Consider the following 72089-nt stretch of genomic DNA (forward strand, 5'->3'; position numbering starts at 1 on the left):
TCTCTGTGCTTCTGCTTCATAGATATTTGACATTAAAATATATGCATAAGTTTCTGATGGTCGCAAATGTACAACGTGATTAAATGCATGTTCAGCAAACTCTACATGGCTATGTGTTTGACATATGCCAAGCAAAGACAACCAAATAGAAGAGTCTGGCTTTACAGGCATCTTTTTCAAAACATTCCTCGCTCTTTTGAAGTCCCCTGCGCGACCTAAGAGGTCTAACAAGATGCCATAATGCTTTAAGTTTGGAAATATGCAGCAACCACTACATAATGAAGCAAAGTAATCTAGACCATCAGAAACAAGGCCAGCATGGCTACATGCAGTAAGAACAGTGGTCAAAAGTATCTCATCAGCTTCAATACCAACTAATCTTAACTTATCAAAGATGCAAAGGCTTTTTATGGAGTTACCACCCCACACATGACCAAAAATACACGATGTCCACGTCACATAATCCGGCTCTGAAAGAGTGCCAAAGAACACTTGACCATCGAGCATACTCGCACAATACCCATATGTATTGATAAGAGAGGCTGCAATAGTATGAACATTATCATATCCAGCACACATAATGCTGAAGTGAAGTTGTTTACATATATCCAAACATCCTGTTTCACCACATCCTTGCAAACTACAAGTAAAAGTAATCTCATCCATTGTAATGCCAAGTTTTTGCATCTCCACATACAACTGCAAGGCTTTATCTCCATGGCCTTGCTCGATGTATGCAGTTAGCATAGAATTCCATGTCGCGAGATCACGATTGTTAATCGCGCCAAACACAACCTCTGCCTCTAGCACAGCCCCACATTTTGCATACATATTGACAAGAGCAGTGGTAACAAAAGCACTCCACATATAAGACATCTTACAAGCATCTGCATGCAAGGTTTGTCCCATTATGAAAGATGCTGATCGCACAGTTTTTCGTTTTGAAATGAAAACTTTTTCTCTGTCTGCAAGAATTCCACATGCTTGAAGCAAGATCATAACTGTAAGATGATCTGGGGTTTCACCTTCTTCTTGCATTTGTCTATACAAGGAAAGGGTTTTTTCTGCTTGACCACGTTCGATGTATGCCGAGAGCATAGTGTTCCACGCAACTATATTCCGGTCCAATAGGCCAGCAAATGCAACTTCAGCTTCTTTAATTGCCCCACATTTAGTATACATACTGATAAGACTATTCCCAACAAAAGGGTTTCTTAGAAACCCCTTGTTACTAGCTTCATTGTGCAATTTCTTAGCTTGATCCAAGTCACCTATACTACCACATGCTTGGAACAAGCTAACAAAAGTGAAGTGATTTGGCTCGATGCCATCTTTTTGCATGTGCTGATAAAGTCTCAGAGCGTCATGGCCATGCCCAAGCTCTGCATAAGAAGAAATCATGGCACTCCAGGAGAACACAGTCCGTCTCGATAATGTAATCGATGCTTCAATCGCTTCTTCGATGGCACCACATTTGGCAAGTGCAACTACCAAATAATCACCTAGCAAACCTCTCAACTCTATACCATGTCTTGCAATGTGACTATATACTTGTTTGGCATAGAACAAAGATTTGCTATGGATGCAAGACTTAAGGAGAGACATATACCTCTCAGTAGACAGAGGCATGTGCAAACCCAATGATTCATCCATGTGTAAATACATTGCTTCATCCATGTGTTCTGATCCAGAGCTATACTTACTATATTGTTTTTTCTTATTTGTTCCAAAAGCATCATCAGAAGCCCTAAAATCTGCATTTCCCATATGCTTGAGCTCCTGTCCAAGGGCATCATCAGAAACCCTAGAATATCCATATTCCTGATGTCTGTGCTTCTCTTCCAATGCATCCTCAGAAACCCTGAGATACGCATATCCCGCACATGCCCGATTCTTTTCCCATGGTTCATGAGAGACCCCAAAACCTTCTGCAGATCCCTGAAGTTTGTGCTTCTTTCCAAATGCATCATCAGAAGCCCCAAAACCATTTGGGGAGGCAGAGAGGAGGTTGTCCGAGTGGGCACAAATCCAGCGCGATAGGAGCCTGCTGTTGTTAATATTAAAGTGTCTGCAGAAGAAAGGATGGGAGCAAAACACCATGCCCTAGGGGGAGGGGGCATAATCTCCACACCTCTGAGGAAGAAGAAGAAACAGAGAGTTCGAAGAAGAAGAAGAAGAAGAAGAAACAGAGTAAGAAGAAGGAGAAGAAGAAACAGAGAGTTCGAAGAAGAAGAAGAAGAAGAAGAAACAGAGTAAGAAGAAGGAGAAGAAGAAACAGAGTAAGAAGAAGAAGGTTTTTGGAAATTCACAAGAATACCCCTCTAATCAAATACTTAGAAGAGTTTTGGAAATTCACAAGAATACCCCTCTCATCATATGTACTTAAAGACTCTACTCGCCAAAACCAATGAATACCCTTCAAACCTCAGCAACATTGACCGATCGATCGAAAGAGTGTTTGTGAAAAAAATTCTTCTCTTCTTTACCAGTGATGATCACTCCACATTTCGGAGCATCTACCAGAATATGACCATCTGCTCCCTCCCCCACAAAATCATCTGCTCACCAACTTGCTTTGGTCAATATGTCAAACCGACAGCTCAGCCTACTCTCGAAGACATCCTGAGGTTGCTTTTTTGGTCGTGTCGAGCTTTGTGGTAGGATGCAAGCATTGTGTGGGTGTGTGTGTGAGAGAGAGAGAGAGAGAGAAAGAAAGAAAGATAGATTATATTATTGTCTTCGGAGGTCAAATATGACCTATGAGACCAAAAATATTACATTTCACGTGATACGTGTGAAGGTGAGTAGCGACTCTCAATGTTCAAGAACTTTACCCATGAATGTTGCAATCGAGAGTGCACATCATGGTTGTGAGAGAAATTCGTGCAAGAATTGGGCTCGATCGAAGAGAGGTGGAAAGCATGGTCGAATATGATCAAAGGCAGAGCATTGTATCAAAGTGTGATACTCAGACTCTCGAACTTGTTTAGGGCAAAGTGTGCATAGTCGGCCACTCTCATCACTTGTGCCCCAACGCCCCGTCTCACATCTCAATGCATGCGAGCTAAGTAGGAGAGAGAGAGAGAGAGAGAGAGAGAGAGAGAGAGAGAGAGATCACATGTGTTACATTCCATCGCTTTGAAAAATGACCTTATGGTTTTGTTGAGATATCAAGCTCAACTAGTTTAATCTAGTTAGTCAACACATGTAACTTAATAGTTACCTAGATCGAATCTAGTTAATGTGTTGACCTTAAGCCTTTAAATAGGACCTTGTACTTAAGTGGGATATTCTAGATCCTCCACTCTTAGTACATTTAATGTAGGACTTACACATAAGTACCTATGTTCTACCCACACATGTGCACCTTTGCACATGGGTTGTATATATACCTCATTGTGGGTATTTTTGTATGTTGATGACACTTTTCAATATAGTCAATCATCCCCCATTTATCTTCGTGTTCATAAGTGTAACTTCCTCTCTCTCTCTCTTCCTCTCACACACTCTCACGTGCATATCATACTAATCTTCCGCTACTTAACGTAACCATATAATTAGTCTCTAATTAACCATAGTTAATTACCTAATTACTTAACATGGTATCAGAGCGCGTGGTTTAGGAAATCCACTAAGCCCACCGCTTATTCGTGATTGTGTGTTCGAGATGCCGACGACAAATCCCGGCTATTCACTATCCGCTACCGTAGTGCCGCTACGAAGGACGTGTACGTGACCAAGAGAAGAAAAACAAAACAGAAGACACAACAATCAACATGAACACACAAATGGGAAGCTCACTCCCTAGCGAAAAGCTAGACCGAAGCAACTATTCATCTTGGGAGTACAAGATGAATCAATACCTTGTCGGCCAAGGGTATTGGAGCTACATCAACGGCGCACAAGAAAACAAACCCGAAACCACACAACTACCCAACGTGGGAGCAAGGCGCGAGTCGGGTAATATATTGCTTGGCAACATGTGTAAATGACCACATGCTTAGCCACATTCGTGACGCCAAGACGCCCAAAGAGGCGTGGGAAAATCTCAAGAAGATTTTCGCCGGGGACACATCCGCGCGCAAGCTTCAACTCCGACAAGAGTTGAACAACATACGACAAAAAGAAATGTCCGTGACAGACTACACCGCCAAGATCAAGAGCATTTGCGACTCTCTTGGCTCCATCAACGTCAACATCGACGAAGACGAGATGGTGCAAGTATGCTTGGGCGGCCTCGCACAACGATTCAACCTGTTGAGAACGGCAATCTTGGCAAGAGATACCCCTCCCTCGTTCTTCAACCTCTAATCAATGCTATTGGTCGAAGAAAACCACGTTCAATCAAAGACCAACACATCGGAAGGACAAATGCTCTTCTCCGATACGGATGGTGCCCATAGACAAGGTCGAAGCGGAACAAGTCAATTCGACCTATCCCACGAATGGAATTCACATTTTCGGCAAGGAAACGGAAGCCATCGAGGAACCTTCACAAGAAGGGGGAGCTTCCACGCCGAACAAGGTCGGCAAACGAAGCCACCTACGTGCAACTATTGCGGCAAAATCTGTCATCGCGAAGAGGAGTGCCGAAAAAGACGAAGTGAGTCGGCCTCAACAAGCCGGAAACTCACAAATTACGCCGCGAACGCGGAATACGCAGACTACGGCAGACTCTTCGTGATGAGGCATAGAGCGAACTCTATGATGGCCTCCAATTCCGCAAACTCCGCAAGCAACTCCAACTCCGAACACGCTGTCGTAGTGTATTCCGCACACTACGTGAAAACCATAAAATAATATATCCGAATTTAGATACATATAAATAAATAAATAATATATCAAAATAATTTATCACGTGCATAGGGCAAGATTCGAACTATGCACCTCCACGTAGATAAACCCCAACTTTACCATTGTAATAACTTATCTTTAGTGTTATAAATATAGATTTAATACATATAAGACCTTTATTTTCACATACCTTTATTAAAAGGTAAAAATCATGTATTCTTTAGAGTGTGAATATTTTATTTACACGTGACATTAAAAGTAACTCATGCACATCTAGCGTGCACGAGCCCTATATTTAGAAAATGACAAAGCATCACATGCACATTTAGTGTGCATGGACACTTTAGGTGAAAAAGCATGAAGCCATGCTTAGCCTCTTCCATCTTTATATAAGGAGGAGAAAAATATGTATATGGTTGTTGATTAATATACAAGTTTTTGATCAATCTAATATATTCATGGGATTCACGAATTTTGCCATCTAATTGCTCTTATAATCTAAATATTGTTTTAATTATACTAAACTCGCAGGATTCACGAGATTCTTATCTTATAACTCTTTATACCTATTCTTTACTAGCCTTATTTGTATTTTTCTTTCTCCTAGTCCAAAACCTCGGCGGTTCCCACCCGACTCACGCAACGATCTGAAGCCGAAGGGCTCGACATAGTTGGTGAACCCGACGTGAAGACCGGGTGGCAAGGAGATGGAAAATCAACCGGAGGCTAGCAACATGATGATGATGTTCGAGCGCATGCTACAAGAACAACGCGCGATGTCGGAGATAGCGGCATCAGTGGAGCGGCTCGTGCAACGAAACGGGCAATTCAACGGGAAAGACGTGTCGCGGTATCTTCGGGATTACAAGGCGGAGATGCTACGGTGCGGAATATCGGAAGGACTGCAAGTGACGTCCTTCAACCGGGTGGCGACCGACGGGCTTCAAGCAAGCATCCATGGGCTACGACAGCAAAATCCGACATGGGAGGCGTTTGAAGTAGAGCTAAAGAGGACGTTCGCCATCGAGGATTCCTCCAAGGCGACGCGAAGGGGATTCGAAGACTGGGTGGAGACGCCGGACAAGGGATTGAAGGTCGTTGATGTGTTTTCGGCATTCGAAAGCCGGTTCGGGAGGTTGTCCGCGAGAGATCAAGCTATCCTCGTACCGGACAAGGTGATCATGTTCTTGCGAGCCGTGGACGTCCGGGACCGGAAAGATCTCGGAGTGCTCTTGGAGGACACGACCACGGAGAGCGGCCTCACCGAAACATGGGAAAGCGTGCGGGATATCGTCGCGCGATACACGAAGAGGGGGCAATGGCTTGCCGACGAGGAAAAGAGGGTTTCGGAACCGATTCCGAAACCGAGAACCGGGTTGGAAGACCATCAACTGAGGGCTCGAGAGACTACAACCGAGAAGGGGATTGATGCATCTACGGTGGAGCAACTATTGAAGGAGATGGAGAATCTGAAGATCGCGATGGTGAAGAAGTCGGATGACCGCCCCACAAGCTCCAAGTATACGGACCGACGGTGCATATGGTGCGATAGCGCCGAACACGATCGGAGGGATTGCGACGAGCATAAGGAGGCGCTACGGCGGGATCTCATCTACTACGAGGGAAACCGGATTCATTCGATGGACTCTCGGAAGCCACTCTGACCGAACTTCCGGAAAGGCGGCATGAAGAAGGTGCTCGAGGAGGAATTGGCGGCAAGAAGCAACTATGCGACAACCGCAGGAATATGTGTCGGGGAGTCATCGAGAGCAAAGACGTCTTTTTGGCCGGAAGTTCTAGAAAACACCGAGAAAACCGACTCCAACGAGATCCGAAGCACCGCGGAAGGCGTCCGGGAAGCTACGGGATGGGAGTGCCCTGTCGACAAGAATAGCATATACGCCCTGTGTCAATTGCATAAGGTGTATGTGGACGAGAAACGACGACGCACGGAGGATGCGGCCGGGCCATCGAAGATACCGGAAAGTTGGAACTCCGGAGGTAAGGGAAAAGAAAAGGTGACTCCAGCATTCAAGCTCGCCTCGGACATAGAACAACAAACCGACTTGAAAAGAGTGTTCGAGGAAAGAATCTTGGATAGCCGGGTAGATTTCTCGCTTCAGGAGCTACTCGGAATAGCAAAGAAGGAGTTCCACGATCTTCTCGTGGATCTCGTGAAGCGAAAAAGACAAAGTACGGAGGAAAATGCTCCAAGGGTGAATGTGAACACCGTTTTAATGAACGACACCGAAGTGGAGGACGAAATTCCGAACTCCCACTATACAAGGCCACATTGGGCACGCGCGACTACGGAGACTCCGGTCCGAATCGGCAACATCAAAGAAACCGTGCTAGCATTGATTGATCATGGATCGGAGATCAACTTGATGTCCAAGGAGTTCTACCGGAAGGGGAAGTGGCCTATTAACACCAACCATGGATGGAAGATTCGGGCGGCCACCAAAGCAACGGAAGATCTATTTGCGGCTTGTCCGGATGTGACGGTCAAGATCGGGGATGTCGAGATTGACCAAAATTTCTTCGTGCAAGATGAGGTTTCACATTCCGTCATCCTCGGCCAACCCTTTATCACGGCATCACGGATGGAGACGAAGGTGCTCGATAGCGGTGCGGCTTTTGCGCGAATTCGGAGCCAAAACGGTGGGAAATCCGTCCAATTCCTAACGGTGCCGGCAAATCACGAAAGGAACAAGAGGGAACTCTTGTCCCAAGTGAGAATGGATTTTTAAAGCGGACTGTTGCAGAGTGGGGAAGTGATAGTCCGAGAAGCCCTGATACCCCACACAGGAAGAAAACTCTCGGAGCAAAACATGTACGAATCGGTCCGGATGGGGCATCTACGTACACGACCGTAACCGGAGGATTGAAGAAAGGATACCGACAAGTGGAGGATAAGTTGCGGTCGGCATCAATAATAAAAGAAGATAAAGAAATCGTGGGGATAGTTGAGGAAGTGTTCTATGGGAGCACGCTACAACGACTTGGAGAGCTTGCGGAAGATAAAAGCCAAGGGAACCGGGTAGTCCCGGTGGAATCGGTCGAGATGTACGAGATCATTGCGAAAATGGAGCCGGATACGCTCCGTAAAGAAGAAGCAATGGTAAGTACGAAATACAAGACTGTGGAGAAGAAGGTGAAACCGGCCGTGGGACCACTACCCGCTGATAGCGAACAAAAGAGGAAAGAAGTCTCGGGAGATCCGACACTTCGGAAGACCGTGGATATCGGACATGCTTTCACGGATGAGACCCGGAAGAAACTTCGGATCGGTGGAGGTGGGTTCCTATTATAGAAAGAAGAAGAACGGTTTCGCGAGATGTTGGAGCAACACGGCAAAGCGTTTGCATTTACATCAAGGGAGATAGGGTGCGTCGATCCGAGAATAGTGGAGCCGATGGTGATCTTCACGATTGACCATGTACCGTGGAACCTGAAGCCGATTCCGGTGCCACGAGCGCATATTCCGAAAGTCATTGACTTGCTCAAAGAGAAGGTGGCGATGGGGATTCTAGAGCCATCAACTGCTCCGTACTCAAATCGATGGTTTACGGTTCCGAAGAAGAATGGGTCACTCCGATTTATCCAAGACTTGCAACCGGTGAATAAGGTCACAATCCGGAACTCGGGAGTCGGTCCGGTAGTGGACGAATTTGCGGAAGCTTTTGCCGGTCGTGCGATATACTCCATCGGAGACCTATACTCGGGGTATGACCAATTCCAACTAGCCGTGGAGAGCCGAGACATCACAACCATGCGAACACCGATAGGATTAGTCCGAATGTGCACACTACCACAAGGAGCGACAAACTCGGTTGCTCATATGATGAACGCAATGAACAAGGTGCTTCGAGACTGCATTCCGGAGATAACAATGCCGTTCCTCGATGACATTCCGATGAAAGGATGCGCGGTCGAAGAAAAAGATGAGACTATGGATGATCGGGGATGCCGAAAGTTCGTGGTCGACCATATTCATGCTTGCGAGAAAGTGTTGCGAAAGCTAGAAGATGTGCACCTAACACTTTCCGGGGAGAAATCGGCATTTGGGCAAGAAGAAATATTGGTGGTCGGACATCTATGTGGGCCCTACGGCCGAAGACCGTCACCAACAAAGATCGATGCGATTCAAGCTATGGAGGAAGTATGCGAGTCAACATCCGAAGTCCGAAGGTTTCTCGGTGCATGTGCATTCTATCACATATGGATTCCGCACTATGCACATATAGCGGACCCGCTCTACCACTTGTTGCGGAAAGGTAAGAAATTCGAATGGAAACCGGAACACACCAAAGCCATGAAGAAATTGAAGAAGACACTTCGGAGGGCGGAAGCACTTAAGAAGCCGAGCTACGACCGACCGATCATAGTAACGGTTGATACAAGTCCAACCGGTATCGGGTGGGTCATCAATCAAGCCGACTCGGATGGTTCGCGGTATCCGATCCGATTCGGAGCAAAGGTTCTCAACGAAAGGCAACGTGGATATGCACAAGTCAAAAGAGAACTGTGGGGAGTCGTGTCGGCGATAAAATCGGATCGGGATTATTTGATCGGAGCCGAAGTGGTGATCGAGACGGATTGTCTTCCGATATTCGGGATGATGCGGTGTTGTACGATACCAGATGTAGCTATGCTAAGGTGGGTTGCATATGTCAAGTCGCTTAATCCGGAGGTTCGACACATCTCGAGGAAGGAAAACGCGGTAGCGGATATGTTATCAAGGGCTCGGTTCGGAGATGACATAACCGAATCGGATAATGAAGAAGTTTCCGAAGACTACTTCGCGTCGGAGCACATATGCCGAGTGAACGTAATCCGAGAATTTCGGGAAGAAGAATATGAGGGAGAAAGTTTGATGATCGGGAAGATGTTACAAGAGGCCGAGGACTCGACAAACGATAAAGGAAGAAGAGCCGAGATCCGAAGGAAGAAGAGGCAAGTCCAAAAGTTCTTCTTGGAAAACGGATTAATATGGAGGGCGCGAAAAAAACCGGATGGTATACCACTTCGAGTAGTCGGGACAAAAGAGCAACGAAACCGGATAATGTCCGAGTTTCACGAATCCGATTGGGCTGGACACCGAGGAACATGGGCAACATTTGTGAAGATCAAGCAAAAATATTGGTGGAAGAAAATGTACAAAGATATCGCGGAGTTTACGGAAAGCTGCGAGAAATGTCAAGTCTACTCCGGGGTTTGACATCGAGATGAGTTACATCCGACATTCTCACCGACAATCAACTTCAAGTGGATGGTCGACATAGTGGCCATGCCGACCGGGATCGGACAAAAGAAATACTTGGTATTAGCTCGGGAAGATCTCACGAATCAAGTAGAAGGTCGAGCGCTTCAGAGGAAAACGTGTTCCGCGGTATGCCAATTTCTTTTGGAGGAAGTATTTTGCAGGTACGGGTGCGTAGGCCAAGTGATTGGACACCGGGGAGAACTCGACTCGGACAAAGCTAGGGGATTCTTCGCCAAACACGGAGTTCGGTTATCGCTGACAACGGCATACAATCCGGAGGCCAACGGGAAAATCGAACGAGGACATAGTCCGATCGTAAAAGCACTTGCGAAGGCATGCGATGGAAAGGCGAAGGACTGGCCGCAGATGCTTCCGTATGCACTATGGGCGGATCGGACGACGCATAGCTCCATAACCGGTTACATGCCGGCATAACTCATGACCGGACAAGCACCGGTAATGCCGACGGAAACCGCGATCGCAACATGGACAGTGCTACCGTGGAAGGAAGAGATGAGCCGGGAAGAACTACTAGCGGTCCGGATACGACAACTAGAGGGAAGACCGGCAGACATAGCGGAAGCAATACGCCGACAACAAGAAGCACGATTAAGGAACAAAAGCCGGTTCGACACAAAGCACCGACTACGACCGAGGAGGATTGAAGAAGGAGACTGGGTGATCGTCTATGACAGTAGTTTGGACCATCAACATACAACGATGCGGAAATTCGCGAAAAGGTGGTTCGGGCCATACGAGGTTCGGAAAGTCTTCGACAACGGAACGTACCGACTGTCCGAGTTGGATGGAACAATACTACGAGTGCCTATAGCCGGGAAGCGGGTGAAGATTTTCAAGAAGCGGACCGACGACAAACCCTATGTGATCCAAGCCAAGGCCGACTACGAGGAGCAATCAGACGAAGACCACGGGGATGCGGGAAGCGAAGAACGTGAATTACAACTCATAGTCGACATAAGGGGAGAATCGGAGGAAGCTTTGGGTGAAGACGGATATGGGGAATCGAGAACTTTGGCACATACCGGAGGATGTGCGGGTTCGGAGGGGGCGAGTGTCGTAGTGTATTCCGCACACTACGTGAAAACCATAAAATAATATATCCGAATTTAGATACATATAAATAAATAAATAATATATCAAAATAATTTATCACGTGCATAGGGCAAGATTCAAACTACGCACCTCCACGTAGATAAACCCCAACTTTACCATTGTAATAACTTATCTTTAGTGTTATAAATATAGATTTAATACGTATAAGACCTTTATTTTCACATACCTTTATTAAAAGGTAAAAATCATGTATTCTTTAGAGTGTGAATATTTTATTTACACGTGACATTAAAAGTGACTCATGCACATCTAGCGTGCACGAGCCCTATATTTAGAAAATGACAAAGCATCACATGCACATTTAGTGTGCATGGACACTTTAGGTGAAAAAGCATGAAGCCATGCTTAGCCTCTTCCATCTTTATATAAGGAAGAGAAAAATATGTATATGGTTGTTGATTAATATACAAGTTTTTGATCAATCTAATATATTCGTGGGATTCACGAATTTTGCCATCTAATTGCTCTTATAATCTAAATATTGTTTTAATTATACTAAACTCGCAGGATTCACGAGATTCTTATCTTATAACTCTTTATACCTATTCTTTACTAGCCTTATTTGTATTTTTCTTTCTCCTAGTCCAAAACCTCGGCGGTTCCCACCCGACTCACGCAACGATCTGAAGCCGAAGGGCTCGACAACGCGTGGTTCGTAAACTCCGGCGCCTCGCACCACATGACGTCGCACCAAGAGTGGTTTCGCGACTTGCGAACGCCGGATCAACCCGGCTACATAGAGATCGCAGACGACACTCCGCATCCCATTTGGCACATCGACGATGTCCCATTCGGGAAAGAAGGCGAGCAAACCTGCATCAAGAATGTCTTGCACGTGCCCACAATAACAAAGAATTTGGTCTCGGTCGGCCAAATCGAGGAGCAAGGCATGCAAGTCCGCTTCAACAATGAAGGTTGCTTCATCGAGAAAGACGGCCGACTCATAGCCAAGGGACGGAGAGACAGTCGCTTGTTCATCCTCGACTCGAACGAGGTAAAATCGGCCATGTACGCCAAAGGTCTCAAAATCGAGACAAACATCGAGTTGTGGCACAAGCGAATCGGCCACGTAAACCTCCAACGGCTTCGCGGAATGCAATCAAAGGGAGTCGTAATCGGACTTCCAGCCTTCGAATCGAAACGAGTTGACCGAGTGTGCGAAGCATGCCAACTCGGCAAACAACATTGACTCCCATTCCCGAAGGAGAGCTTCGCAAGCAAAGGCCTCCTTGACATAATCCACTCGGACGTATGGGGACCGGCCCAAACGCCGACGCTCGGCAAATGCCGCTACTACGTCACCTTCATCGACGACCACTCGCGCTACGCGTGGATATACCCGATGAAGAAGAAGAGCGAAGTGCTCTCCCACTTTCAAAGGCTCAAAAGCCAAGTGGAGAAAGAAACCAGTCGGCACATTCGATGCCTACGATCGGACGGAGGAAAGGAGTACTTCTTCGACGAGTTCACCTCCTACCTCCAAGGTGAAGGCATTCGTAGAGAATTCTCATGCCCACACACTCCCCAACAAAACGGAGTAGCCGAGAGAAAGAATCGGCAAATTCTCGAGGTAGCACGCGCCATGATGCATGAGAAGCACATGCCGAATTTCTATTGGGCTGAAGCGGCATCCACGGTCGTCTATCTCATGAACCGGTGCACCACCAATGGAGTCCACGAGCTTACTCCATACGAGATCTTCGTTGGAAGGAAGCCCATCCTCTCGCACCTCAAGGTGTTCGGAAGCATTGCGAATGTACGCATCCCGAACGAAAGTCGAGAGAAACCCGACACAAAGTCGGAAGAATGTATCCTCATAGGATACTTGTCTGCGAAAAAGGCGTACAAGTGCTTCAACCCTTCGACCCGAGTGGTGCGGATAAGTCGCGACGTCGTTTTCGACGAATCGGCATCTTGGTATAAGCCCGATGCGACTCCATCTGACCCGATCGAGGAAGAGTTGAATGCCAACTCGAACGATGAAACTCGGCCAAGTCCTCCACCGAAGGACAATCCAAGCTCTACCGAGCTAATTGGCCCACAAGAGCCTCCACGTGATGAAAACACGTTGCGGCCAAGTCCGACATTCGACAAAGGCAAAGGTAAGATGCCCGAATACGAAGTCGAGGTCCACCCCGACGACCGGGATTCGGATGATTCGGCTTGCTCACTAGACAGTGAGTTCGGTGTACCCATCATGAGGACACCCGGAGTAAAGAAGGCGCTCACATTGACAAACGAGAAACTCCGCCGCTCATCACGAGCGAAGACCCAAGTCACTCGTTACGCCTACAACGAGTATATGGCCCATCACTATGCCCTCACGATGAAGGTAGTGGCCGAACAAGAGCCCGAGGATCCAAGCCTTCGTCACAGGCTTAAGGGGAGAACAAAGCCGCGGAGAACCGCGCAACGAAGCCGCAAATACGCGAAGAAAGCCGCGCAACTAAGCCGTGGAGAGCCGCGCAACGAAGCCGCGAGACGCGAAGAAAGCACGCAACACCGCGAAGAAAGCTGCAAGCCGCACCGATGCCGACGAAGCCGAAGGAAGCTAAACCGGACGTTGGACACCTCACACTTGAGCTTGAGGGGGTGTGTTGAGATATCAAGCTCAACTAGTTTAATCTAGTTAGTCAACACATGTAACTTAGTAGTTACCTAGATCGAATCTAGTTAATGTGTTGACCTTAAGCCTTTAAATAGGACCTTGTACTTAAGTGGGATATTCTAGATCCTCCACTCCTTAGTACATTTAATGTAGGACTTACACATAAGTACCTATGTTCTACCCACATATGTGCACCTTTGCACATGGGTTGTATATATACCTCATTGTGGGTATTTTTGTATGTTGATGACACTTTTCAATATAGTCAATCATCCCCCATTTATCTTCGTGTTCATAAGTGTAACTTCCTCTCTCTCTCTCTCTCTCTCTCTCTCTCTCTCTTCCTCTCACACACTCTCACGTGCATATCATACTAATCTTCCGCTGCTTAACGTAACCATATAATTAGTCTCTAATTAACCCTAGTTAATTACCTAATTACTTAATAGGTTTCCATTGGGTAACCTTAGCAACTGAGCTACATCCATCTCCGCTTTTGATACTATGTTACAATGGGCATATACTCGTTGATAAAGGCCCTCACCTCAATTCGTCATAAAACACCTTAGCTTGGATGTGTTATAAGGTGGGGGTAGCTCAGTTTGTAAGGTTGCCCAATGGAGACCAGGGAGGTCATGGGTTCAACCTTACATTCCACAATGACATCTAGGAAATTAAGAGATATTTGAATTATAGAGAAGGTTCCATTTTACCATCTAGTAAATTAAGAGATATTTGAATTATAGAGAAGGTTCCATTTTACCATCTAGTAAATTAAGAGATATTTGAATTATAGAGAAGTGTGAGAGATAAGCTAATTAAAAGAGAGGGAGAGAGAAGCTAATAGTGTAGCAACTTACCACTAAGGTAAGCAAATTAAGAGAGAGAGGGGGGGGGGGGGGGGGGGGGGGGGGGGCAGTCATGAGTCTTTTACCTCCGGGGTAGGTAACCGAATAGACTCATGACTTTGCTTGGGTTTGTACACAAGCATGGAAGGCCAAGATACACATGTAGAAACCAAAGATACATCTTATTGATCAAATGAATTCACAAAGGTGCCCTTTGCATCTCAAGTTAATGACATGGAAGCATAGAGTTGCATGTGCAATTCACGAAGAAATTTAAGAAGCTTTTATTTTGTATCACCTCATCATCACGGGGTATGTACTCAAAAGGTGTAGGCCACAAGATCAAAGACAAGGTGCATACTTTCGGTCCATCCTCCAAGTCAAGATGGAAGGGTTTACCATACACACGTTGCAACTCAACGGTTTTGTTAATGACACCTTTCCAAAAAAACCACTCTTCTCCCTAGACCCATGTTGGGAATTGGAGGCTCTTGTTGTGACACCTCCAACACTTTGGGGACACGAGATTCCTATTGTTGTCACCAATTACCCTGACTCTTGAAGAGGTACATTGGGAGAGAATAAAAGGAAATCGAGAGATGCATATGGAATGTGGACCTTGGTGGCATTCATGTCATCCAAAACCAATGCACGATAAGATTGTGATGTGTGTGACAGTGTGCAAGTAAACTCACTTTAACCCATCAACCAGAAACTTTCAAGGCATTATCAAGAGAGTAACATTTTGATGTGAGACATGGAAGCAACAAAAAGTGGGCACAATCCATTGTCTACTTGCTATTGGTGGTAATAGTAGTTTGGCTTGATCACTAGTGAGAAGAATTGCCAACACAAAAGACGTACATATTTAGTATCTAGGGAGGCTAATACCTAAATGTGTTTGTGAGACCTCTTCAACAACCTAAAGAGATGATGTTTGGGTCTGTTAATTACAAATTAATAACGAGTTATGTAAGCACTTAATATACGATAAAAACACAAGTAATATATATATATATATATATCCACAAGCATGTGTTTCGTTCCTTAATGTGAGTTCCTCCAAAAAGGATAAACTTTCCATCATGAAGTTATCATCGTCCATCGACATCGACCATCAAAAGGATTTTTTCTTTTTCCTGAAAATATCATTTCATTAGTTATAAACAATTGTTACAAGAATGTTGACCTACTGTCAAGCTTCCCATGGTATGTAGAACTCTTCCTTGGGTGGTCCCCATCCCTAAAGGATAGATAGTATCAACATTCCACCACTCAATAACATAGTTATGTAATTGGTGGTGCTAAGCACCACATGGGTCTTGCATATTGTAGTGTGAGAAAAGGGCCCTTCTTCCAATGGGCGATAAATTCGAGGCGTTGCAACACTGCAACATTTGTCTCACCTTTAATTTCATCATACCGCCCTTTAAAGGTATGCACCATCTGCATCTAGATGTTCCGTACACTTTCCATTGGATTAACAGTAGTATTATCAAACACCTTAGAACATCTATCAATCCAAATAAACCACTCAAAAGGATCATTTTTATTATTTTATCATCATGAAGTTACCATTGTCCATCAACATCAACTATCTTCCATCTTCCATCCTCCATCCTCCAATCATCCATCAACCATCATCCATCGTCCATGATCCATCCACCAATCACCCATCATCCATCATCAATCAACCAATCATCCATCATCCATCAACCAATCATCCATCATCCATCATCCAATAATCCAATAATCCATCATCCATCATCCATCATCCATCATCCATCATCCATCATCCATCATCCAATCATCCATCAACCTATCATCCAATCATCCAATCATCCATCAACCAATCAACCAATCATCCATGATCCAATGATCCAATGATCCATGATCCATGATCCATGATCCATCAACCAATCATCCATCAATATCATCAATCAACCAATCATCCATGATCCAATGATCCAATGATCCATGATCCATGATCCATCAACCAATCATCCATCAATATCATCAATCATCAATCATCAATCATCTCCATATCGAATGCGCGGATGGACGGATCGACATGCGAAGCCCAACGAAGTTCTCGCATGTGCATCACACACGGTTAAGTCTATCGTGGCCCGCGAAGGAATGAATGCGTGTGACAGGGCTCTATCTCTAAGAGAATGCTATGCTGTTTTGAATTTGTATCTGTCTGTATTTCTGCTAAAACCCTAAAACCCTAACCCCCCCCCCCCCCCCCCCTTTCAGAAGCTTCCATGGACCACGCGCTCTCCCCCACTCGCCACTTACACACGTCTCTGCAGGTATGGTTGTCTTTATTTTCTTTGCTTTTCCGGGTTGGAGGTGTTTGGTGCTGTCAAAGAAACCATTTCCGATTGCCATTCTTTTGAGAGTTTTGTTAGAGGTGTTAAGTGTTCTCAGAGGAACAATATTCTCACGTTGCATTTTTATTTTAGGGTTTCAGTTAGTGGTTTTAATGTATTCAAAGAAAAAAATTCTGGATTGCATTTTTTATAGTTTAGTTAGATTAGTGTTCAATAAACAGCGACGGCTGAAGTTATAGGGTTAGTTTAGATGAATTGGCGCTCTCAAAGAAACAAGTTCAGATTGCGTTTGTCAGAACCTGGTTAGAAGTTTCAACGGTTTCAAAGAAATAAATTCAGATTGCATATTATGTGGTTTACGGTCAGAGATTTAAGTGCCGAAGACTAATGGACGAATATTTTAGGGTTTGGTTAAATTTTTTATTTTTTAAAGAAGCGTTATTGCTGAACTTCAGGATTTGGTTAGAGTTGTTAGCAATCTCAAAGAAACAAAATTCAGATAATCATTTTTCAGGTTTGATTAGAGGTTTTAGCGTTTTCAAAGAAACAAATACAGATTGTGTATTCTATGGTTTGGGATTAGGGATTTCAGTGTTGAAGAGTTATGACCGGATCTTTTAGGTTTTTGTTAGAGATGTTAGTGTTCAATGGAAAGTTGTGGCGGAACGTTTAGGGTTTGATTACAGATGTTAGCGTTCAAGAAAGAATTCAGACAGTGTCATGACAACTTTCTAGGGTTTGGTTAGAACTGTTATGTAGAAGATTTTAAAGTGTTCAACATGCATCGACGAGATTTTGGTTTGGGATGTAGATATGGTAAGAAGTTTCAAAGAACTCAGACTTTATCTTTTAAGTTTCTAATCTCTTCTTTCACATTTCAACGAGTTGAACAAAAGTTGTAAAGAACTCAAGACTGCAAATTTATGTGGCTTTTACGGTTGAGTTTTAGAGCAGTGACTGTATCTTTTTAGCCTCTACGACTTGACTAGTAGTGATAAATGAAGGTTTTAAAAGAAAAAATTCTCACTATCCTTAGGGTTTGGTTAGAGCTTTTGGCATGCGAGAAAGAAGTAATTCAGACTCTTTATCTTTTGAGCTCATAAGCTTTGGTTGGTCAGATCTGTCGTGATGCGCAAAGAAATAATATAAGGATTTCAGATTGTAACCTTGTTAGTGTTCAAGAAAGAATTTTTGACAGTATCTATTAAGGTATGTAATGCTCAGTGAGATTTGGAAATCAGAGTTCAGGATCTCAATTTTGGGGTTTGATTTGAGACCAATGTTCAAGGAAAAAAATACAGATTCCATCTTTTTTAGTTTCCATGGTTTGGTTGGAGCTGCAAGAGCGCTTGATAAAGATTTCGGAACATATATTTTGAACATTTATTAGCACATGTATTATGTCTCTGTTAAATCCATACGCAACAATATCCAGAATTTATGTTTTCTGGGGGTGCGGCTAGCATTGTATTTGTTAACTCTGTGATTCTTGGAACTTTTTCCAATTCATAACGTCCCAAGTATTAATGACAGGAGCTCAAAGGTCTACAACCGCAGCTTTACTCTGCAGCGGAGTACTGCGAGGCCTCATACCTCTTCACTGATCAAAAGAAAGTGTAAGGTCAAGTTTCATGTGGACATTGTTAGGGTTATCCTTTGTATATGTCAAAGGAGGGCTTCTTAGTCATTATTGGCAAGAGGAAATGTTTTGGGCAACTCATTGATCATCTCTCAAAAGAATAAAAATATGAGAGACAAACATCATCGTATTTTCCAATAATCCTATACCTACAACATATTATACTCTACAGATAAGAGATCACTAGAAGATCCATTAAAGAAGGTATTTTGATTTATTTAGGGTGCTGGAAAACATGAAAGATTATGCAGTGAAGGCTCTTGTGAATACAGTAGATCATTTGGGAACTGTTGCATACAACATGAATGAGGTCCTATATCTACAGATCAGTGAAATATCTTCTACTGGAGTCCGGGTTGCAAGTCTCGCACAGGTATGCATTGAAGCTTTTTCTTCACAACAAAGAAGGAAAAATTCAAGCTTATTATACTTGGTTATATACCAACTCTGTGGTGGCAAATAATTCATGCACGTAAGATGTTACAGGCATTTTGGAAAAATTTGGTTTGAAACTGATAAAACATCTCATTGGCATCTTGGAAGGATGACAATTAAACTTCATCAAATGATACTAAGCTTGAGTTGGATATTGTATGTAGAGGGTGCATACCTGTAAAAAATATAAAGATCTGGAAGTACTTTCTAATCAATGGTCTAACAGAGCTAATCAGAGATATCACAAGCACTATCTTCCACCAGGTAGAGCGTCCTCACTCATCATTGAAAAGTGTATATGGATGGCGATTCCAACATTTTGATAGTTATTGTCATTATGACACTAGATGCTATGCATAATTACAACGAAAAACAGAAAGGAAAAGTGGAAGAAAGGATCGATGAATCTGAGATTTCACGATCACATCCTGGTATACATTCCATTGAAATGGTTTTCATGCAGTGCCTTTGCATACAAAAGATGCTACAGAGCCTGAGATGTTTTCATTTGTGAAATGGATTTGTGTTTGGTTTATATGTTTTAAACATCCTTGGTAGTCATACAAGAGGCTGGAAAAACCTTGTTGTGGTATTTAACAGCTGAACATCCCATTTCTCCGAAAATTGCTACTCCAATACCACGAAGTACTAATAGGTGAGATTAGTTTTTTTCGAAGGACGTTGTACTAGTTTGGGTGGTTCTATCTAGGATGAATATCTTGAACTGTTTTTTTTCTTTCTATTACCCGAATGCAATTATTGTAAAGCAGGGTTCCATCTTTGAGCATTGCATCTGAAAGCCCCGTTTCAGGTGAATGAGCTTAGCCACAGTGTTTTATATTTATTTTCTTTTTTCTCATAATTTAAACCATTTGGTTCATCAATATAAAATATCCATTCGCATCCCCAATTGATTTGTCAGGCCCATCAAGTATAGGCAGACCATCAAAGTTTGCAACTGAGTGTAATAATCACATCCAAGTATGCTCTCTCTCTCTCTCTCTCTCTCTCTCTCTCTGTACACTACTAGAACTCTTTTAGCTTAAGTTATTTTTACTTTACTTTTATTTTAGTTTTGATGATTGGATAAATACCAACTGTCTCATGGGCCAATTTTGGCCTTAGAAGATGTTAATATATCTTTCTTTCGTTCTTTCTTTCTTTCTGTCTCTCTCTCTCTCTCCCCTCGACATGAGACAGGATATTGGGGCACAGGCGAGAAGACTCATGGACTGTGCATATTTTTCCCTGAACAAGTTCAGGAGTCTTGAGTGTCACACTTTGATACAATGTTATAATTTTGACTACATTTGAGTATTCTTTCCATGCATTGTCAGTCGGATATACTCCTTTCACAATTCCTCTAATAGTTACAATGTACACACTCTCAATTCTTGAGCATCATTATCATTACAATGTGCATTCTCAATTCCTCGTATGTGAAAATGTTTCACAGTTGACCCCATAGGTCATATTTTACCTTATCAGGACAATAATAAAATGTGTATGTGTGTGTCTATTATAGCCTCACATGCTTGTGGTCTCATAGGCCAATTTTCTCTTTTGAAGGTATAATATAACATTTTATTTCTCTCTCAAATTGCTTATGTAATTGCAATCCATGGATGTAGAATTTTCTGAGCTATTAAGAAACCTGAAATTAAGAAAAAGGTATATTGATTGATTCCTTCCAATTTTTGGAAAACAATTGAGGAATAACGTGGAGATTAAAACATCTATATATACTGTGTTGTAAAATAGATAAACAGATAAGAATTTTGAGACTATCTCTTATGGAGCTACATGTGACTCAAGGAAGGTAAAAATTGCTAATGCTTTGTTTCCATTGGTACTCGCCAGACCTCTTCCATGGTTGTTCCGAAGCCTACAGGAACTTCACACATTTCTTCGGATGAGACGTTCGGCTGTCATGAGCGAGGAAATACATCATCCCGACGCAGAGGTTTTCTTTCATCTCTACTCAGGAGAACACACAATTAACTTTCGATGCCATCTGTATGTGGAATAGAGTTTTGTATATTTCTAACCCAGAACCATTGGTGATGTTAAAAACTATCACATCTACAAGGATGTTATGTAGTATACTTACATGTGTTACAAATGTGTAAGTTTTGGATAATGATGTTGGCCCATCTTTACCAAGTGCACCATTTAGTGACCACTGATATTGCTTTGTCCCGAAGTTGATGTCGATACTCTCAAGGATCGACCATTCCTTCTTGAGAGTATTGACATCATGTGGTACCATTGAATGGGAGTGTTTAGTCCGCAGTCAAATGTAAAAATCATGTATGTTTGGAAAGATGCTGGGTGGGCCAAATAGAAGGTGCATTTCTACTTTTATTAAAAAATACACGAAAAACCATGTAAAAAGCAATATATATTTGGAAAGGTATGCGTCACTAGTTCATATTTCAAAAAATGGACGTGGAATAGGACAATGCTAGGCTTTGAGATTAGGCAAAGCAATGAATGCAATTTGTCAAAGTTCATCTTCATTGTGAAGATGTCATGTCATTCTAGGCAATTTTTACATCGACATCTAGTAAATGGTAATCCAAAAAGACCCACGTTTTGTGAAGGTGTGTTTCGATTCGGGAACAAGTTCTTCGATCGTGTATCCACGATTCCTCTTATCTTAATGGGAAGCGACCTTTACTTAGGCGGGGTTACTTAGATTACAAGGAAACGAGTGATGGTATGCATGATGATTATGTGTGAGTATCATTAGCATGTTAGTAAATAAGGCCTCAGAAGGGGGCTTGTTAATCAAGAACGATACTCGTTGGCATGTAAGTAAATAAGGCCTGAAAAAAGGGCTTGTTAATCAACAACGTGCATTGTTTATGAATGTTTGAGTTATATTCGATATGAGCATTTCGGCATTGTCGAGTTACATTGTTAAAGATGATATTTCATGAGTGTTTTGTAATTCTGTATTGCACCCCAAGCCTAGGTTTAATGTTCAATAACGTAACATGTGCACTTGTCTATGGCCTCTGGTTTATTTTCAACAGTTTGTCAACCTCTTTTTCGGTAGTCGAGGATTTCTTTTCTTTATTTTCATGAATTAGGTAAAGGGTCCCAAGAAAAGGAGTATTTGTTTACACAAAAAAGAAACTTTTGAATGCAAATCAAGTTATTTTATCATTCTATTGATTGCATTTTGATGCAATCGCCACATCCAATGCAAAACATGAACTGTTCGTGAAGGAAAGCTTAATAAGAAAACAAAGCATTTAATATTAATATGTTTCTTTTGGTGCAAAGTGATTTGATAAAAGCATATTTATTCTATCTTATTCTGAAAATAATAAATTGTTTGTTGAGGTTAGTAGTATTTGCTTTAAGTGGATTGAACAATCAAATACTTATGTATGTTAATTATGTTGCCAATGTATGATTTGTGTTGATATACTTCCATGTGAAATAAACATTTTGCAATACACGAAACAACTATGCCTAATCCATATGTTGTGAAATTTAAAATATAGGGCATGAATCAGGATGAAAGATGATACTCTATGAAGATTTGGGCAAATCCAAATGATATAAATTAGACATACTTCACACCCTAACAACTATGATCAAACTTGTATTTGGCACAACCTGCTTATTCAAATATTATTCTTGAATAGTACAGTCAAACAATCACACATGAATTTTCAGATTAAATTTGTGTTTGTGATGCAATTTGAGACAGGAGGAAGTAAACCTGCCATAATACTACTCAGTTGGCCTTCGTGGAAATAAACAGTACTAGTGCTTCAACCCATGCTAGGAGTTCTAGTTCCATGCTTACATACCTCCCAACTTTTTAGAGAACTTTACGAAAATAAACAGCTAAGAGAGAAAGTTCAATAAATGGAATTTAGCATGATCTTTGACAATCAAATACATTATGTGTGTGGGTTGGTTATTGACTCTTAACGTGTAGGAAGTTACTAATGAATGTTGCAATTGAGAGCGGCACATGGTGGTTGAGGGAGAAAAGTGTGTCGGAAATCGAGGCCAAGGTTATAAGTCATCGTCCTTATCCAATGTCATCGTGATCGAATAAGTCAAGGTTGTTTTTTTGGATTCATACTATGTAACTCAAGTACATGCACCTATTTTCAAACCTCAACTTATTATTGTCTTGCATGTTTATGCCTAGATCTAAACCTCTAGTTATAGGAAGAGATAAATGTATTCTCTACCAATTCCTTAACCTATAATTGGAACATCTGCATCACTTCTTATCATTACAATGCTACACTGGTGATTATATAAGATGCCTCACAAACATTCAAATTTGTCTTCACACACTAAGATCACAAAAGCATGCATGCATACATCAATTGTTGATGACATACCTTGATATCAAATAGTTGTTGAAAAATCAGAACTCGAAGTGCCCAAGTACCCTTCAAGTTGAAGATATGAAAGCTAATATAATTGTATAGTTCTTTTTAATCCTATATTGAAGTCATATAATTGAAGCTCTACATGGTTTTATTTCGAAGAGCAATGTCATTGAAATTGGATATCATTGGATCCATCAACAAGTTTAAGGAGGTGGACTACCTTGTATTATCGAATGCATCGAAATGTTTAACGATGATTCGTGCTTTGAAGTTCAAAACATTTTAAGTCAAGAATGAAAGAGTTAAATTGGAACTTGTACAGATAGGTTAATGGAAATTTGTTAACCAAGCTACTTAATGTTTAAAACTTCATTGTCGGACCTCAAAAGGATGGATTGATAGCATCCACTAGTTGATGAGATCTAATGTATTTTACAGCGATGATGATCACTCTACATAAAATATTATCACACCTTTACTGCCTATAGATGCAAAAGCCCTGCTATATGTATCCCCACACACAAAAAAATGCAACAAAATCATGTTAGAAAGCTCGGATAACATCCCAGAATCGTTAAATTCGTGAAGAATTCTCTAAAATGCCCCCCAAACAATGATGATTCGGGTACACGGATAATGGCAGCCTGGCTCGAGAGATGTGAAACTTAGCCATAGTTTCGCCAGAACTCGGGGATGATTTAACATAAAAAGACATTTGCATCACAATGTTTTTAAGGATAGGGTAACCATGGGGTGACAAGCAATAGAAATTGTGATAATTAGAGCGAATGCATGGATCGATAGACTCGGTGTCCGCGAGGCTGCGTGTGAAGAATTCGGATCATCCTTCTTCGATTCCGATGATTGAAGAGACGAGGTTCCGGGTTCATCGGTCACGTTTACGGCTACTTTCATTCCTTGTTGGCAATGGTTGTCTAGGCCGCACGCGAAGTAGTAGACCTTGGTCTCATTCAAGACCAGCTTGGTCTTGCCCCCCTTGTTGGTCCAATTGTAGATCCAATCCTTTCCATACCATATGTTGAAAGAGCAGTTCACAAATGTTGAGTAATTCAGCTCGAAGACGGTGTAGAGGCCCCGTTGGTAGTTAAATGCTGCGGGAAATCGATCCAAAAAATGGTGTGGTATTTGCTAGTTAGAAAATCCTTGAATTGGAGCTTAAACCAAGTTTAAACCAATCAAGCAATCATCAGAAAGACAGTGTTGGCAACTACTTGTTCAAGATCATTGTAACATTTCTTCAGAATTGTTCATAAAAATCAACACACTTAAGTTTATACAAAAATCTGTTAATATATAGTCTATTCCTTCAATCCTGCCTTATAAACGAATCAAGCAATTCCATGCATCCACATGATCCTGCAAGAAGGCTATAATGCTGGAACCACATAAGCTTCAGCTTAAGGTATTAATGATCTTCACATTAAGAATGCAGCTATGGAAGAATTATATATACACCTGAGCTTAAGGCATACATGATTGCCACATCAAGAATGCAGCTATGGAGACATGGTGTTAAATCTTCCTAATGAAGCTATGCAAAGCCACTAGCTATGGCGCAAAATATTCCTGCAAGGATAGGGTTTTGGCAACATATGTGTCTGCGTGTGCGCGCTATGTTTGTCTTCCCTATAGTGATTGGACAGTTTAAGGAAATGCCGATCCATATCTGGATCTATACATGGACTTCAGCAGCAAAGAAGAAATTCTGAAGGTGTATTTGGGGAGAAAGAAAAGAGAACATAACTGTGGTGCATTTTGGGGGAAAACATCGGGGCATTTTCAGTGGATTGAAAGGAAATGACTAATTGTGGATTCGATTGATTTACATAACGCAATCGATTATTCGAATGATTGATTGATTTTACTATTGATTGCCTAATTGGGCGATTGCTTTAAGTGGATGGATCAGATATGAATGCGTTTGGAAGGAGAATCTGATTAATTGTGAAAGCGATTGATTTAATGCAATCAAATTTTTGGAGTGAATGATTCATTTAACTATAATTGGGCGATTTGATTTAGGTGGATGGATCTATGAAAGCGATCGATCGATTGTTCAATATACTTAACTGATTTCGTCGTTGGTTCGGAAGGTGTGGGAGGCGGACCAATCGGAGTAATTGAGGCCAGGGACGGCTGAGGGGAGCTGCCAGCCGCGATTAGCGCCAACGATGTGATCGGTGGCCAGAATTTGGGGGGGCAGGGCGAAGCAGAAGCACAGGAACGCCATAGCAAATGCAGAAGGCAAAGCAACAGGAAGAGCAGGAGCTTCCATGGCAGGATACCTCTGTTTCTCTGTTTCTCTGTTTCTCTCTCTCTCTCTCAGAGAATTAATTCACCTGCTTCATTAATTAGCAATTTAATTCATCCCTTTCTTTATTTCTTTATTTCTTTATAATTTAATTATTTCCCGGGAGTTGTTTTTATTGAATTTAATTATTTTTATTCCAAAATCAAATTGAAAGATTCGACATGGAATCAATCTCCAACGGTTTCCTTCCTCTGTTCCACTTCGATTTGGTTTTTTCTTATTTAGAATAATCATTCAATCATATGCTTTTAATGTTTCTGTTTATATCTTTTAACTGAGCCTTTATGTGAGTGATTTAGTTTTTTCCTTCAGTTTATAATTAGTTGGTTTTATTGAATGATTTGACTGAAATTGTTTGAGTTAAATACCTCTCTCCAATTTAGGAAAGGTAGTTAAAAGAATAGTTAATGATTTGAGTAATCAACTAACTAGCTAATGAACTAATAAACGAACTAGCTAATTAACTAATAAACTAACTAGCTAATGAACTAATAAACTAACTTGCTAATTAACTCATAAACTTATAAAATAACTAGCAATTTAACTAATAAACTAATAAACTAATAAACTAACTTGCTAATTAACTCATAAATTAATAAACTAACTAGCTATTTAACTAATCAGCTAACTAGCTAATTAACTAATAAAAGAATCAACTCATAAACTAATCAACCATCAACCACAACTAATCAACTAATTAACTAACTAATTAAATAACAACCCCCCCCCCCGTACGCGTCGACATAATTGTTTCCAAGAGCCCAATATTGTTTTCCATTCATACATAACAATGATCGAATGAACTGTGTCATCAACTAAGTTGAGAAACTACACACACACACACACCACATGAAATGCTATTGCGAAACCCTCTTGAGGCCAATTCAATGCATTCGTAGGTAGCAATTCCTAATTGAAAGAACAATTGCATGCCTTCTGAGTTTTGTTCCCCTTTGGACCCGAGGCCAACTTCGAAACTTCCATGAATGTTTTAAGGAATGTGGGGTTATCCTTTCTTCAGCTTCCTAGACAAAAGATCAATGGTCACACAGTCATATATTTCACATGAAGTGACAACAAAATTGGGAAAGAAAACAAGAAATCAACCACATCATCCGGATTCGAGACCATGTAGATTGATTGGAAGTTACCCTCTCTTGTCAAGTTTCTCCTTTACGCCCCAAAGAGAGTAACTTCCAACCACCTTGCTTGAGCTCTATCCACAAACATTAAAGACATTCACACATGTTACAACCTTCTTTACAAGACTCTACCATTCCCATGATATTAAATGACCCCCACATTAAGACCCTTTTCATATATCATAAGTTCTTTTTCATGCTTTTCTATGACAATAAATTTACAATCGACATGACAATGATGATTATCCTTTAATTAATGCATGCAACCATATGGATCCACCCTCATACGTGTTTAGACTTATGCATTTACCTTTATACATGTTTTCTGATATACCTACTCCCTCAAGTTTCAACATGATCATTCTATTGGTACTAGAATCCATGAACAAGTAGAATACTCGCGGCCTTTTCCCTTGCATGACCTTACGTTTGTGAAATGGCAATATATGAGCTAAGAAATGCTAAATCAATGACGATGATTACGAGTTTTCACCTTCGAACTATGGCTTCCATCATTACTAAAATGTATTACCAATAGAAATTTTTTGAAAGATGGTGTCAAGCTAACTACACCCGATTGTCTTTGCATGTGTACACCAGACAAACCAATTCTTAATATTAAAACTAAAAGACCATTTTTTTACAATCCAAAGAAGTTCCATTTGGATGAAATGATTTGACAAACACTTAAAAATTCAAATAGAATTTAAAACAAGAACACAGGAAACTCGGCCCCTTCAACTAAGAACCCAGGAACAGTGATCATTGATTATATTCCCAAAGTCGTTGCAAACAGAAAGTAAAGAGTTATTGAATGCAAGTTTTAACATGAAGCATATGCATTCTAATATGAATGGTTGATTTTATAAAATTTAGGAACGGCATGAATGATCCAAATGATAAAAAAGCAGTAATATTTTCCAGATGAGTTTTGTACATCTGAAAAATGAAAAAAATGACTTGAAAGTTTCTCCTGGAGTTTCCAAACATAAATCGAAGGGTTTGACTTTCTTCTTAGCAATGGAAATATTTACATATTTTATACAGTTGCATTTCCATTTTCCAGTTTACAATTGCAAACCGGATAGTTTTACAAATTCATGAATTATTCTTGTTTCTTTTGGACATGGAAAACAAATTTAATCGTATAGATATAGTTCTATATCACTGATATGGACAAGATAGCCTGGCGCAACGAAGCTTTTCTGCATGCGCTTGCAATGTTCTCACTTGGGCTAGTTCAAATTCCTCGGTTTCTCGCATCAATCCTCTGGTCAGCAGAAAAGAAAAGAAAAAACAGTTATACATTATGTGAATTGCATCACAACCTAAGGCAAGAAGATTCTAAAGAATTATAATAACTGATGAAGCAACGTTAGAAAGAAAGAAGACTCACCGAATCTTGTTATACTCTTCCATCTGTTTCAATAATTTCTCTTCATTCTGCAACAATAGAGTGAAACATGAGCAATTGTTAAATCCAAAAATTGCTGCTATAGCAATATGTGTGTTAGGCACTATATAAAGATGTATTCCAGATTTTTGGAATACCCATACGAGTTATAACTTAGTCCGAACAAAAAACTGAACTCTAATACCATATTTACAGATAGCGAGAGAGTGTGTACGTGCGAGTGTGTCTTTGGTGCTACAGCACAGCCATATAATATTTACATTCAAGACTTCTGAAGAATCCATAGTAATTATAGCTTAACCCATCCATAATCAACCTCTAATGCTAGCTATATTTTAAAACCGAGTCTACAAGGAGTTTATTAGAAGGATAAATATTTGTTGAAGCTGCTGTCTCGAAAATACCTATTAGATACCCTATCGCTTTTTCTCAAGGCAACATAAGACTACACCACACCTAACATACTGGCTTGTTGCCATCTCATGGTCATATATGAATGCTTCAGCTAGAAACATTTTTACGATGAGACATAAGAAACTCGCTGAAATAACGATGACATAATGTGGCATATCTAACTCTATATTTCCAAATTTAGATGGTCAAAATGTGGGGTTACGAAGACTGTAAAATTAACCCATTTTTATGATTTGTTACGCCAAACACTAATGAACACCTAGAAAACAACTGCGCATGGCTCAGAAAGTAGAAAAATAGTACCTTCTTCAAAGACTCATGAAGTATCGACGAGTGTTCTTTGGTTTGTTCTAGTGCCTCTTTCAGTTGTAGTATTTGGATTCCACCCTAAACCACAAGGCATTACAAGAACTGTTTTCGTCAACTTCCTTGAGGCAGAAATCATGTTGATTACATCCGACTCTTAGCAGGAACACTTACCTGATCGGCCATCATTCGCACAGATTGCAATTCAGAACGAAGCAGTAAACAGCTTGATTCCGCCCCCTCCTTGGCTTCTATCAACTGTTCTCAGAAACAAATCGTCATTCGTAGAGATATGTAAATAGGACAAAGATGTTTTCCGCAGTTTATAAGAGCATTACCTGCTTGTTCTCAGAGATCAAAACAGCATTAGAACATGTCAGTGTTTCCCTTTCTTTCTGCAATGCGGTTATATTGTGGCTATCCTGCATTCATCAAGCGATTTACAAAAGAGAACTGATTATATTATTATGTTTCTGTATTTGTAATGCTTCTTTGACTGGTATTTATTATGCTAATAATATGACTAGAGATCTAAATACTTGGGAGTTTCAAATGATTAAAAACAGAAGCCTCCAATCCAACACACAGACAGGGAAGAAAAGAAATATATTCAGCCTTTGCTGAGTTTGCTAGGACAAACTAGGCAGCAATTATTCTCAATTTAACATATACAGTGAAAAAGAGCAGTTTTCCTATAGCAGTTATTGAACTACTTCTTCGGCATAAAAATCCTTTATTTTAAACTGATTGTGATAAATAAGCAATATGGATGGACAGATAATGAGCATTTAGCTTAATTCAGATCTTGGCATTATTTTGATTTTGGCATTATTTTGATTTTGGCCACCCCAAAACATATATGCAACTGTAAGACAACCCAGTTGTATATAATGTTCCCTATAAAGGATGAGTTACCTGCTCAATCTGTCTGACTTGACAGCTTAGAGCATCTTCCAGAGACTTCATACATTCCTGGAGAGAAGCAAAATACATTAGAACAAATAGGATGATGAGAAAAATTCTCTAACAAAAAGGACTTAAAACAACATTTTTACCTTTGAAGCACCCAAATCAGTTAGTAGCTTGTCTACTGTCATTTGCCTATCTGCGATTTCCTGTTTCCTGCATCCTTGAATGAGTCAAACCAACCTCACGATTCAAAATATTAAGCTCAATGGACTTCATAGATCAGATAGCAAATGTACTATAGCATATAGCTTTCTGATCATTCATGTAAAGGAATAATTGAGATGCTAGAAGATTTAATAAGCGAAAAGAAAACTCGGCTGTTCATCATTGAAGTCAAACCATGTTTCTATATCAAATGGGTATATCCAACAAGAAAGATAATTTAGATTAGGGAGTTATCCAGGATAATGAACATCTTACAAAGATCTAAAAAAATTGATGATATTAAATGATACACTATTACAGAACTTGCGGAATTCAGAAATGATAAAAAAATTCAAAGACAAGTGCAACTTTCAAACTCAATCTCATAGTGATGTATATAGCCCTAACCTTCAGAAGAAAACTTTTTTCTGCCTCAAATCTAGAGCTGACTTGCTTCAAAGCTTCCATTTGCTTCTCCAGTTCTGTTTCTAACGCTTGAACCTGTATTCATCCATGAATATAAATTGTTTGAAAACAAATTTCAACTGAGCTTAACCCATTTATGATTTTCTTAGGAGGCAGTTACTTAACTTCTTTTAAGAAACCAAAGTGGCCTATGAGACCAAACGAAAGATTCTATCTAAAAATGATGTCTCGTTTTGAGAACAGACCAAAACAAATATCATTAAAAATATAGGGAACAAAAGAATCTAGATATGTATGTATGCACTATTGTTAAAAATACAAGAGTTAAGAAAGATGACCATGTCATGTCTTGATATCTTGTTGATGTTACAGACACGGCCTTCAGCAGAGATGTTCCAAAGCTATTTTAATGGATTTAAGGGTAGTGTAAGTGGGAAATCGGCTATCCTAGTACTTGGGATAACCTATAAGGACCTGAGGCATGTCATGTCTGGAAGCCTAAGGAGTTCCCCTATGTAAAGGAGAATAGCTACCCCCTTCAACATTGCATCTTAGAGACGTTGTAGAGACTTTATTTGCGAACAAGACCCAGTTAACGCCTTAAACACTCCGCCTGGAAGCGTCCACAACTGCTGGTGAGCGAGGACTGGCCCCTCGTTATTTTAAAGAGTTGTGATATCCTCAACCTTAATCCATTTCTTTTAATCTTTTAAGTAACTGCTCATTGATGGGGTTTTTGTGAGAAAAGCTGTTAATAGCAGCAGCAGAAGAGTTAGAACAAAACAGACATAGCCAAGCTGTGAGAAGGCTGTTAGACAGCAGTAGAAAAAATGGTTGCAAAGAGTAGAGACACAGCCAAAGAGTTGTGCTTGTTTGTAAGTAGCAACAGAAAATAATCTCATTACGAAAGAGGCTGGTATAGCCTATTTATACAAAATTGGAAATGGTTGTTTGGTAGTTAAGAGACTCTTGTACTACCAAACAGGTACAATAAACTAGGAATAAAAAGGGAATATTTTGGAAAAAGTGGAAGAGAGAAAAGGCATTTAAAGCATTGCAGATTCTAGAAAGAAAGAAAGATATATTAACGTCTTTTAAGAGGCCAAAATGGCCTATAAGACCAAATAAGAGATTACATCATAAGTGTTGTCTCGTCTTTGAGAACAAATCAAAATAAAATAAATATTACACAGTAAATATAAAAGTAAATAACATGTAAAGAAAATTAATGAGGGAATCTAGAGAGAGAAGGCATTTAAAGAGTTGTAGATTCTAGAGAGAGAAGAATCTGGGAAAAGAGAGAATGTAGTACAGAGATAATAAAGATGAAAGAGAATGCAGGTCTGGAGCTGCCACCCTCCAACAGTTTTGTATGTCTCTTGTCCTTTGCTTCTTGCTGGTTGGTGTGGTTAAACACCCTTAATCCATTATTTTCTTTACTCTTTTAATTAATTGTTCATAATAGTTAACAAGGCTGCGACCTGGTATGGGAAGCTTCTGGCAGCTGATGTCATGTATGCTCAAATTTTCCCAACTGTAGACGAGGAATATGAGCATTGTTTAATTTCCTTGGCTCAAAAAGTTGGCAATCACAATCATGTTATTAGGCTTCTAACAACATTAACTTGGGGAGCTCTGCCCTAGTTTTCAGAAAGCATTCCACCTTATAAAACTCCACTGTGAATAGTCTTCTATGTAAGAGACGAAAGGGTCCATTGTGTTAGTGTCGTGATAGAGTGGCTTACAGAGAATTAGAAAACAGAGGAGCTGAATCATAGGTTAGCAAGTTTAATAATCTAGTAGTGCTAGTAATTAGCTGCTCAACCATGGAGAACATGGAATTCTTTGAGGATTATTCACAATAATGATGAGCGAATTATATCTTGTTTTCTATATTTCTTCTTTTGGAGGATTGTCCCCATCTAAACATGACCAAAGAGGAAAAGAATAGAATGATCCGAACTGATATTATTTACTTTGAAAACAACATCACATAGATCAGCCCCCAGATATCACTTCGTAAGAAGATAGCCCACTATTAGACAAAATTTACAGACATCAAAGGATGGATTCATCACTGTGGCATCTTATATGGACATACATCTATCCTATGTGTTGGGCAGTGTGATAGGGAAGCTACAAACATCTTCCCATCAGTTAAGAGATAGAGGTCGGCAGATTTGCACGAATACCTCTAGAAGGAAGAATTTGCTCATCATGTCATCAGAGAGTGGAATCTGAAGAGCACTATGTTTGTCACTGTAGTGTTTTTTATGAAATAAAAGGGAGATACCATTGCCTCTTTAAGCAAGGATTGGCCCACTATGCAAGGTAATGGAATCCTGATGATCAACGGTGCTTGGGGCTTTTCTTCCTAGAACTCATGAGACACAGGGAAATGTTGTTCAAGGACAACAGAACCACTACACAAGCTCATCAACAAACAAAAATCAAAACTTTCATTAGCCCCATCACTCCTCATGCAACAAGTACTCGATCACGGGCTATATAAGTGGGCTCTCCACCAGGTTATAGAAAAGGTTTACAATAGATCAGGCAACAACAATATGCTATGCACCTAGGCCCCAGCCTCATGGACTACAATCTCATCAACCTTATCATCGACAGATAAAGGCCATTATCTGCTGCGACACAAGTGCTTCCCTTGGAGACCTATCCGTTCTGGATCAAACTATGCTAGAGATCTTTCAAAGACAAAATTTGACAGCGTTGCATGTGCCAATAACAATAATTTTTAGTCACTTTTTATCTTTACTTTTTTACTCAGAAGACTTATTTTGGTTTGTTGTTCTCAAGGACAAGACAAGACTTAAGATGTAATCTCTTGTTTGGTCTTATTGGCCATTTTGGCCTCTTAAAAGAAGTTAATATATCTTTCTTTCTTCTTTCTCTAAAAGATCTTTTTTAATCATTTGTTAGTCATTTGCAGTTCTCAATAATAGAAAAACTCTGTTATTATGGAATTCATGAAATTTAAGATGTGAACAAACAGAGGCTTAAAGCACTGAAAATTTGCACTCTAAAACTCAAGGTATCAGGAATTACTTCAGTGATAACTACGAAAGCTATAATGGATCATCAAAAATGCCAAAGGCTCAATAAGGTTGACATTTATCGCATTCACACAAACATGCTGATTGTTAGCAAGAACTAATTCTTTTCGTAATGTACAATGTAACTTACACATGATTTGTATTTATCTCGTTCAAGACTAACTTCAGCAACAAGAACATTGCTTCCTTCAAAAGACCTGCCATAACACAAGAGGTAAGAAGCCAATAACGGGTAGCTAGTTGTTGAAACTTGAAAAGAATGTTACTGTTCCCAATCTCTCTCGAGCTTATTCAAACACACAGATTGGATAAGATCTCTACATTTAGAGACATTTCACAAGCAAAACTAATTTGCAAAGGGAGATTCTAATTTAGAAGCAGAAATTTTGAAGTTTTGTATTTGGAAGACTTTGCTACTCAATATGCTTCGAACCATCACTTCCTTTCTTAGGTAATTTTGTATCCCACATTTGGATTTAATAAATATAAATTCCTTCATCTCAAGGATGAAAAAAATAATAATCTCACTTGCTGAGAGTGTGGAGCTGCTTCTCATAATCGTCCAACTTCACTAATTCTGCCTGCCTCGCATTCTCTTTATCATCTAAAGAGTACTTGAGATCCTGAGATAACAAATTGTACCCAACATGGCACTCATACCTTATAGCTAATCAATACTCTACGAATTGATTGTTATTTCTCATTAAAAATACCAATTTTCCTACCTGCATGTGAGATTTCAGGGTTTTATTCTCTTGCTCCAGTTTTCTATATTTCTTATTTTGGTGGGTAAGCTGCAAATGCCAACAAGATTTTTGACATGAACTTTAAATACCACTATTTCTAAACAAGAAGCAAATAAAATACTGGACTTAATTATTTAAGGCTATAGGATAATCATGACCACAATTGTTAATAAATGCACTTTCGTGGTATTTATAAACAGTATTTGCTACCTTTCTTAAGCCAGCCACCTTTAGGGGAATGTTAGGCGGAACAATCAAGTTAAGGTGTGCCTCAAGATGGTACGGATGATAGATAGATGGACGTTTAACCAGTAATTTACAAGAGTTACCTCCTTTTCCAAATCTCCAACCGTTGACTGAAGCTCCAATTTTTCTTTTTGAAGTCTTTGCACATCTTGCTCCAGCTGAAGAGTCCTTTGATGGAAGTTTGGATCCACCAATGTCTAGTGCACATAAAGGGAAGTATAGTTAGAAGCATATATGCATAGAGCTGATGCCACTGTCAAAAGATATGTGACTTGATGTCCATTATTGTAAATCTGTGTATTATGCACCAAAATCTTGCATTTCAATAATCCAGGGAGAACAATCAGTGTATTTTGTGTCTATGAGCATGAATATGAATTGGGCTATAAACAACTATTCGTTGAACAAAAAATGACATTTATCCTTACACAAATTTGGAGGAAATTTTCTGGTTAACAACCCTCGTTTAACACTGGAACATCTTATACCTTATAAAATGGAGAAATATAAATGGTATGCTACAAATTTCTTTAGATTGAAAAGGCATAATCCATCTCTCATTTCCAATGCAAGAACTAAGGTGCACTCTCTATATCTAGTCCCCATCATCCATCGAATATGGTTATGATAATTGTCTTCATCAATACTAATTTATTGCATCAACACTTTGTGTGTCATTGAACATACTTAGCTTTTCCTTTGAAAACAATCACAGCTAACTAAAATGTATAATTGGTTATTACCAGTCACCGATACACTCACATGAAAAACACATTATGGAGTATACAGCAGAATATGAATTGAAAGCAGGGATGATTCTAAACTGTATGGTTAAGAAGTTTTTCTCGACTCTTGTGACAACAGATTACTGGGCAGACATGTCACTCTACAACATTGACTCCATTCCAAATTCCCCGATGACAATGTAGAAAACTTCCAGATGATATCAATTCAACACATACAAGGATGAGTGCTATCTTGGAAAATCTGGAAATGGGTTTTTTTATCTTTGGTCTCATACTTATTACAAGCACAGTGGACCATTCATATATGAAACATGCTTGTATAGTTGTTGGAAGGCAAGAAATAATGTATGTTCTAACTTCCTCTTTTGAGCCCTTCAAGGCCTACTTGATTCATGGAATTACAAAAATATTATAGAAAAATATTTAATTTCTTTTTCTGTAACCTACACAAGTTTCTCTGCATGGTGCAGATTATTTGAATTTCAATGGAAGGTAATATTTCAAAATCACCTTCTCCTTGATGGTTTCTTTTAAGGATTCCATCGATTGCTTTAAAGACTTCACTTCCTTTTGATAGAGTTCCTTCTCCTGTAGAAACATTGCCATTGACCTATCTTCAACTGATAACACAGTCATTGCTTGAGGCCATGAATTCTTTCTTATGGGTTCAGTTGATCTCGATTCCGGTGTTGAGAGATTCTCACGACAGCCAAGAACCTCTTGTTTTGATTGCAATTTTGTAGCAGCTAATAACAGTGAATAACTAATTTGTCAGAAAATATAACCTTGAAAACCACATCAGAAAGACAAAGTATCATGTAGATTGCAGGGAAAAACTCAAAACATATCAAATTGATCTATCTCTGTCTCTAATAAGTATGTCCTGCGGATAAGTCAACTTATAACTTGGGCAGTCGTATGCCAAGGGACACTACCGAGTCCTGAGAGTTTGCCTTCCTCTTGGTGGGCTAACAGAGGGATTGGGGGTGTCACTCCCCAATGGCAAAGATCACGTCATACTTCAACACACACTCAATGGAACCATGGACATCTCAAGGGCGTCATAACTTAAACTAATATTAACACACTTAATCACTACATCAAGTAAGAAATACGTCGTTTTAATTAAATAGGTAATTATTAGATAAAAAACATATGAGGTGTCTCATTGAATAGATAATTGCAAAGTAAAAATCATGTATATGTCAATTATTTAGTGTGGAAAAGCTACATGGAGGAAAGTGAACCTTGGTGGATGCAAAGAGGAGAGAATGAGGACCAAAAGTTAGCCCCAAAGCTTGGGCACCAGAGGGTCACTTTTACATGAGAACCCTTTCCTTTTTATACAAGTGAGAGACGCTAAAGGGTCCCTATCACATTGTCAGCCCATTGGCCGTTTAGCCTCTACCACCTAATAAAGGGTAGTTCCACACAAATTACAATATGAAAATACATTTTGTATGCATTGATCATATGACCAATATTCTAGATTGGAAATATTACGGGTCATAGGGACATTAAAACCACAGGATATGAAATTATTTCCCTTGACAAGTGTTACATATATTTTTAGCAATCAACAACGTAGGGTGTAAGGATATAAGACCCTTGGACATCCAAGACATCAATGTGAAGGTACATGCCACAGTCAAAGAGTAGTTAAAAGGAATGCCAAAAACACTTTTTTCTAGCTCCTTAAGCTAGTTTATCTAGTGTGAACTGTGATTATTACTATAACCTATATTTTGGCGAAGGACGACAGACTTAACTTCTTTTTGTTAAAGGTGACATACAGAAAATCTGGCCTTCGCCTGCTCAATAAACAGACTCAAAATTATATGGACGATGTAGTGAATCAAAGGAAAAGATCGTCCTATCAGATCTAATTTTGCAGCGGGCAATAGGCTTAAAACCTACCAGATTTTGGGAAGTCTATTTTCTGCTTTGCAGGCAGTTTGAGAATTTTAGTGCTTTTCCATCCATCATCTTCTCGTTCTTCAACTTCTTTATTGTCATTCTCCTGAATAATATCTGCAATTGCAGTGACAGATTTTTTGGCCAAGGGTTGGCTCCTTACTTCTAATTCTGCCAAAAAACAATGCACATCCAAGTATATAAGAAAAATAATAATGGAATGCTAATCATCATCAATACAGAATATTGAAAATATAATTTTGTGGAATAACCTGGGATTTTTGGAAATTTTCGCAGCACAAACATGTCAGCAAATGTAAGACCTGGAAATATCCCACAGAAAAATATATATCAAACTTTGTAACTGTATCTGTTATCAGATGTACCATTGTCAAGACGCTTTTACACCTACCTTCACCGCCATAACCACCAAACATATACAATTCTTGGGCCTTGGCTACGAGACTATGAGCTGAACGACCAGATAAAGTGTCATATTCTAGCGATCTTTTCCTTGGTGTTTTTTTTAAGACTGTTGGATGTTCTGATTGCTCAATCATATGCCAGCTCAACTCTAGATCTGAGATATTGCAGGGAACCAATGGAACCTACATAGTAGTTGAAGAGCTCAATATTTTCAAGAATCCGTAGTTGGTAATTTTAGTAATTATTTAATGGTGAGCATTAAATAACTATTACAAAGGAGGAATATTTGTTCTCTGGAAAAAGGCAAATAAAGCATGAAAAACAAGGCCTCAAAGTACTCCTTAACCCATTTGTCCTTGACAATGACTGAGTTTCCCATGCCTAAAAAAATGGCTGCCTATCTAAATTTATCAATCCAATAGTGTAATAGAACTATTTGAGCCACATTTAGCAAAGAAAATATATTTACTTACAAAAACAAAAACAAAAGAAAAAGATTCTTCAAATAGACAATATTCTGTAAACTAAACACCAAGTCCCACAAAATATGTCTCATCCTTGAAATACAATTAGATAATGTGCACTATGCATGGTTCTCATACCAAAGTGAACCTTGTATTGGGAACCTAAAAGACCAACTATAAGCATTGTCCAGAACAAAAACTTCTGTTTTGAAAATAGATGCACAAAATGCTTTCTTAGCATAAAGAGAGAGAAAGATATATTAACATCTTTTTAAGAAATGAGATTAATCTCAACATTACAAGTTCTGAATAAATGAGTGTGCATATTAGAATACACAAAAGACCACCTTCTGGGATTCAGGCTCAATACTTGCCCCATTGAGGTTTCATGGATTCAAATCCTAGATACTTTCCTCCCATATGCTCATTGGATGTGACGAATTGGAAAGGCAAAAATGAACCCGCTTACCAATATAAAGCTCCAATCCATCATTTTGACTAGGGTTTCCATGAAGGCACAAAGATAATGAGTTCAAGTTGAACCATCGAGTTATTGGGAGACCTAGTTACTCAAGAAAGATAGGTTAGCAAGAGGAAATTCCATCTTTAAAAAAAGCTGGGCAGGCAATAGCAGCAAAAGGTTAGTATCCCTCTAAGATGAAACCTTCCAAATTTGTACAACCATAAAGCCAAGATTAGCATGGAAGAGGGGATGTGTAGAAAGAATGCTCACAAAATAAGGTCATAGAAGAATTTACCTCTCTCAGATGAAGGGAAGTATTAAAGAAGTAGAGAAACCGAGAGGAAGGCACATCTAAACTACCTCTCATAGAAATACTTGCTAGCAAGGGGAAACTGGAACCCGCAAATAAGATCTCCATGAAAAATACAAGTAGCCTACTGCTCCATATGTGCATTATCATTTGTAACTTTGAAGTGTCAACTGAGCATGAATTTTAGAAAAGTAGTAAATTTATAATGTGTATCCCTCTCAACCTCCCCTGTGATATAACACAGAAAACACTTTCTATCTAAAATACTCTTTGGATACCATCAGATAATAACCTTTTGCATACATACTGGTACCTGTAAGACATAAGTATCACTTAACCGTAGTGATCCATGCCGTCCACCATGAATTACAATAAGCCCATCACCCATCAGAACTGCAGCATGATTAGAACGAGGACAAGGAGGCTGTCCTCTCACAGCTATCATGTTCCATCTGTTTGTTAGCGCATCATAAATACTGCAAAAGGAAGTTACTTCACATAACTTCCTAATAATGTCTTCTTCCAGCGAAGTTGGAGTGACACATTACCTTAATTTTTCCTCATTTATAATACCTCCCTCAGCTTTACCACCAAAAAGAGCAATGTAACTGCCAAATGCTGTGAAGGTGTGATAACCCCTTCCCTTTGGTTTGGCACCTTCTGGCATCAGATCTTGCCATTCAAGTGTGTCTGAATCCAAATCCCAAAACATATAGCAGGTGTTTGTAAAGAGAAAATAATTAGAAAAGGGATAAAATAATAGAAGTTACCTGTATGAAATATCAGAAGATCAGAAAGCCAGCTTGGTTTGGATCCCCCATAGCCTCCATATATCAATATTGAACGTTTGTGTTTAGGATGTAAAACTGCTGCATGTGTTCCTCGAGATGTCATGGAGCTATTCGATAAGATTGGACAGGACCACTATAAAACTAGAAAACCATATAAAGCATTCCAACTGGAATAACGCAAGCATTTGTCTATAACAAAAAATGCATGAAAAATACCTTCAAGGACACAGTGTTGAATACATGTACATCAGAGTGCATCATTTTTGGATCACTACCTCCTATGACCCATAACTCATTTTCATTGACAAGGGTGCACGAGTGGTATGCCCGGGGAGAAAATGGCACTTTAGCTTGCAAAAGATCCCACTGTTCTATTTCAGTATCAAACACCCATAGATCATTGAAGAATTCGTTGCCATTGCGACCACCCAAGATATATATGTGTTTCCCAACAAGAGTAGCCGTATGACCAGCTCTTCCTCTCAAATTACGATGTCCTGACAGGACAGAAAGAAAGAAAGAAAGATATATTAACATCTTTTAAGAGGCCAAAATGGCCTATAAGACCAAACAAAAGATTACACCTGAAGTGTTTTCTTGTCTTCGAGAATAACAAATCAAAATAAAATAAATATTACTCAGTAAATATAAAAGCAAATAAGATAAAATGAGACAAAGGAATCTGGTTTTCGGCACATGTGACATTCTCAAGTTACATGTAGTGTAACTTTTGTCTCCGAAAGATCTCTAACATAGGTCGATCCAGAATGGAGAGGTCTCCAACGCAAGGGAAGCACCTGCGATGGCGGGAGATAATGGCCTTTATCTATCGATGACAAGGGTTCTGAGGACATGGTCCATAGGGACGGGGCCTACATGCACAACAAATTGCTATTGCCCGATCTATTGCAACCCCTTTGTTATGTCCTGGTCGGGAGCCCATTTGTGTATTCCTTGATTGACTTGTAGCACTAGCTCTTTGTGGATGAGCTTGTGTGATTGTATTATTGTCCTTCAACAACTTTTCCCTATGTCTCTTGAGTTCTAGCAAGAAAAGTCCTAGGCACTGTTGGTTCTCATATTCCATTACCTTGCACAGCGGGCCAAAGCCTTGTTTAAAGAAGCAATGGTATCTCCCTCTGATTTCATTAAAGACACTACAGTGACAAACATAGTGTTCTTCAGATTCCACGCCTTGATGACACAATTGGGAAATTCTTTCTTCTAGGGGTATTCGTGTACATCTGCATACCTCAATCTCTAGCTGATGTGAGGAAGTTCGCAGCTGCCCTATACATTGCGCAACTCATGGATAGATGTATGTCCGTAGAGAAAGAAGCATATGACTTCATGAAAACTCCTATTGGAACTGGAAAAACCCTTTCTTTCTATCTTTGCTTCAAAGGTATTCTAAAATATGCACACATTGACTTCTTGATTACAAAGCTTACTACTTAGGTTTGTGGTTAGAACTTTTTTCTGAGACAAATGGAATGTTATATTCATATAAATTTGATGCCAAAATTGATTTACATGGTACCAGAGTGTGAGGGTTAGATCCTTCACCGAGCTCTACCATTGAAACTGTGGGAGCAGTTAGAGACATCGTTTCAAACTAGCTATCATCACTAAAGTGTTGCACGACAAGAGGAACATAGAATCAAGCTAACTCAGAAAGATGAATGCACATATGGGTAGCACAATTCCAACAGAGAAGTTGGACAGGCACAACTATGCATCTTGGTTGTACAAGATGCACCAGTACCTAGCAGGGAAGGGGTATTGAAGTTATATCACGGGGGAGTTCAAGAAACAGCCCCCGATCTTATAAACCCCAGCTACCCCACATGGCAGCAAGGCGCCAGCCGGGTAATGTACTGCTGGATGATGGAACTGGAACCAATGGTTTACACCAATTCCAAGCTACTATTACAGACCTGCTACACATGCATCAAGAGATGTTGAAAGAGAAAGAAGAGCAACTCATCGAAAAAACACACATTGCCAACTTGCTAATGGAGGAACTTGAGCAACTACCACAGATGGTTACTAGCACAAGAATGACCCAACAAACCGTGTTATAATAATACAATGTTTGTGTGTGAGAAGGGTAAATACATATTTTTCTACATATTATATGTGTGTGAGATATATGTATGTGTGTCCGGACCCACATACATGCATATGCAAGTATACTAAGCACGCATGCACGTATGAATGTCTGTATATACATATGCATGTATGCACGTACATATATATGTATGTATATGTATCTATGGCTGAATGTGCACATGCATATACATACATACATACATATACATATACCAGATGAATGAGTGCTCCTACTCATGAAATGCAACGACTTAAACCAAAGAACATTTTCTTTTATTTTCTTTTCGAAATTTAGGAGACAATTCTCCTAACAAGAAAAAACAGAATCACTACGTTTGAAGCGGTGGTGAAGGGGATTTAAGCTAAACAAAACAAAGATAAAATAGAGATGAAGAAGAAGAAGAAGAAGAAGAAGAAGAAAATATTACCTGCCACCAGTTGCCACTTGAGCTTTCTCTTATGCATTTTCTTGCCTTTCTGATTCTGCAATGAGGCAGAAGGTACATGACGCGTACAGAGCTCCTCCGAATCCTTACTCTCATATGTATATATTACATACACATGAACATATAGCTCCTTCTCACACAATACTCAGAGCTTCTATAAGCAGCCATTCCTGACCAGTTTTGGGTATTCCCCAAAATACCCCTGAGTTTCCATATATTTACCAGATATACCCCTCCATATCACAAAAATGCTTTTCTTTCAACCAAATTTTGACCTAAAACATTTGGGTTTTTGCCAAAGTATCCCACGAATCTACAAAACTAAAAGGAATTTTTCCCGCACCCTCTTATAGCACCGGGTTTTTGTGACATTCATGATGGTGGTTTTCGAACTGAAGTTGTTGGGCAGTATGAATGTTTGACATTGCGTCACGAACATCATACAATGGGAAAAATCTGGTGTGTGCCGCTCCATTATGCATCTCTAATTTGCAACCGTGCTAATCTCGATCACAAAAGGCTTCGACACAAAGTGAATAGCTAGCTACGAGAGAAAATAATTAGTTGTCGATCTTAAACTATAATTACAAACATAATGCCCACATCGTTGGTCAAGAATGAAAACCATGGCCTTTTATGTTGCGAAACATTAGAGTTACCATACAGTCGTCATGTATGAATCATTTATTGATATCAAGAGTATCATATATGCAATCAATAAAAAGACAATGTGTCCTTATGGTGCTTTCCAAAATGATTGAACAAATGAAGTTTTCTTCTTCGTCTTCTTAATATTTCCTAGTATTTGGAAGGCATGTCAACATTTTGAAACCATAGTTATCTTGGTAAAACAACATACTTCAATATATTGAGAAGAACTATCAATTGTTGGCATAGGACAAACTTTTTGGGCACTTGATGGCTTTGAAGAACCAAACATTTCACATATATGGTTGTTATAATAAATAATAATGACCTCTAAAACACCATGAGGGTCTACATTCATGGGAAAGAGGTTCTAACTTCTTATCTGAATTCATTAGAGAATATGTTAACCGATGTCATTGACACAATATATCAATTGGGTGTCTTTTGTCGCCGTGTCTTGTTGGATCACACTACTCCATTCACTCTTAACACTATGTTATATGCATGTGCATGATCAAAGTGGCTAACACAAATACAACAAAACAAACACACTCACCACAAGGCATGACAACGATTACATTAGCAAAGAGATTATATACTATCAATTTGTTTTAGAAGCAATACAAATGGACTTGCGTACAATGCACTTGTAAGTATATCTTGCCATATTCACCATATTGTGACTAGGAACAATGGTGTGTCCTCACAATACTATTACCTTATTGAAGCATCTAGAACTAGGCATGGGATTGGGTGGAAGGTATTCGCATTAGAAGTTGATCCTCATCTTCATTTAGCTAAATTTCAATGGTTTTACCAAGATAAAGGTTACATGTTTAATTGCACATCCTCGTTTTTGCGCGCTTAATTATTGGCTTAGTATCATGGGTTGGCATTGTCATGCATGAATGAAGACAACAAAAGAAGTGTATAGTTTAGAAGATTGCAAGCATGGGAGGCTGGAAGAGGTACGGAACTGAAATCATGTTTTGTCATTACAAAAGATATAAATGGTATTTTTTAACTGAGCACATCGACGAAGCAACCCCCCCCCCCCCCCCCCCCCCTTTCATTCATGCGAAATTCCCGAAATACACCCTCTCCAATCGTCGTACCTCTAGACCCCTCGTGTTGAAGTCACATCAGTTTCATGTTTTGTGTATGCCTCTATATCCAACTCCTTGAGCTCTCCATCATTTTGCATTACACTCAAGAGACTAGGGGGGGTCATGGGTTCAACCCCTACATTCCACAATGGCATATAATGAGTTAAGAAAATACATATGGAGTAATAATTGAGAGGTGAGGGAATTGGGTTTCGAACCCAAGATGTGGTGCCATTAGTTCAAAAACTTACCACTAAGGTAAGCTAATTAAGAGAGAGAGAGAGAGAGAGAGAGAGAGAGAGAGAGAGAGATGCCCCGGAGTTTCAAACTACATACGTTCAGGAAATGAAGAAAAAGTGCAGGGGCATATTTGGGAAATAAAGAGAAAGTGCAGGGGTATTTCGGGAAATAAAGGAAAAGCGCAGGAAAGCACGATGAAGAAACCATTTTGTTGCGTTTCTTCTGATTTCTCTCTGTTCTTCTTTTCGATTCCTCTCTGCTCACGAGACACAATCGGAGCGACATATCACGACACAGGAACAGAATATGATCGTCTGCGTAGCAGTGGTCGGACAGCAGGCTAGTCCCCCCCTCCTCCCCCCCCCCCAAAAAAAAGAAAAAAAAAGAAAACAAAAGAAAATAGACCTGTTCTTATATCTTTTGTTCCTTCTTTAATTCTGTTTCCGCCTTGTTGATGCTTTTGTTGAATGGATCATCCTCTATTTATATTGGTGAATTTTCTTATTTCTGAACTCAGAACAATCCCCTGTTCATCAAGAGCTTCACAGATGGAGAGGATGAGCTGAAATTTCACCACATCGTTCATTGTTCTTTAGATGTTATCGAGGAAAAAGGTATGCATTCACATTCTTTCGTTGTTTTATGTTGCCTTGAGAAAAACAATAGTTTAAACTTTATATGATGAAAAGAGTCAGAATTGGGTATGAGTTTGCGATTCTAAATGGATAGGGATTAATTATGATTTTTTTTCGAATGTATGAACGAACCCCTTTGACATCCAATTCACGAAGATAGAAGATTTACATCCATTTATGAATGCATTTAAAATATACTCACATTGCCAGAACTATTACAATTTCCATAAGAAGGAAAATACATGAATAACTGGACTCTCAAAACTGTCATTCTCGTTTCTACCCCCCATGTATGGATAGGTGTTTTGTGCAATTACGGCTCAGAATGGAGATAAAGGTATCTCAACCAGAGAAATGTGCCCTTCTTGTTAAATCAAACGTATCATATAACTATAGTTACAAAGGTAGCTCCCAGGTGAACTTGAGCTATTGAGCTAGTGCAGGGTATTCATTTGTCAATGTGAATTGAGTATCAGTCTCTCATCAAGAATGTTGTTGTGCTCGAGAAACGATTCTCTCATCGTCTAGATACAATTCCAAAAGCCCCCAACCCCTGCCATTCCAACAACTTTGTGTTATAAACATGCCTGCCACAAAAATTAGATCCAGTTTCCGATTGAGGAGTGAATTTTGAGGATTTGAAGAGAAGTGTGGTATTGCCAATGCAGATGTGATATATCTTGGAGAACTAAGCACAGGAGTTCATCATGAATGGGACTATCTTTTTGGAACATTGTCATAAGTTCAAGCAACTCTCCGGATTTATTCACGAAGTGGGTTGAACTGGAACACCTTTTAAAACTTGTATGGAAGATGAGTCATAGACAATAGAACCTAGAACGATAATTGGAGAACGTCACTTATGGTGGGGCTTTGATGGAAGATTGAAGAAACTAGGTCTCTGGAATGTGAATCTGTCAAGAATGGAGTGGTGCCATAATTTCTGAGACAGTATGATTACATACGCCGTGCCTGCCATCACTTACCGATGAATTACGAACTGTGTGAGCAGTCTATTTTATGATGTATGAAAAGTCAAAATCAGCTATACCCAAAGGAGCACATTGTGCAGCCAACCGCCAACCACCATTGTATTTGCATCTGTAATTGATGAGTATTTCCTCCTTATCCTGTGTTTATCTATCTCTTAGGTAGATACGAAGGAGTCAGGACATACAAGAATATCTGGTACGGTAGGGAGTTTCACTAATTTAGCCATACTTTATTTTGTCTTGTTGTTCTCCAAGATGAGACAACATTTCAAATATAATTTCTCAATCAGACTCATAGGTCATTTTGGCCTCTTAAAAGACGTATATGTATATATATTTCTCTCTCTCTTTGTGTTAGATCATTCCAGGTTTTGAATTATGTTGGCTTCCTAATTATTAGCAAACATTCTGTGCGTGCTGAGAAAGGCATAAAGTAACTTCTGTGAAATTTGCATTAAGATACAATGCAATCATTTTGTGGTGAAGAAAACATGACAAATAGGAGTTCAGTTGAATTATTCTGTTTTCAAACAAATTTCTTCAGCATATAAGGCATCAGATTTGCTTCATCATGGGATAATAGTGATATCATTCTTCTTTTTTGTTACACTTGGTAAAAGTTATGCACGAAGATGGCTGGCTATAGTTGGGAGAAGAATGCCTATAGTTAGTTTGTGTGTATGTGAGAGCCAACAAGATAGTTAGAGAAGCCTCTAAGTGGTTTTTTCAATAGTATGTAATGGATTATAGTGTTGCTCTGTAATTCTTGTTTGTACTAGTTTGTGCCCAGAATCTAAAACCTGAGAAGAAAATGTAGGTGCATGCCATAAACTATAGAGAATGTAGACTGTCCATGTTGAAATAAGGACCAAGGTCTCTGACAATAAGAAAGGGTCGCCATCATGAATGTGAAAGAATCTGTTTCATATGCAACAGATTGATGCATATAATTGTAAAGTAGAACTTTTCTTGGTGTCACAAAATTTAAAACTCAAAATATATATGAGGATCACATTGTGTTACTACCTAGCAAATTGTCCCCAAGTGATCACTCCATCATGCACAATTCATCTGTAAAGAATTGTTATCAAATTAGGTAATTTGCGTTGCTTGAACTAGGGTACATTGACCATAAAAGGGATCATGTTCAATGCATTTCGTCCAACTTTGAAGTATCAATGGAGCTGAACGCAATCAAACACAGCTTTATACCCCACATCATTATTCATGGTCTGCATGAAAGGATGCAAAGTTGGTTTCCTGAATCCCAACCAAGCTTGATTCCAGACCCAAGTGCCTGCTTGTGATATCCGTATTTGCTAGTATAATATCTGAATGGACTAAAGAAGGGTATATATGGCATGACTCCACTTCGTGCCTACTACTCAGAGTTGGATCTAGGTCCACATACCTCTAATCGTGTCCTAGGTTTGTGGAAAGATTCTTGGTTGTATCTCACTCAAACAAACATAAAATGCAGTATTGGTTGAGGATACAGAGCAAAGATAGGGAAAGCAATTGAGACCCACTAGATGTGATTGGAGCTGTCTGTACACAAAACAAGAGTCCATACTTCACGTGCTTGGATGGCTTGATCAATCCCGAATAATGCAGGGTCTTGTCTCTCAACCCACAATCAACAATATTTTATGCTACAAAAAGGTCTATATACATCGTCCAAACATCTAACAAGAATTCACCAGTTATATGAAGCAATCTGTCTTCTATTGTATTTCTGTTTGATTGTTTATTTACTCAAGAACTGTTAATAGCAGGCTTATTTGCCATCTTTTGTATAGTCAATAATGATGAGCATTTCATTTATAGATATGTAGCTCTACTCACATAGAATCTCATCGAGCATTTTAATCTTACTTTTTGACATTTTTCTTTTCATAGTCAGCAATCCAAAAAAACTCAGCACAACTATGAATGAGACCTTTTTAGGCCTTCTGTATCCAATCTTTGCTTGTGATATCCGTATTTGCTAGTATAATATCTGAATGGACTAAAGAAGGGTATATATGGCATGACTCCACTTCGTGCCTACTACTCAGAGTTGGATCTAGGTCCACATACCTCTAATCGTGTCCTAGGTTTGTGGAAAGATTCTTGGTTGTATCTCACTCAAACAAACATAAAATGCAGTATTGGTTGAGGATACAGAGCAAAGGTAGGGAAAGCAATTGAGACCCACTAGATGTGATTGGAGCTGTCTGTACACAAAACAAGAGTCCATACTTCACGTGCTTGGATGGCTTGATCAATCCCGAATAATGCAGGGTCTTGTCTCTCAACCCACAATCAACAATATTTTATGCTACAAAAAGGTCTATATACATCGTCCAAACATCTAACAAGAATTCACCAGTTATATGAAGCAATCTGTCTTCTATTGTATTTCTGTTTGATTGTTTATTTACTCAAGAACTGTTAATAGCAGGCTTATTTGCCATCTTTTGTATAGTCAATAATGATGAGCATTTCATTTATAGATATGTAGCTCTACTCACATAGAATCTCATCGAGCATTTTAATCTTACTTTTTGACATTTTTCTTTTCATAGTCAGCAATCCAAAAAAACTCAGCACAACTATGAATGAGACCTTTTTAGGCCTTCTGTATCCAATCTTTGCTTGTGATATCCGTATTTGCTAGTATAATATCTGAATGGACTAAAGAAGGGTATATATGGCATGACTCCACTTCGTGCCTACTACTCAGAGTTGGATCTAGGTCCACATACCTCTAATCGTGTCCTAGGTTTGTGGAAAGATTCTTGGTTGTATCTCACTCAAACAAACATAAAATGCAGTATTGGTTGAGGATACAGAGCAAAGGTAGGGAAAGCAATTGAGACCCACTAGATGTGATTGGAGCTGTCTGTACACAAAACAAGAGTCCATACTTCACGTGCTTGGATGGCTTGATCAATCCCGAATAATGCAGGGTCTTGTCTCTCAACCCACAATCAACAATATTTTATGCTACAAAAAGGTCTATATACATCGTCCAAACATCTAACAAGAATTCACCAGTTATATGAAGCAATCTGTCTTCTATTGTATTTCTGTTTGATTGTTTATTTACTCAAGAACTGTTAATAGCAGGCTTATTTGCCATCTTTTGTATAGTCAATAATGATGAGCATTTCATTTATAGATATGTAGCTCTACTCACATAGAATCTCATCGAGCATTTTAATCTTACTTTTTGACATTTTTCTTTTCATAGTCAGCAATCCAAAAAAACTCAGCACAACTATGAATGAGACCTTTTTAGGCCTTCTGTATCCAACTGAAGATTACAAAGTGTGAGTCTCTCTACAAGTTCTACTGAGTTTGAAAATTGTATGTTTGGTTGGAATGCTCTAAATAGTGTCTCAGATCACAGATATGGATATCTCACCAACACAAGAGTGAAGTTTATATTGGTGACTACAGATCAAGATGTACGAGATGCAGATGTTAGGAGTGTAAGTAATGCATAACTTTTGTGAAATCTGAATATACTTGCTGAAATTGGAAATGAAATGTGTCATGCGTTTTCTGTAGTCGCACACATTTTCTGAAGGATAAATGAAATTAAAGTTATATTAATGTCTTGAAAGGCCAAAGAAACTACATTTCAATGAGATCTTATCAACTGTTTGATGAGAAGAGACATCGCCTGGGTAAATAGAACAAATATCTAACTGATAGTGCGTCCACTATGAGACAAATATGGGAAATGCTGAGCATCACTGTAAAGCAAATCAATAAAATTGGGAAACCTGTGTGGGGTGTGAGAAGTCTTTCTTGAGACTTAGATCCTGGATGCAGATAATATTCAGGTGCTGGACGACAATATGATTTTATGATAGTTAGTTACCCACAAGTAATCAAATAATGCTTTACTATCTCAGGAAAAGCCTTATGAAGATTTATGGCTGATTAGGTCACTGCCCTGTGCCAGCATAGAAATGTTTAAGCACATCAGCGGGCTAGAAGAAGAGAGAGATGGAAATCACAGATGAAATCTATATCCAGCCCTGCTGATAACTAGCATTCAGCATTTGTACAAATATTCAGAATTTTCATCTCCTCTCCAGGATTCTGGTTTCATCTTGTTTCTTGAGTAATTGGCACTAATTTCAATCCCTAGATGGGTGTGATATATGTGTTATTTGCAGTCTGAATTCTGGATACTGGTAACAAACCTGATCAAGTGTTTAAATTGGGTGGTAGTGTATTGATAATTCGAACCATTGGCCATTGCAATACAAAGGATGAGTTTATATATGGAAATTTGAGATTTTGAATTAGTAGCTCAAGAAATATGATGTGAAAAATGAAATAGTTAATCTTAAAAGGCATCTCGTTTCGCGAATATTTTGCCTTTGTGGTTCTTGTTATCGTATTGTTTATTAATTACTTGTTTTGGAAACAGTTCTTCCGGCGATTTCATGCTGCCTATGTAGATGCTGTCTCAAATCCATTCCATGTGCCTGGGAAGCGCATTCTTTCAAAAGCATTCGGGGAGCGAGTTACCAGCATTGTGAAATCTTTTGGTATAACAACTGTTTGATGGATATCCTATCCATCCATCTTAGTTGATGTTCACATCATGATAATGAAAGATCCAGAATGTATTAAATTGATGTCTCATCACTTATTTTCTGAGGGGATGATTCTGATCACTTCATGAAAATCATTTTTTAGACTTTTAAATTCATTGTATCCGAAGGATTTATATTCCTCTAGTTTCATTACCTAAACTCTTTTAGTTCTAGTTTCAAATTCCTATTTCTTTCTGTTATTTAAATGTTGCTATAGGAAATTCTGTTAGGTGTAAAACAAAGTTTATGTGATGTCCCATCCTGTGCATTGGATGTTGGGACAGTTAAAGAGTCATCTCAAATGTCCGATTTAGGGGGGTCCCTACAAATGAAATATGGAGGAAAAACCACTTTTAATGCTCAAATTCACACCAAAAATTCCTTCAAGATTGTTGCGTAATTAGTCTAGTAGAAAGCCAATGACTTAGAAGTACAGGCTGGAATCCAAAAACCCGAAAAATTACCTAGCTCACATTGTTGTAAAATACTTAGCATAAAATACGCGTACAATACGTATTCCAAGTATTCTAACTTTTTTTTAAAATACTTAGAATACGTATTTTATAGATAAAGTACATTAAATATGTTAAATACTTAGAATATGTTTAGAATACTTAGAATACGTGTAGAATACTTAGAATATGTGTAGAATACTTGTAAAATATGTTAAATACTTCTTAAATTTTAAAGTTTTTATTTTCAAAAAAGAAAAATATTTTTTGAAATGATAAATACTTGTTAAATACGTTGAATACGTCAAAATTTAAAAAACGGCAGTTCTAAAACGTAGAATACGTGTAGAATACTTCAGAGTATTCTAAAACGTACTCTAAACGTAGAATACGCGTTTTTTTAACAACTATGCTAGCTCAACGGACTTGGGCTCATAATCAAACTATAGATAACACAAAATCTAAAACGGGCGGTGAGGGACCATCACAAACTATAGATCACAATTAGTTACATTTGGGCCATCAAAATTATCTAAGTTTACAAACTTATATTCATAAAGCAATAAATGTTGAATTACTAGGCAATTAAGATAAACGTGCGCAACAAGTAGTAAGCAATTAATACTTAATTAAGGAGACTTTTAATCTATCTTCTCCCTTTTCAAGTTGTTACCAAAGGTATATAGAGGTTCTGGGAAGACAAGGACTCCTTGCAATAATTTCCTATACATAAAAAAGTAACTCATCATCCCTTATTTAATTCCATGTGACTCAAATGAGATGTTTCTACATTTGATGCCCCCACTTTAATACGTTTTCCCTTTCTAAAAATTTAATTGTTTATCCTAAGTGTACTCTTGACATAGCTACACTCTTCCAATATAAACTGAGGAAATTTTGTGTTAAGAATATTTTGTCGTTTCCCGCTCCCAAGTAGCATCATTAATAGGTTTATCTATCCATTTGATCTTAAATTGACGAATCTCTATAGAACGTAAGAGTTTAGTTCGAGAATCAAGAATTTGTTTCGGAACATGAGGTTTGTGTGACAAATCCTCTAAATTTATAATAAGATCCTTTATTGTGATGGTGTTATCACCAAAATCTAAAACTTGTTTTAGACTATTGACTTGAAAAACAAGATGAAAACCAACATTATGGGGTAAGGCAAGATGATAAACAAATAATGTGACTCTCTTAATGATATCATATGGGCCATAATATAATGGGACTAAACTTAGTGCACTTGGCCATAGATAACGACTTAGAGTTAGTAGGCACACACAAACAAACTTTTTGACCAATAGTAAGTGTAGGAGGATATATATTATGATTATCATAAAATTGGGCACTATCTTGAGTTGCCTTAAAATTTTCATTGGCAATATGTAACATTTGGTTCATGTATTGTAAAAACATGCATGTACTACCTAATGTATACTGTAATGAATTATGACATTGGCACATGGCCGAAATTTTCTGTCAAGCGTTTGCCATTTCTTGAATACAAACCATTTCACTATGGTAGAGCAAACCATTTGTAATGTGAAAGGTCGCCTTCAAGGGTAGGGTGCTACCGATTGCAACTAAATCAAATTCAACTTTCATCCAATATTTTGAGAAATAAATGTCACCAAAGTATTTCCCTCAACTTGATCTAAAAGATCAAAATTTATATCCATGAAGCTAATCATGTTAACTTCTTGAATGCAACTAAGAGCATCTTATGAACGTAGCATCTGCAACTATGTTCATAGAACCCTTGTGGTACCATAGCAAGAAATCAAAATCTTGCATAAGGTCAACCCAATGGGCTTTATGACCAAAAAGATATTATTGGTCACAAAAGTACTTCATTATTTGATGGTTTGTGGTGACAAATTGATTTCCATATAGATAATACCTCCATGTTTTGAGTGTATGTATAATTGCATACACCTTTTTCTCTTAAACCAAATACGGAGATTGAGTAGAATCAAGCTGTTTGCTTTCAAAAGAAATAGGGTGACCACCTTCATAAAGTACAACACCAATAGTGCTGTCGTGGAGTTACACACGTGCGTGTAAAATCTAAGCGCAAGCACCGGGGACTTGAACTAGAGAGGATGGGTTGATTTGAGTTTTCCAAATGCGATGTTCAAGGATGTCAAAGTTCTGATTAATTTAAGGTAAATGTGCGTTTTTTTTTTTTTCAAAATGAAGCTACTTTCCCATTAGTTAGGAAGGATTATTACATAGAGAGTCTACAAGGAGACTTATACACACATCGGGGAGTCTGCCTCCGATCAAGTAAAAGAAGATCAGCCTACTTACAATGCCTTGCGGCCTAACTTAATGTAAGAAGCTACCTATATCTAAGGCGATGGCCTTCAATGTTGCCTAGTACGAGTCGGCTCTTGGGGCCTACAACGAAGAGAGGGTGGCAGGTGAGTAGGAAACAACCAGCGTGGGGGCTGGTAATTCCACCTCGGGCCACTCTCGCCTTGCATCACCATAGGTGTGTTCCTCCATTTCTGCCAAAAGCGCAACCGGGCAGAGATCACATTGTTGGAGTGGCTACAAATCTCTTCCAGTTGCCCTCGTAGGCAGCTGATAATTGCGAACCATATGCCCATGATCACTTCCTCCGGGGGCCGTACCGTACCTTGGAAAACCTTGAGGCAACGCGCTTTCCATATGTACCACAAGGTGAAACCTGCAATCAGCGTCCAAATTTCTGGAAACCTAGGGGATGCGGGCTGCAAGCCTCTTTTGAAACGGATCTTGACGATTTTGCCTCTCGTGCATACATAGCACCAACTATCCGCATTGACGGTGTCCGTCCACCCTTCGATCGAGTGACCAATCCAAGCCGCAACGCTCCACAAGGCTGTTCCTTCAACTTCACATGCCGCAAGGAGGCGAGTCACTCTATCCCAGATCTTTTGAGCTTGAGGGCAATCCCACAGACAATGTCTCAGAGTCTCAATAGGTCGAGAGCACAGTGGGCAGCCTAACGGGCCGCCGCGTTTACCTAGCCATTCACCAACGAGCACCACATTGTGACCGATCTGCCACCAAAAGAGCTTGATCTTTTCAGGCATGTGGAGGCGCCAGAGACCTTTCCAAAAGCTAATGAGCGCCTCATCGGGGATGCCCAATGTTCGCCAGCCATTGCGAAGGGGGCTGCCTAGTTGCAGCTGCAAAGTCCGACCCAATTTAGTGGTGTAATCGAAGAAGTGATGGAGTCTATCATCATGTTTCCATCTGAAATCCCCTGGGTCCCAATCCAGATCGACAAGGGGGCGACAACCATATACCCTTAACCTCCAATGGGGTTCCACCTTAGCAACATCCGGGTCTATCTTCCAGATGTTATCAACCTGTGCCACCACTCGGATTGGGTGCCAAGAGCCCCTGCTCTAACTGTCCCCAAAAACTGTATCTCTCCCCGATCCGCTCACACCCTTTAGAGACTTGACCATTCCAACCTCGTCAAAGAGACCGAACCGTGCAAGTTCTCTTGCCTCCCCCATCGGAACCCTGTCAACTGCCTCAGCTATCAGTCTCTGCATTTTCGTAGCTCCCTTGAGCGGAGGGAAAAGGTCCTCTTGGGCTCTTCCTGAAACAACCATACATCTCCAATCGTCTATAGATAGGAGGCCTGTTTGTGCCAACTTTCCCCATGCTAGGCCCTTAAGTTGCCCTAGCATCATGTCGTCACTTGTTCGCACGTGAGGATTCCAGAATAGTGGCTGTCTAGTCCATTCGGTCAATGTCTCCGGGGTGTGTTTGACCAAATGCTGTTGTAGATGGCACCATGCCCGCAAGATGGAGTTCGCGACCCTGTCCTCCGGATGGCAAGCTAGCTTGGGTGGGACTCCGCTCGTGCAACACCAATTCAAGGAGTCGGGCCAAGGCCTACCATACTTGGGAGTCCCTGCTTGCAACCTGTTGCGAAGAAGTACCTTCCAGCACCCCTTACCTGGCAGGAGGCAACGAACCACCATTTTAGCCATCAATGAACGACTTTGCATTAAGGGGTCTATGAGGCCAAGCCCCCCTTTGGCCCGCGGTTGCGTTAACCAACACCATGACACTCTGGCAGCAGCCCTTGGGTTGTCCTTACCTGACCATATAAACCCCCTAATGGCAGCCTTAATCGCGTGCAGACCTGCAGGGTCCATAATCCAGTAGGAGATTGAGTGCCACATGGTAGCGAGCAACACTTGGTTCACAACAAGGACCCTACCAGCGAAGGATAGGTTAGATCTACTCCATTGGGTCAACTTCCTGTTTATTTTGGCTTGTACGTGGGCCAATTGCGCTCCCTTGGGGATTGACCTCCCCATCGTAAATCCAAGGTACTTGAACATCGTCCCATTAGGGACCCACATAAAATCGGCATGGGGTTGCCATCTTGGTTTCTCTTGTTCGTTGAACCATAGGCCTTGGGTTTTATTCCAATTGATCTTGGCACTAGCCGCCTGACAAAAGTCCTCAACAAGATGTTCAGCCCGTTGTAGATTCTCCTCATCACCTTGCAAGAAAAGAACCGTATTGTCGGCATATTCAGATAACAGCAAATCTTCAGTCGCATTGGGGATGGGCAATCCCCGCAGCCCACTGGTTGGTGCTTGTAAGTAGGCGGAGAAAGCCTCGGTTACAAAGAGATAGAGATATGGGGCTAGGGGACAACCTTGCCTCACTGAGCGTTGTAGTTGGAAGGCGGGTCCCCTAGAACCAGCCAACAGCACGCTACTCGTAGCTGTCCGGTAGAGTGCAGAAGTGCAATTCCTCCATTTTTGAGGTAGGCCCAAAGCTCGCATCGCATTTTCCAAAAAGGGCCATAACACTTGGTCGTAGGCCTTCTCGAAGTCTAACATCAGAATAGCCGAGCTCGATACGGAGCGGCCGACCAATGCCATAGCTTCCCAAAGAAGCACCACATTATCAAAGATACACCTGTTCTTGACAAATCCAGTTTGATTGTCATGTATGATGTCTGGTAAGAAGCTTGCTAACCGCTGAGCTAGGACTTTAGCGAGTATCTTGTATGCCGTGTTAAGGATCGTGATTGGACGCCATTGGCGCAACTCTAGGCTTCGCTCTGACGCTTTGGGGATGAGACATATCAGCCCCTCAACCAAACCAATTGGCATCTTTCCTGAGGACCAAATCTCTTGAACTCCGGCTTCCAAAGACGGGATGACACATTCCCAATGAATCTCGAAGAAATCTCGTGAGAGACCATCGGGGCCGGGGCATGCACCCCTTCGCAATCCCCTAAGCGCCTCCGAGAGTTCTAAGCGAGAGATGGGGCTATCGATCACAGCTTCCATCGCCTGGGTTACCTTGGGGTGAATGCAAGACATCACTCGATCAGCCAGCTCTGTGTGTTGCCTCACTTGCATAGGTGCGAGGAGGTCACGATAGTATTGTGTTGCCATTTCCAGAATCTCAGTCTTGTCCTCCGTTATCAAGCCGTCTGGTTTTCGCAACCCTTGTATACGTCCACCACCACCCTTGGGTGCCTTGTAGTGAAAGAAATGCCGGTTGACCTTGTCGTCTTTTCTAGCCCACCATGCTGCATTTCTTCGAAACAACATTTGGTTCTTCTCCAAAGTCCTTTCTTGTACCTTCATCTTTGCTTCCTCCAACTTAGCTCTAGACCAAGTGCAACCAGGGTCTACATGTAGCAGCCGTTGCGCTGCCGCAACGACCTTCCTTAATTTTGTTTCAATGGCTCTAACTTGCTGGAGGGTGCGCTTGGTCTCCTGTTGTAAGGAGGAGGAGAGGGCCAATTTTTTTGCAAATCTTCGCTGGCTGATTCACTGCCCGTGGTGTCCTCCCATATACTTTGTAAACCGGCCTTCACCTCTTCACTCTTCATGATCTTTGTGGGGATCTTCACATTGAGACTGCCCTTGCTATCGTTGGGTGGGTTAAGGTCTAGTCTCACCGGTTGATGATCTGAAAAGGTAAGACCTGCCAAGATAGCAAAGGCGCCCCCAAGCTCTTCGAGGGATGAGCTGATGTATATGCGATCAAGTCGTGCAAGACTACCGCCCCTAGCATTCCCGGCGGCTCTGAAAAAATGCAGTGAATGTGAGCTTCTCCTAAGGGAAGAGCCCCATGTATCCTTCACCCCGATTTTGCCAATTAGGAAAGCCCATGAATCCATCTCCGCCCCATAAATAGGCCTCTGGGTCCCTCCTTTCCTATCTCCCAAGTGTTCAGTCATGTTGAAATCACCTGCCATTACCCAAGCCTCGGCATCAGGTAGTGTTATCGCTAGCATCCTCCAAAAGATTGCTCTCTCGGGGGCTGAGTTAGGGGCATAAATGTTTAGCACCCCAACCTGTAGGTGATTCCATTTTAGAAGCACGTATAAGGCCCGACCCTCCACCAACGTGCCAGATGATGTTACTTCGTATCGGGCCTTATCGCTGATCGAGATGCAGAACCCTCCTCTTCGGTGGAGGTCACCTTGTGCAGCTGACCACCATGTGGTCCACCCACCCGACAGGGGGTTTACTAAGCTCTGAGTTCGCTCTTGCGAGAGGTGGTGTTCCTGCAAAAGCAATATGTCAATATGGCCCCCTATATTAAGGGGATTCAGCTCCTCTTGAAGTCTTCGGCACTCTTGGTGTTGTCGGCCTCCACCAAGGCCCTGTACATTCCACGTTAGGATCCTCATCCGAAAGCGGTGACGTTGACGCCCATGTTCGGGCCAATCCCCATGTTAAGGGGCAACCTAACACCTATTTTGAGGGGTATGGTCTCCACAGCAGGCTGCAAATCCCCTACAGGATTCTCAGCCGGTCATTCCCGACCCGCTTCAAATAGATCCCGCGATACATTTGTGCTCCGAAGCGGTGGCACCTCTTGCATCCCTCTATCTAAGAGAGGCATCGCCAAACCAGGTGTTGGTCGGCCTATCTTACCCTTTCCCTTGTCCTTGAGCTTGCCCGTCCGGATCCACGATTTCACTAATCTGAGGCCACTACCACCTTCACGTTCCAGCGGGAGGGGGGCCTTTGCCAACTTCTCTTTCGGGGTGGACGATACGAGTTGGGGTTGCATCTCCATCGGGGTAGAGAACACAAGTTCAGGCTCTCGTGGGGGAAGGCATGAGGAGTCGCATGGGGACAACATTGTTGCCAACGCTTGTGGGTCGCCATCCCCTAACCCTTGAAGAGGTGTAAATCTATTGGTAGCTCTCCCCTGTAGGTCAGGTGCATCAACACTCCCGGAGAGGATCTTTACCCGTTTCAAGGGTTGCTCGTCTGCGCTTGCTGGTGACAAGGTAGCGGGACTTCTTTCAAAGGGGTGGTCACGAAAAAGGGTGGAAGAGGATGCACCTAGGCCTCCAAGTTTCCCCTTCTTCTTAACGGGTATCCAAGGAGCCTCGTCACCCTTGGTTGGCCCAACTTTGCCCGAGGGTCGAGGTCCCGAGCTTCCCTTTCCAATCTTGTGAGGACACGCCTTAGCTAGGTGTCCTGTCTGTTTGCAAATGAAACACTGCCCCGGGAGTCCCTCGTAACCCACTTTCACCACTGTGAGACCTAGCTCCTCAGAGTAGAGTCTAATCCTCGATGGAAGTCCTTGGAGGGAAGGCACCAAGATGCGCAACTTGGGCACCTCCGCAACTGTGTCTGCCATTGACATTTTTTGAGGACATATCATCCCTATTTGTTCGCCAAAAAGAGGGAGCAGATGGCACAAATGAGGAGGGAGGCCGGGAAATGTTGCGTTGATCACCTTAGGGTTGTTGAGTTTCCGTAACTCTTCAATCGGATTGAACCCTGGTGATCATGGCTGGAGCATCACCTTGCCGTACTTCAGTTCGAGTACCTTGAGCTCGACCAGTGGTTGCGCCAGCGAGCCATTACCTAATTCGATGTGGAAGAAGTTTTTCCCTAAACCCCTGACACTCTTGATCACAAGCATGTTCTCCATCACAGCCACCTGGAACATGTCCCGAACCATTCCCCGACTTGGTCTACCTGCCAGAAACCTACATATGAAGGAGGTACGCCGTAGACGTTCGATTTCCTCCGATAAGAAACGGTTGGCCTCAGGGGACAACGTAATGTCGAGATCTGAACCACCTTCTTCATCGAGCAAACTGGTCGTTGGTGGAAGCACGATTCCTCCCTCCATAGCGAGTTATGTGTCTTGCGAGGCTATCTATGTAGGTCTTCCCTTCCCCCTTTGTGTTGTGTGTTTTTTAATTAATTAATTAATGTACGTTTTCTGGTTGGGGGAGGGAGGGAGGATTGTGGGTGTGGGAGTACCTGGACAACAGTTGGCGTTGTGCTCCTGCTCCTGCTTTGGTGGACAGCGCGCGCGTTCTTCATCGTGCACTTGTACCTACACCTGCGCCTACTCCTGTTCGCCCTGTCTGCGCGCCCTGTTCTGCTGCTCCCACTCCACGCTCTGTTGCTGCTCACACTCCCGCCATCGCAGGTAAATGTGTGTTTTAAATTGTAGCTCCATTGTGCATACGTATTTCTTGATATGAGAGGTCGGTCTATAGCTTTTAATGTTAGTATTTAATTTTTATTAATTATAATTTTTTGTTATTATTATTATATTATGTATGTATCTATTTATTTGTTTCAATATTGTTATTAAACTCTTATAATTTATTCTAACTTTGTTTGCTTATTTGTTTTACTATTACTATTATTATTCATTAAAATTTAAAATTTATTATTGAATCTTAATTTCTTCTTCTTCTTCTTCTTATTAAGGTATTATTACTATTATTATCTTATTTATTTGCTTATTTACTAATGATTTAAATCATTTTGTTTCTAAAGGTTGCATTTGTGGGGCCATCAATGTTTGGGCATACGTCAGTTTCATTGAAGATTGTTAGCAAATTATATCAATTCAAGCACGATTTTGACAGTCATGCATGACCATGGGTTGACAATTTTTAGCATTAAAGCATTTCAATGTGATAAGGACAAGACGATACTTGAGCAACAATTTGTCGCCATATTCATCATCGCTCCAATGTTTCATATGGTCGAATACTGCCACTTCAAAATAACATGTTGGGTTATTGATACCATTGGGTGCGGTTCGGTTTCAAGGCAAAGAAACCGAACCGAACCATTTATTTAAAACAAAAACCAAACCGTTTATGAACTCTCAATATTTAAACCAAACCATTTAAGAAATAGTTGAAACCAAACCATTTAGGGAAAAGTTGAAACCAAACTGAACCATGTAATAAAAAATTTAAACCTAATCACTTAAATCAAACTAATTAAACATCTAAATAAACAAAAATACATTAAATTAAATAAGCATTTAAGTTAAATTTATTAAATCAATAAAAGAAATTGTAATTGAACCATTAAAGTAAATAAACATTTAAGTTAAATTAATTAAATCAATAAAAAACCATTAAATCAATGAACTATTAAGGTAGAAAAAAAGTTAACCAAAAACCTATAAACCCGAGTTTTAGAATTGAACCAAACCGAAACCGAACCGTTTATTGAAAAACCAAACCAAACCAAACCCGTGTTTTGGCCTATATGAATGATATGAAAAAACTCAGATCAAATTATTTTGAATTATGTTTTACTTCAAATTACATATAGAGCTACAATAGCAAGCATGAATTCATTTTTAATTCAAATGTCGATCCACAACAGCAATCATGAACTCATTTTTTACCATACCTGTGAAAATGCCATTCTAGTGTCTCGAGTTTCAATGGATGATATGATGAAACTCAGATGCAATTATTTTGAATTATATTTTACTTCAAATTATTGAGCCACAATAGCAAGCATGAATTCATTTTTAATTCAAATGTAGATCCACAATAGCAATCATGATTTCATTTTTGACCATACCTGCGAAAATGCCATTCTAGTGTCTCGAGCTTCAATGGATGATATGAAGAAACTCAGATCCAATTATTTTGAATGATATTTTACATCAAATTATAGAGCCATATAGCAAGCATGAATTCATTTTTAATTCAAATGTTGATCCACAACAGCAATCATGATTTCATTTTTGACCATACCCGTGAAAATGCCATTCTAGTGTCTCGAGCTTCAATGGAGTCTTTGAGCTGCAATGTGAATGATAAGAAATAATTTCATTTGAACATACCTGCAAAAATGCAATCATGAATTCATTTGACCATACCTGCGAAAATGCATTCTTCTAGTGTCTCGAGCTTCAATGGAATCTTCAAGCTGCAATGGCAGCTTCGATTGTTGATAGCCGCCATGTGAACAATAAGAAATGAATTAAATTGATTGATTGATTGATTAAGCTTAGTTACTACCTCCACTGCGAAGCTACCTGCAGAAATCGAGCGATATGTTGCTTTTTCACGGATCTGAGCATGAATATGTGGTGTGTTTACTCCATCGAAGTTGTAAATGAACAGTAATTTCTTTCTTTCTTTCTTTCTGAGGAGTCGCGTGTGCTTTCACATGTTGCGATCCGGTTTTTCAAGGTGGGACATGGCGGAATTGAATACAGTGTGCCAATGATTTGCAGATTGAAAATGTTTCTGTTCTGACTCCATCATCACATCCATCCATGTGGTAGAGATCAAGCAAAGCAAGTCGTGTGGGCCCTTTCCATCCATCCATCCATCCATGCCTTCTTCGTACATATCAGTATACATAACACACAGACAAATCAGAAACTCGCAGACAAACTCACAAACTCACAGATCAATGGCTACATCTGGCGCGGAAGAATCAAAGGCTTCCCAAGTCTTTTTGTCTGAATCCATGAGATTTATTGGTTTCCTATCAGAGATCACGACGCCCCGGCAAGTGGCTGGCCGTTTCACAGTCAGCAAGGCCTCTTCCCAGGTAATGGTACCTTCCATCCCTTCTAAGAATCAAGGTTTTAGGGTTTAGGGTTTGTGGATCAATTCACATATGATCCATCCATCCATCCATGGTGCTAAACCCTAGATACTAACATTAAAATTACACACAAACCCTAACACCAACAGTAGTTGGATCCCCTACCACTACCATTACCATTACCACTACAACTAACCCTAACCCTAACCCTAACCCAAGCCCTGGCCCTAATCTTAACCCTAACCCTAACCCAAGCCCTAGCCTGGCCCCACCCCTAGGCCTAGTCCTAATTCTAGCCTTAAAACTAACACTCACCCTAACCCTTGTGTCCAAGGATAATTAACACCTTTGCAAACTTTCATTATAGTCTTTTAATGTGCTTCACGGGGGAGTGTCGGCACTGATCGCGAAGACGCTCTCCGGCGCCCGGAGCATTCCTTGCGGCAGGTCACCAACGTGTGGCAGTGATCGAGCTCAAGATCAACCACTTGAAAGCGGCGCCCATCGGAACCGAAATCTTTGTATTGGCCGAGCTTGTTCACACTGGACGAAGATTACATGTAGGCATGATCAATGGCCCCAATCTTTGATCGATCAAGGGTTTCATAAATGATGTGTGTTTGTGTTTGTGTGTGTATGTTGTTTGACAAATGCATCATGGTATTAGTCATAATATGAACCATACGTATCATACATACATTTGCATTCGTGAATGTTTCAATCATTTGATCATGGTAAACACCCTCGAAAAATGGTAAATACCATACTTATTATAGATCATAATACTAATGTAAGCTTAAGATAAGGATAATGAAAAGATAGATAGAAAGGAGAAAGAGAAAGAAGGGTGCCGATCCACCCGACCACCCCCGAGCGAAGGGATCGAGACGGACTCGAGCCTCGATCGGCGTCCCATACCACCGCCGTGGCGTCGAGTCGTACCTGGTGCTGGCGCGCTTGCTACAAGAGTTGACCCACCACACGAGCAGAGTCTCGATGTAGTCAAAAGATGATCAAATGAGGGTAGCTAGGCCTCTTATTTATAGCGATACCCAAGGCCCCCAGGCAAGTTCACACTTGACCTAATGGGTTGTCTCAATCCCGAGGATAAAAGTAATCCTCCCCTTCTTTACACTCTCATTTAACACTCACACTTATCCACGTGTATAGATTACTACGGTAAATTCTTACCACGGGATATTATATGGTCATGCCCGTAACATACTCCCCCTCTTTAAAACATTGCACTCTTGCAATGGAAAGTTAGGGAAGTTAGTTCTAAGAGTATTTTCGCGTTCCCATGTGGCATCTTTTATTGATTTATCCATCCATTTTATTTTAAATTCTTGGATTTCTTTAGTACGTAATTTTTTTGTTTTAACATCGAGAATTCTTTCTGGTACATGTGGTTTAGAAGATAATTCTTCAGAAGTAACCAGAGTTTCAGTCGTAACTGTATTGTCGCCAGAACCTAGAAGTTCTTTTAGACGACTCACATGAAAGATTGGATGAATTCCAACACCATCGGGAAGAGCGAGACGATAGGCTGATGACCCAATGCGTTTGAGGACTGTAAAAGGTCCACAAAACCATGGGGCTAACTTAGCGCACTTACCCGTAGACAATGTCTTAGAATTGTGAGGTACACGTAAAAATACCTTCTGTCCAGGGTTGAATACACGAGGTTGCCGATGATGATCGGCATAAAAACGCGCTCTATCTTGAGCTGTTTTTATATTATCTCGTGCAATATGCAACATATCTTGCATATCCCGAAGAAAGTTTTGCGTACTTCGCAACTTATCATGATGTATAGTAACATCAATCGGGGCTCGTGGCTGAAAACCATACATCAACATAAAAGGACTATATCCCGTCGACGTATGCTTGGAGCTGTTATAAGCAAACTCCAAAATTGGGAGATAACGTTCCCATTTTGTTGGTTTTGCACCAACGTATGCTCGAAGCATGTCCTCAATAATTTGATTTACTCGTTCTGTTTGTCCATCGGATTGAGGATGATCCGTGGAGCTCATGCTCAACGTAGTTTCTAACTTCTTAAAGACTTGTGTCCAGAAGTCACTAGTAAACTTTGGATCTCGATCACTCACGATATCCATCGGTAACCCATAAAAACGAAACAATTCGTCAACGAATTGGTAAGCCAATTCAGGAGCTGTTACCGTGGTTTTAGTAGCAATAAATCTGACCATTTTAGTTAGTCGATCAACGACAACCCAGATGGCATCATGACCTTTTTGGGTGCGAGGAAGGCTAACAATAAAATCCATGGATATACTTTCCCACTTATTATTGGGAATGTCCAAGGGATGTAAAAGTCCTGCGGCTTTAAGTCGCTCGGCTTTGTTAACCTGACACTGGTGACATTTAGTCACATAGCTATGTATGTCAGGACGCATCTTAGGCCAATAAAATTGAGTGGAGATGAGAACGAGTGTACGATGTATTCCAGGGTGCCCTGCTGAGGGTGCATCATGGCATTAAAAAAGAATCCTCTTTTTGACCTCGGGTAAATCTGGAACACAAACCTTCCCATTACGGTAGAGCAAACCGTTAGCAATGTGGAAGTATTCCTTCGAGGATGTGGTGGTGTCTGTTCCAGACTCAACTCTTGCCCAGTATTTTGCGAAATAACTGTCATCAGGATACTTTCCTCGAAGGTGATCATAAAGATCTGATGATATTTCAGTGAAGCTAAGCGTGTTAACTTCACGGATGCGACTTAGTGCATTAGCGACAATGTTCATGGAACCTTTACGATATCGTATGGAAAAATCAAAGTCCTGGATGAGATCAGCCCATCGTGCCTTACGACCTTTCAGGTCTTGTTGGTCACAAAAATATTTCAAGGACTCGTGGTCCGTAGTTACCACAAAGTGATTTCCATAAAGATAATGGCGCCATGTTTTGAGCGCATGTATAATTGCAAATAATTCCTTTTCTTGAACGGTATACCGACATTGAGCAGAATCAAGTTTCTTACTCTCGAAGGCTATTGGTTTACCATCTTGATACAAGACAGCACCTATAGCATAATCGCTTGCATCGGTTTCAACCTCAAAAGGTTTTGAAGGATCAGGTAAAAGAAGTGAAGGAGCCTTGCAAACTAGGTCCTTGAGTTCCTTAAATGCAAGGTCTAGTGTAGCATTCCACACAATAGGTTTTGTAGACTTACGCGTTTGACCTTTTAAAAGATCAGTAAACAGCATCGTCAATTGGGAGTAATTACGAAGAGACTTTCGCAAAAACCCCACAAAACCAAGGAATGATCGAACTTCTCGAATATTCCGAAGAGTGGGCCAAAGCTTGATTTTCTCACTGCGAGAAGGATCAATTTCAATTCCTCGTTCGATTATGAGATGTCCTAGATAAGTAATTGATTTCTTGAAGAACTCACATTTTGAGATCTTCGCATAAAACTGTTTGTCACGCAATGTTTGTAAAACAAAGCGGACATGTCTAGCATGTTCTTGTAATGTACGGCTATATACTAAAATATCATCCAAGAAAATAACGACAAATTTTCCAAGTTGTTCTCGGAAAATGTCATTCATTTCTTGTTGAAAAGTAGCCGGAGCATTGGTCAAACCAAAAGGCATAACCAAAAACTCGTAATGGCCATAGCGCGTACAAAATGCCGTTTTAGGAACATCGTCCTCACTTATTCGTATTTGATGGTAGCTAGTACGGAGATCAAGTTTCGTAAAATACCGAGCTCCCTGGAGACGGTCAATTAGATCGTCAGCCTGGGGCAATGGATACGAATTCTTGATCGTCACTTTATTCAAGCGTCGGTAATTAATACACATACGCCATGTGCCCTCTTTCTTTTTAACCAAGAGAACTGGTGCACCCCATGGAGATTTACTATAACGTATATAACCCATTCGTAAATAGTCCTTGAGTTGCTTAGATACCTCATCTTCTTCGGATCGACTTAAGCGATACGAAGGTATACTTATTGGTGCAACACCAGGTACAATATCTATACGATGGTCTATATTACGTTTAGGAGGTAACCCATCAGGTAGTTCACTTGGAAAAACATCATGAAAATCATTTAAGATTTCATCAAGTTGTTGTTGTTCAAAATATGTTAATTGAATCGGGACATTATCGATATTGTAAACGTGAATGTCCGGATCAAGTACACAATAAAATAACGTAGAACAAGACAACTTGGATATTGATGGACACGAGGAAACAATCGAGAGGGATTGTTTTTTTACACATTGAATAAAATGCGTACAATCGTTCAGTACAAAAGAAATGGAATGACGAATCCAATCAATCAATAAAGAAGAGTTTTTATTATAAAACCAGGGATAACCCAGTATTACATCGGTGGTACAAAGATTCATTACATGGAAGTCTACTTCCTCTATATAAGTATCAATAGAAATTCCTAATGAATGAATCGCCCCGTTGATGTATTGTACTCTTCCATCAGCCAAGTGCACCGTGTAGGTGTGATCACTTACGGTGGGTTGGATTCCCCATATCTGAACCAAACGATCATTCACAAAATTGTGTGAGCTTCCTGAATCAAATAAAAATTGTACGGGAGATCCATTGATATACCCGTCTGCACGTAGTAAATCATTGGGACCCAATACATAGTGAGGGAAAGAACATTGACAATTACTTAAATGATGTGTATAGACCTGAAGGACATTAGGAATCTGACCTTTATGGTCTGCAGCTTTAGCTTTGTTGTCGTGCTCTTTCCGTTGGAGCTTTCGACATTGATCTTTTGTATGACCCTTCTTTTTGCAGAATACACAAAAAGGATGTTGTCGCTTACAATCGCGATCCAGGAATTCGTTGGGTGTCTTGCGTTTCCCAACAAATTGCGACTGCTTAGTCCCGGGCGCTTCGTTGGGTTTGTTATGGTCCTTCTTCGAAGTGCGTTGATAGCGAAGAACTATTTCAACGGCCTCTTCGAAGGATTTTGGATCCTTATCGTGCACTATCCAGTGATAGTCCGAATTGGGGATGCCATTGACAAAACAAGCTATCAACCAATTGTCCCCTTCTAGACCCGATTTTTGGATTTGGGTTCTAGCATGGTGAACATAGTCTTCTAGCGAGGAAAATTTCCTGCTAGAGAGGTTCATTAAAGCTTGTGCTGCCTCGGTTCGAGAGGGAGGTTGCAGAAATTGGCCCTTAAAAACCGTGACAAAATCTGTCCAGGTATCGGGCAATTTCCCCATAGTACAGAGGCCACGCCACCAGGCGGCGGCCTTACCCCCGAGTTCTCGGCCGACATATGCAATCTTCGTACTATCTGGCGTGGGATAGAGCTCAAAATGAGACTCCCATCGTCCCAGCCATGTGCAGATTGCTTCTTCGGTTCTTTCCTTTTTGTCTCCCGTAAATGGCTTAAGGACAAATGATGGTTCACCTTGTCGCTCATCAGGTCTATTAGTCTCACGTTGTAGACTAATGACACGTGCCTCAAGAGCACTCTGAGATTGCCGAAGTTCGGTCATCTGTTGAGCGGTGAAACTAAGAAATTGGGTTATTTGTGCCAAATACATCTCAGTGGACATTTGTCCAGGAGGATTCCCTTGAGTTCCTTCCGCTTGAGCGGATGACATCGGGTCGTTAATTTGAGCCATTAAAGATAATTTCTGGAAAAGAAATAGGATAAGGTCAGAGATATAGTCATAACATCTTGTCGTGATGTAAACATATCATGGGCGAGCATTAATCGATATCATTATCTCACGTCAATACCCCTCTAGACGTATGAGATGAGGTTCAAGATCAGGTTACTATGGTAACACAAAGGTGTTTTAAAAACCATGGGGGTGACAAATAAATGTCTTTCCCTGATCTCTATATCGATTTTTTTTATGGTGGCTCCCCGAGGCTCAACCATGTCTCAACCATGTATGTTCGCGTCATGAATAGTTTATACATGAAAAAAAATGTTAACAATAAACTATGTTTCGGTGCCCACATAAGTGGTTTCGGCTCTTTAAGTCCTATTACGAGGACCCCGAGGTGCACTTAGACCTTAAGTCTAAACATGTGGTATAGTCATATGTATCAAGGATGTTGTATGGTCTTGGTCATATTTGAACTCGAGACTTCGAGAACAAATACATTAAACACTTGAGCCAACCAAGTAAGTTGGTCTTCTCGAATGTTTAATGTTTGATGCGTATAAGAGATATGCGAGGCAATTGATCATATATGTTTTTTTAAAAGAACATATATGTCAAGGGTCCTTATTTCGCCCTCATTTACCAAAACTATGTTGGTACGTTACCTAACCTCAAGTCTCGTAATTACGATGGCATACGCCAAAGTGCAACCTAATGGTCAAGCCAAATGAGCCCTCGTTTCGTAGTAGGCTCATGTGGGCCATCACATGGTCACGTCATTACGAATGCCTCTCGTAAGAACGAGCTCATGGTGGCATCGTATCCATGTAACGAGGGAGGGATGTTGGATACGTGCGTCATTGGAGCGACCTCACTTGAAGTGGGTCAAGCCCTACGTACTCAACATCATTATGGCTATTGCGTTTCTTTACGTAACGAAATCGAGGTCATCAACGGGGTTGTCAACAATAAAAAATTGTTGAAAATGGGATGGTGACAACGCCATTCTCACAAAAATGTGAGGACGGCCACCAACATCCTTTTCCCGACCATGACAACTTTCGATATAATCACGTAATAACGAATATATGTTGGGAATCCACGCTTCGATTCACCTTCTTCTTCCCGGCCACAACCGAGTAATCGCGATTCAATGCAGCAGAAAATAGGAAATACAGAGAAAGACACGATACACAGGGATTAACGTGGAAAACCCTATACGGGAAAAACCACGGGAGTGCAAGACTCCAACTATCACTATGAACAGGGATGTACAATGGTGAAGCTACAAGGCAACAACCTTGTGCTCACTGTCTTCGCCACAGGCGGCGGCAATACACAGAGGCAACGACCTCTTCCTTACTCTTCCTCTCTCACTCTCTCTCGGCCGCTCTCACTTCGCTTCCTCTCAGTGGAAAACAGAAAATGAGCAACAACATAAACTGTTTGCCCTAAGTCATATTTATACACGTATGACTTTCGGGCTATTTACAAATATAGCCTCAAGGGCCCTTAGCAAACATATTCACAAATATGTCCCCGCATCCGGATCTCTCTCCGGGTACATACGTCATCCGGCTCCGTAACCGGGGTCTTCAGCATCCGGCTCCGTAACCGGGGTCTTCAGCATCCGGCTCCGTAACCGGGTACTCTTCATCCGGCTCCGTAACCGGGTACTCTTCATCCGGCTTCATGCCGGGTACTCTTCATCATACGGTTCCGTAACAGCCTCCGGGCTTGCCGTCATTCATCTCCGGACATCCCATCCGGAGGGACCGAAATCCCAACAAACTCCCCCTTCACTTCGGCATGGGATGTCTCTCCAACCCGATCCTCTTCCGGCATGCTTCCAGCTTGTCGGGTGTGAGCACCTTGGTCAGCATATCCGACCCGTTCTCGTCCGTGTGGATCTTCGTCAGCACGAACTCCTTGTCTTCTATCCTTTCCCGGATCCAGTGGTATCTACGCTGGATGTGCTTCGTCCGGGAGTGATAGGCCGCATTCTTCGCAAGGTGGATGGCACTCTGACTGTCGCAGTAGAGTCGGTACTCCTCCTGCCGGATACCGAGCTCTCTAATGAAGTCCTTCATCCATATTATTTCCTTGCCGGCTTCAACAGCCGCCATGTACTCCGCCTCCGTGGTTGACAACGCAACCGTCTTCTGCAGCCTCGACTGCCACGAAACAGCTCCCCCTGCATAAGTCATCACATACCCTGATGTGGACCGGCTGGTATCTGCATCAGCCGACATATCCGAATCGGTGAAGCCGTCGAGTTCGGGCTTACCGGAGCCGAATCGGAGGCACACGTTTGCCGTGCCCTTCAGGTATCGGAGTATCCACTTGACCGCGTTCCAGTGCTCTTTGCCGGGATTGCTCATGTACCGGCTCACTACTCCAACTGCATATCCGATGTCCGGTCTCGTACACACCATGGCGTACATCAAGCTCCCGACGGCTGAGGCATACGGTACTTTCATCATATCCTCCTTTTCAGCCTTTGTCTTGGGACTTTGCTTGCTGGTCAGCTTGCAGTTTGCCGGGAGGGTCGATCCGACCGGTCTTGCTTCCGACATGTTGAACCGGTGAAGCACCTTCGTCACGTACTTCTCCTGTGACAGCCACAACTGCTTCTTCTTCCGGTCCCGGATGATGTGCATCCCTAGTATTTGCCTCGCCGGACCCAGGTCCTTCATTGAGAAGGTTCGGTGAAGAGCCTTCTTCAGCATCCGTATCTTGACCTGGTCCCGTCCGACGATCAACATGTCGTCCACGTACAGGAGGAGTATTAGAGAGTCTCCTCCTTCGAACTTCTTCACAAACACGCAGTGGTCGGACTGCGTTTTGTGGTACCCTTCGTCGGTCATGAAGGAGTCAAACTTCCGGTACCATTGCCGGGGAGCCTGCTTCAGTCCGTAAAGGCTCTTCTTCAACCGGCATACCAGGTGCTCCTTCCCTTTCTTCTCGAATCCTTCCGGTTGCTGCATGTAGATCTCTTCTTCGAGGTCACCGTGAAGGAATGCCGTCTTCACGTCCATCTGTTCTACCTCGAGGTCCATGCTTGCCGCTATGCTCAGCACCGTCCGGATGGAGGTCATCTTCACTACCGGGGCAAATATCTCGTCGAAGTCGACGCCCTTCTTTTGCTGAAACCCCTTCACCACGATCCTGGCTTTGTATCTCGGGGGGTTTCCGGCATCTCCCGGTTTCAGCTTAAACACCCACTTGTTTCGAAGTGCCCGCTTACCTTTCGGCAACTCCACAAGTTCATATGTGTGGTTCTCATGCAGGGAATCCATCTCCTCCTGCATGGCACTTAACCACCTGCGACTATGGTTGTCAAGCTTTGCTTCTTCAAAACTTTCCGGCTCCCCCTCGTCGGTTAGCAGCACGTGCTCTGGTTCCGGAAATCTCCGGGGGGCCCTTCTCTCTCTTAGAGGATATCTCCGTTCCGGAGCTTCGGTAACCGGTTCTTCCGATTCTTCTTCATCCGAATCCATTTCGGGATCGGGGCCGGTTCCGGTATCATTTTCATCTTCTTCGGCCGGTTCTGTTTCTTCGCCGTCTTCGGCCGGATCTTCGAGTGTTAACCGGTCCCTTGCCGGTCGGGACTGCTCTTCGTAGAGTCGATCCTCACCGGTCGACTTGGAGCTCTTCATCTTCTTCTCCGACTCCCAGTCGGCGAGTGTCTTGTCCTCCATGAAGATGATATCTCGACTCCTGAATATCTTCTTGTCGACCGGGTCCCATACTCGGTAGCCGAACTCGTCATCGCCGTAACCGAGGAATATGCATGGCCGGGTCTTTGGATCTAGCTTTCCTCTCCGGTCCTTTGCCACATGCACGTATGCGAGACACCCGAACACCTTCAGATGCCGGTAGGACACTTCCTTACCGGTCCACACTCTCTGCGGCGTGTCTCCGTCCAAAGGTACTGAGGGTGATCGGTTTATCACATATGTCGCCGTAGACATTGCCTCAGCCCAAAACCCCTTGGGTAATTTCGCATGCGCCAGCATACTCCGAACCCTCTCCATTATGGTCCGGTTCATCCTCTCGGCCAGCCCGTTCAGTTCCGGTGTCTTCGGCACAGTAAACTCGAGCCGGATTCCCTTCGAGCGACAGTACTCCTGGAACTGCCCCCGGTATTCCCCTCCGTTATCCGCTCGTATCGCTTTCAGCTTCTTGCCGGATTCTCTTTCCACTCTCGCGTGGAGTTCTTTGAAGACGGACAATACTTGGTCCTTTGTCTTCAACGGTGCCGTCCACAGTCTTCGGCTGTGATCATCTATGAATGTTACGAAGTACTGGGCTCCGCCATGTGACTTCGTTTCTACCTGACACACATCGGTGTGCACCAACTCCAATGGTGCGCTACGTCTCGTCGGTGGCCTTGAGTGGAAGGAGGTTCGGTTCTGCTTACCGGCCAGGCAATCGGTGCACTTCTCCAGGTGCACATGCTTCACTGGGATAAGGTTGTCTTCTGCAAGCCTCTTCATCCCCTTCTCACTCATGTGGCACAGTCTCTTGTGCCACAGCTCACCGGCAGTGTCGGCTGCCACGTTCAGCTCCTCCGGACATAGCCGGGAATTCATCAGGTACAGCGTGTTGACCTTCCGGGCCCGAGCCACT

General features: G+C 41.0%; 4 protein-coding genes across 9 annotated transcripts in view; 2 read left to right on the plus strand and 2 right to left on the minus strand.

Moving 5' to 3' along the window:
- Positions 1-2181, minus strand: part of LOC147862320 (putative pentatricopeptide repeat-containing protein At3g05240) — a 2716-nt gene extending 535 nt beyond the window's left edge. Inside the window, exon 1 of the mRNA XM_087322302.1 lies at positions 1-2181. This exon is cut by the window's left edge and continues 535 nt beyond it. Coding sequence (XP_087178428.1) covers positions 1-2100 — 2100 coding nt within the window. The 5' untranslated portion in view covers positions 2101-2181.
- A 14098-nt stretch (positions 2182-16279) lies between these two features.
- Positions 16280-21219, plus strand: LOC147862321 (putative protein ABIL1). Of its 4 annotated transcripts, none has more exons than XM_087322621.1 (10): positions 16280-16762; positions 16910-16965; positions 18520-18602; positions 18848-18998; positions 19225-19324; positions 19408-19491; positions 19619-19715; positions 19831-19871; positions 19983-20041; positions 20945-21219. In XM_087322621.1, exons 1-10 carry the CDS (start codon positions 16708-16710, stop codon positions 21059-21061), a joined length of 843 nt encoding a protein of 280 aa, XP_087178747.1. In that variant the 5' UTR covers positions 16280-16707; the 3' UTR covers positions 21062-21219. The 4 variants fall into 4 exon arrangements, with proteins under 4 accessions (XP_087178747.1, XP_087178749.1, XP_087178746.1 ...); XM_087322623.1 differs by having other exon boundaries at positions 16289-16762; positions 18520-18607; positions 20921-21219; XM_087322620.1 differs by having other exon boundaries at positions 16296-16762; positions 20921-21219.
- A 6625-nt stretch (positions 21220-27844) lies between these two features.
- Positions 27845-42447, minus strand: LOC147862322 (uncharacterized). 3 transcript variants are annotated; one of them, XM_087322473.1, is made up of 21 exons: positions 42295-42447; positions 39971-40251; positions 39734-39887; positions 39512-39653; positions 39277-39439; positions 37713-37908; positions 37573-37623; positions 37304-37471; positions 35897-36132; positions 34724-34837; positions 34374-34442; positions 34177-34271; positions 33779-33845; positions 30557-30649; positions 30091-30150; positions 29951-30007; positions 29374-29457; positions 29210-29293; positions 29033-29116; positions 28298-28344; positions 27845-28171 (listed from the first exon to the last, which is right to left on the minus strand). In XM_087322473.1, exons 1-21 carry the CDS (start codon positions 42329-42331, stop codon positions 28066-28068), a joined length of 2388 nt encoding a protein of 795 aa, XP_087178599.1. In that variant the 5' UTR covers positions 42332-42447; the 3' UTR covers positions 27845-28065. The 3 variants fall into 3 exon arrangements, with proteins under 3 accessions (XP_087178599.1, XP_087178601.1, XP_087178600.1); XM_087322475.1 differs by lacking the exon at positions 42295-42447 and having other exon boundaries at positions 39734-39861; positions 39971-40111; XM_087322474.1 differs by lacking the exon at positions 42295-42447 and having other exon boundaries at positions 39734-39895; positions 39971-40102.
- A 2095-nt stretch (positions 42448-44542) lies between these two features.
- Positions 44543-50684, plus strand: LOC147862323 (SNARE-like superfamily protein). Its single transcript, XM_087321947.1, has 5 exons — positions 44543-44645; positions 44824-44920; positions 49169-49247; positions 49328-49409; positions 50363-50684. Exons 1-5 carry the CDS (start codon positions 44613-44615, stop codon positions 50498-50500), a joined length of 429 nt encoding a protein of 142 aa, XP_087178073.1. The 5' UTR covers positions 44543-44612; the 3' UTR covers positions 50501-50684.
- The last annotated feature ends 21405 nt before the right edge of the window (positions 50685-72089 follow it).

Source organism: Azolla caroliniana, unplaced genomic scaffold (assembly GCF_043228905.1).
Source record: "Azolla caroliniana isolate FFs.n. ecotype wild unplaced genomic scaffold, voAzoCaro1.0.p SCAF_7, whole genome shotgun sequence".
Classification (NCBI taxonomy): domain Eukaryota; kingdom Viridiplantae; phylum Streptophyta; class Polypodiopsida; order Salviniales; family Salviniaceae; genus Azolla; species Azolla caroliniana.

Excerpts from the sequence above, each read along its gene's own strand:
- LOC147862321 (XM_087322620.1), top strand. The coding sequence starts at position 16,708 with ATGGACGGATCGACATGCGAAGCCCAACGAAGTTCTCGCATGTGCATC. Across the intron at positions 19,325-19,407 it reads CAAGCACTATCTTCCACCAG|ATGCTATGCATAATTACAAC; the intron begins GTAGAGCGTCCT and ends TTATGACACTAG. Across the intron at positions 19,716-19,830 it reads ATACCACGAAGTACTAATAG|GGTTCCATCTTTGAGCATTG; the intron begins GTGAGATTAGTT and ends ATTGTAAAGCAG.
- LOC147862322 (XM_087322473.1), bottom strand. The coding sequence starts at position 42,331 with ATGCATAAGAGAAAGCTCAAGTGGCAACTGGTGGCAG. Across the intron at positions 39,440-39,511 it reads ATAAATGAGGAAAAATTAAG|TATTTATGATGCGCTAACAA; the intron begins GTAATGTGTCAC and ends TTCCTTTTGCAG. Across the intron at positions 29,294-29,373 it reads TGATCTCTGAGAACAAGCAG|TTGATAGAAGCCAAGGAGGG; the intron begins GTAATGCTCTTA and ends TTCTGAGAACAG.
- LOC147862323 (XM_087321947.1), top strand. The coding sequence starts at position 44,613 with ATGATCGTCTGCGTAGCAGTGGTCGGACAGCAG. Across the intron at positions 44,646-44,823 it reads TAGCAGTGGTCGGACAGCAG|AACAATCCCCTGTTCATCAA; the intron begins GCTAGTCCCCCC and ends TTCTGAACTCAG. Across the intron at positions 49,410-50,362 it reads GAGATGCAGATGTTAGGAGT|TTCTTCCGGCGATTTCATGC; the intron begins GTAAGTAATGCA and ends TTTTGGAAACAG.